The sequence below is a fragment of the Papaver somniferum genome, chromosome 7, assembly GCF_003573695.1.
Source record: "Papaver somniferum cultivar HN1 chromosome 7, ASM357369v1, whole genome shotgun sequence".
NCBI classification, from domain to species: Eukaryota; Viridiplantae; Streptophyta; class Magnoliopsida; order Ranunculales; family Papaveraceae; genus Papaver; species Papaver somniferum.
In genome coordinates this window covers 48,987,183-49,049,783 of record NC_039364.1, presented here as the reverse complement: position 1 = coordinate 49,049,783, position 62,601 = coordinate 48,987,183, and the positions used below count along the sequence as shown (strand labels likewise).

The window sequence follows — 62,601 nt, the reverse complement described above, 5'->3', positions numbered from 1 at the left end:
CACGACTGGAGATGAATTACTTGGAGGGAAAATTCGGTCTCAACTACGTTTCATTCTGAAGTCTGATAGCAGTCTTTGTGGTGGGTTAATACATTTGGTGTTCAAATATGGACGAGGTCCCAAAGTTTTTATACAAATGTAGTTTTCCTCGTTAACAAAACTTCTGGTGTCTTGTGCGTTTTCTTTTTCCGCATTATGTTGTTTATCTTTATAATAGGAACCACACAAGTAATACGTAATCAATTATAGTATATAAGTCCATATTAATTGCGATCGATTACGAGACTCGTTCTTGTAGAATTTTTATCTTGAAAGATAGATAAAAACTTTCATACTTGGAAGAATTCGGATTCAATTATTTGGATAGGGCTATATTGATTTTTGATATCGTCCAAGTGCTCTTATAAACAACCAGGTTCACAAACTCTTTTGTCTAGACTTTCTGATTGTGAAGAGGTGTAGATATAAACTCTATATACATATTGTCAAGGATTATTAAGTTGGTCTACTCACGATTATATTAGGTTTTGTCCATACAGGTTTCCGAACGAGTAAGTTGGTGGTGTACTTGGTACCCTCTCATTTTCAACAAGTTTCTATCGAAGTTGATGTAGTTTCCATGGTTGTTGAAGAAATTAATCTACTGTAAAGGATAAAGTCGGTAAGAACTTCACAAAGAATTTGATGAAGAACCTCAACCTATTTATAGAAGCACCACTTCCAACAAGAGAATTTGCAAAATTTAAAAATTCAGCAAGAAAATCAAAGTTCTCAAACAGAGATACCCTAAAAAGAACAACTGAAAATGCAGAAATCAACTAGAAGTTAAGATAGAACTGGATAAAACTAAAGATATTGATAAATAAAAGTAACAAAAGAGGTTGGAGATAATCTAATCTTCTCAGATCTACTCCTAAAAAAAGCAAATCTGAGTAGATAACCTCAAGCGACGGCTAGGGTTTTGGTTTCTTTTATTGCTTTGGTTTTAGGAGGGAGGGAGTTTTTAGGGGAGACTTAATTTTTTACACCAAAATTTTTATACAAAATTTTTTCTCTCAAACTTTTTCTTTTTTCCAAATGGCAGAATTTAAAACCCAACTTATTTGCCAACCCAACTTGATTTTTCTAGAGTGGTACTTAAAGTTTAATTTGTTAACAAGATATGTGATAGTTATAAAGAAATAGGTAAAAAGCAAAGAATTCTTCAAGTTTTGGATATTGGCCAAGTCAAACCTGCATCTAAAGTGCAAAGAAGAGTTCAAGACAAGGAAAAGAAAGGCGATGTCAAAGAAAATTTGAATGTTCACCATACTAGTTAGAAAAACAAAGGAAAATCTCCTCAACAACGCATCGAATGAAAGTTTCTTCAAATGAAGAAAACCAGGAGGTAAAAGATTATCATAGATTTTTATTGAAGTGTTATCTAAGTTTTTATATTATTAGTTAATTCAAAGTTTATATCTTGTAAAACGACGTGCTATTATTAATTATATCGAAGTTTATATTTTGTAAAAAGACGTGTTGTAGATGAATTCGAAAACTAGACTTAAAACAAGAAGTATTGCTGAAAATTAGCCTTATATTGTTAATTCATTGACACTTAATTAAAAATTATAAGTAATTAGACTTATATTTAATTACAAATTAAGAAAAGTTAAAACTTACATTTGCACTAAAATTGAGAATTAAGAAATTAAAATTTTACTCAAAATAACAAGAATGGATTATGTCTGGAAACACTTTTAAGATCTCATAAAAACTTATATATTCGAAATATTTTCTATTCATGAGGAGCCACTCAGCCCTATCGACACCTTTCTTCAATGTCCAACAGGCTTTCACCATTTTGTAGGCTTCGACCGTTTCGCATGTACACTTACTTTCTTATTAATTACAAACGAGCATTCAACTAGATTGCATCACGATTATTGAGGTTCATTGTTTCTTCTTGGAATTTCTTAAATATTTTTTTTTGCACACGATGCCAGCCTTGTTGTGCGCACCATCAATAGAATATAAAGTAGAAAAAAAATATAATTCCTGCAAATGCATTCATCTTCTGGAACAATATATTTTGCACTTATTTTTATTCTTAGATTGTCTCGGTAAACACATCTTTGATTTTCGGCAATGTTATAATCAAAATTGTTATGACAAAAATTAGAAAAGTTTTTAGAGGTGTTAATAACTAATTGATAGCAAATTTTGAAAAGTATAGAAGAGGGGTGAGCTGAAATGAGTTTGGGATTGAGTATTTATAGGGGGTGGATTTGTGATCGCTGAATAATGAAGCACTAAGGGACGAACATAGCGTCGAGCAATAGAAACATGATCATTGGCGTTATAAAGACCATCGAGCGATATTTTGACCCACGAGCGACGAAATATTTATCGTTCGGTAGAGGCTATCTCACACCAGGATAAGTGGTATATATTTTTAATGTTTTCCACTTTTTTATACCCATAGTGGGTGAAAAAGTGGAAAAACTCAAGTTATACCTTGTGGCATAATAATGCATACGGTCTTTGAAGCTCTAACATGGGTGTACAAACCGCAACATTTTATTGATTGTTGAATAATACATTATTGTCCACTAATATATGTTCAACTTTCATTCATAGCTCACTCATATTTATTTTCATATTGCTAACGACAAGGTTAAGCAAGCAAAATCAATCTTTAATCCATTTTTAGCATTTAAATCTTATATTGGTAAGATGAGAAAATATTTATTCGGTTAGCCACAAATTAATTATTTCGACCATATTATTTCTGGAGACGGAGTTGCATCTGATCTAACCAAAGTAGTATTAGAGCAGTTGTTCTAGTGACTTGTTATAATTACAATGGTGAACCGAAAGGATATGGATGAAGTTAACAAGAAATTTAATGTTATGATGAAATAACAAGAAGATTTGGTTAAAAAAGTCGATGAATCTCAGTGCAAGATTGAAGATACCAAAAGCAAAATTTCAGAAGAAATTATTAGTAGTATAACAAAATCCTTGTCTATCATATTAGCTACTGAACCGAAGGCTATGGAGGATCATTTGGTGAAGAAATAAGGAAATGAGGGTTGAGGAATATTGGAAACACCCTTTGAATCTTGTTTTCATAGTTGATCTGAAGTTGCTGGGGTAAGTTTTAAAGGTAATATCCACCAAATATCTAATCAATTTTTGAATTCTTGTAAGCCTAAGGTTGAGTTTCCTAAGTTTGATGGAAATAATCCTAGATCCTGGAATCGTAAATGTAAAAAATATTTTCAATAACGTATCATGGATGAGGAGATGAAGGTGATGATGAATTCTCTGTATCTTGAGGGTAAGGATGATATCTGGTACCAAGATTTTGAGGAAGGTCCAAATGATTTCATGGGAAAGCTTTAGCAAGAATATTATCTCTCGGTTCCAGTAGTTAGGCCATGTTGATGTAGTTGGTGAGTTCAATAAATTGAGTCAAGTGGGTACCGTGACGGAGTACTAAGAGTTGTTTGAAAATCTGAAGGCATTGATGGTTGCAAAAAATAAACATCTGACTGAAGAATATTTCACTTCTAGTTTTATCAGTGGGTTAAATAAATAGCTAAGAATTGCGGTGCAAATTTTTTCCCCAACAACCCTTCAATAAGCTATTTATCTTGATAGATTGCAGAATCATTATTGGAGAATATTGATCAAAAGAATAAAGGCATACTCGAATTACCTCAAATGTCAATCCCGACAACGGTTCCAGAAGTTTTGTCGCACCGTCAAACTCAAACTTCCCTTTTCAAGACACATTCTGGCTACTAGTCTTAAATTACCTCCAATTAAGAAACTCTCATATGTTGAAATAAGGGCAGGAAAAAGGTTGTGTTTTAACTGTAATGAAGTGCAATAAGCATGTCATGGGTGTGTGATGCAACAATTTTTTATGCTATTAGGAGAAGATGATTATTGCTAACCTCGGAAGAAGAATCTCTTATCAATGCACCAATTATACATGAGTTAGAAGAATATGGAAAATTTTCTTGCATGCTCTTTCAGGTAACATTTCTCAAGATATCAAAATAAAGGGAGTTATTAAGGGCAATAAATATCTCACCATTTTAGTGACAGTGAAAATACAAATAGCTTTCTTGACCCAGAGATTGTTAGGTAGAGCGGGAGCTTCATTGAACCCACAACTTCTTTCCAAGTGGCAGTTGCTGATGGTAATAAGCTAGCGAGTGATGCAAAGTGTCATCAATATTCATGGAATATGCAGGGATATGAATTCAAGTTTGATGTGAGATTACTGATATGGTGTTATATGTGAATTGGATGAGGAGATTAGTCCAATGAAATATGAATTCAAGTAGATGAAGATCACCTTCTGTAGAGATAGAAGGAAAATTGAATTGATTGGAAATACTGAATCAACTAGCGTAACAATTATGTTTGGAGATTTCCAAAGATACTTCAAGAATAATAAACATGGAGTAATGTGCCATTTGTACTCGACTTCAGCTAGTCTTGTTGTTCATCAGACACTACAAACATCCAACTTCTCCTGGACAGTTTTCAGTCCATTTTTATAAAACCCAAAACCCGTACTCATGTCAGGACTCATGACCATCACATCCCACTCAAGCCATTTTCGTCACTACATAATCAGAGGCCATATAAATTCCATGTGTTCACAAATAGATTGTAGAACAACTTGTACAAGAGGTGCTAAAATCTAATGTAATTAGGCATAACCATTATCTTTTTCTTCTACATTTTGTCGGTAATTAAGTAAGAAGGATGGTAGATGTAGATTCTATATAAACTAAAAAAAGGTCAATGAGTATAAATGACAAGTATTTTTTTCTAGTGATAGGTGAATTCTTGGATGAGCTCAATGGAGCTAAGGTATTTTCCGAAATTTATTTGAGAGTTGGTTACCACCAAATAAGAGTACACCCTTTTGACACTTCTAAAACAGCTTTCAAGACTCACCAAGGACATTATGAATTCCTACTTATGCCTTTTGGTTTAACTAATGCAAGACAAAAAAAGTTTATTGCATACGTTAACAAGGGAGTTGGAGCAATATTTCTAGCTCTATTTACTTATGATAATGAGTTGGTGAGTATGGTGATGGTTACCACCAAACGGTGATGAGTAAAATATTTATCATTTTTACAAACCATCAAAGTATGAAATGTTTTATGGAACAAATGCAAATACTATGTTGAAGCAAAAATTGTTGGAAAAATTATTGGATTATGAAAAGACGAGGGTACCCAAATATACCTCAAACTAAAACTTTTCCACCTATAAGTCCTTTCTCCGAAAATGATCGTCTATGGACTGAGTCGATACAATACAACAAATAGGTTCACACTTCGTGTGATCAACTATGAATACGAGATCGAGACAATACGACAACAAGATAACTTGTGTGATTGAATATGGATACAAGATCGAGAAAATGCAAGAACAAAGTATGTTTACTTAATAAAAGGTTCGGACTTAACCAAACACAATAGGATTACTTATCAAGTAAATAGGAATTAACGTTTGTGTAATTTACTTTAAATTATAATAACAACAATTATAATTACGGAAAATAAAAGTAAATGACACAACAAGATTTTGTTAACGAGGAAACCGCAAATGCAGAAAAACACCGGGACCTTGTCCAGAATTGAATACTCTCAGGATTAAGCCGCTATACAAAATCAAACCAACTTCGTATAGTTGAGACCAAGCAACTAAACCTATAGTTCACCTAGTTCCGTTTGTATTCCCACGCCTCCGACCTGTAGTAAGTCACGTACTTAGAACAATTCATTTGGTTCGTATTCCAAACAGTAAAGGAACAACAAATATTTTTGGTACCAACTCTTTTTAACCAAGTGATGTGAGTTCGACAAAAGTCCCTTCTGTTTATCTCAATAAACTCCTTTGTCGGGTTCTTAGATCTATCTTATTATCAATAACCAAAGTAATTTTCAAGATTTTGCAATCAATACTTTTAATCACAAAGAATTGTATTGATGCCGATCTACACAGCTAATCAATCTAATCTATCACAAGGATAAACCGATTATAGTTGGATCCTCTTTTACCGAACAAGTATTATGCACACCAAAGATTATGAACCCAAATCAGAAATCTTCAAAGTCTTCTTTGTCTTCAAATATTCTTAGATCTTCAATAAACACCTGCACACAATCAACTTGAATCTCTTGTAATCAATCACACACAGAACGGAGTCTGTTAACAATGGATTATCACAAGACATCTTTAGATCTACAAACAGTCTAAAGATCCCTGTCAAAACTTCGATCTAGTTTGAGTGAATCTTATATCAGAAGAGAAGATTCTCAAGCATAAAAAAACTAGGTGCAATCAAAGTTCAACCACCGTTAGTCAATCAAATCAATCGAAAACAAAAGATAAACCGCAATTATCTAGTTTCCCACCAACGGTACTAATAGAACTTCTCAATCCCAAAGAAGTCTTTAAACTGAGCGGTCATAAGAGATTTCGCCTAATTAGGTTACTCTCCTCTCCGAATAGGCGGCTTCACCAGTAGCAGCACAACTGAGATAGTTTTACTGTCTCTGAGGATTAGTTTGCTCGAAATGAAAACTTTGATATTTATATACCAAGGAAATTTGGACACCAAGGAATTTCCAAAACCGAAAATATTTTCAAGATATGCAATATATTCCAGATTCGGTTTTCAATAATTTCTAGAAATGCTTTGTCCAAATAATGACCGAAAATCTCTTAGAAAATCTCCAACTAGCTAATGCACATTACTAATTTTCATTTTCTAAAAATAAAATTAAAAACCTTAAATAAAAGATTCTCAATTTATTTTATTCGATCCGGGATTTTCTTCCTTTATTTATTAAGGAATAACTTTGAACAATTAAAGATAAGTGTTACTGCACATGTTCAGAGTATGTCGACATCTCTACTTTGTAAGTCCTCTTTCATACCTACAATCTTGAAACCGATTTTCCACACTTCCAAAAAAGTTTAGAATTGGTTCATATGACTTTCAAGAACTATGTGATTGATCAATAACACTCAATCACCAAACATGGGTTTCACAGTTCTACCAAAACAAGTTTCGGTTCTACCTCCATGTGAGTATTGTTCATAGTCACACTAGCTTTCCAAAATTCGGTTGACTAGGTACTAGGATCGGTTCCCCGCATATATATGGTATCTAACTTGTACTTGCTGCACATATCCATAGGATCGCTTCCCCTTTGCCTAAAAACGTGTTGCACATGTCCATAAGATCGGTTCCCCTTTCTACTAAAAACTTGTTGCACCTCATACAAGGATCAATTCCCCTTTGTGATAGGTTGCACCTCTTAATAGGATCGGTTCCCTTTTACCCAGAGTCGGTCATACCAATAACACAAAATAGATCATATCATCTCAGGTGATTACTTAAGATCGGTTTCACTAATAAAAGTCATGCCAATATAAAAGTCAGGCCTTTGTGAATAGTTTTACCAAGAACATAAACAAATCATGAGCGGTTATACTAACCACACATATTGGTAGTTCAAAAGATATGCAATGAATAACGATTCAAAAAACAAGTTCATGAATTTACTTCCTTAAAACAAATGTAAAACATTGTTTCCTAGGATGAAATCTTCACCTTATACCCATACATAATCACAATAACATTCAAACGATTATGTCGATGTCTTATCTACAAAGTTTAATGGTTAAGCAACAAACCTCGTATTGTATTCCTTAATACTATGTCTAACTAGAGTACAATCATTCATGCTTTGCAGTTTTGTTTTCAATATGCACGACTTGAAATATACGTTTAGGGAATGAAACAGTTCAAGTCAAATATCACTAACCACAAGTGGAAGGATGATGTTGTCGTTGTAGCTCCTTATTTCTTCACTTCTTCAAGTCTTCGGAATACTTGTAATGTCTCATATCCTAATACTTTCAAGCTAACCTATACGAAGTTGACTCTAGTACATAATCAAGCGACTCTTAAATGAGTTTTTGCTTACTAAAGTATGACAACCAAACTTGACATACTAACGCTTGGTGGGTTCAACCGATCTATGCTCTAACAGATTACAAAAGGGAGCAGATAACGAAGTGGCAGATGTTCTTTTCCAAAGTTAACATTGATGATTCACCCTCTTTTCATGGCTTGGCAGTGCTACAACCAACTTGGTTAGAAGAAGTTCAGGAAAGCTACAAGGAGGATCACTTATCTCAAGAACTCAATCTTAAACTGCTAGTACAAGTTGAAGCTGCCTCATATTAACATAGATAGTGTTTTACAGAGTCAGGATATCCCAGAACATGATGTGGTGCAGGTTAAGGAAAATAATGTGGTGCAGGATAAAGGATTACAACTAATGATAGGTTGTTCTTAGATGGAATTCTTCGCTTACTCTCACGTATGTGTGTCAGTCAGATTAGTTAAGAAGATTCATTTTATTAATAGATAATTTTGCTTTCTGTGAGAATTAACTCTGTAATAAAGATTTATCTTCTCCGTAATAAACTGTTATTTAATTAATGTCAGTAATGAAATACACTGAGTAATTGATGATCATCTTCACTACTACTATGGTATCAGACGAGTAGGATTTGTCAAACCTGGAAATCGATCCGTGTCTTCATCAGCTTTTCCTTGATTCTTTGTACAGTTGATTCAGTGTGTTTTTCGAGAAGATAATTTCTTTTCAATCTTGATTTTTGTTCAAGATTTGTCTTTCTTCTGCTGCTGCATAAAGATTCTCTTCACAAGTTTACATTGTACTTGTTTTGAGGTATTGTTTTCTTAAAAATCTCACGGTTTTTTCTTTCAATCTTAGATTTGTTTATTTCAGATCTAATTCTCTTCTCAAATGGAGAATCCAACTGCAAATTCTTTTTCTCGTGTTCCATTACATCATCTTACTCATTTTGTAAATCTCAAACTTAAAGAGGATAATTTCATTACATGGGAAAACCTACTGCATCCAGTGATTCAAAAATATAAACTCATGAAGTATTTGGATGGATCTTTTCCATGTCCTGAGAAATATACAACAAGAAGAAATCAAGAAAACGGAATTGAGAATCCACATTATACAAATTGGATGGATGAAGATTCATCTATTACTATGTGGCTCAATTCAACAATTTCAGATACTGTTATTGCTTACTTCTCCAGATCAACTTCTTCTCATCAACTATGGACAAGCATTGAAGACATATGTGCTAGAGCTTCATCTACTCATTCAATTCAGCTACGCATAAAGTTACTCTCTTTAACTCAAGTTAACAAATCAATTCCTGCTTTGATAAATGAGATTAAGACTTCATCAGATCAATTAGCTGCTGCTGGAAAAGTTATCTCTGACAAAGAACTTGTGGTTGTCACTCTTGAACAATGATTACATACCATTTGCAACTGCTATGAGACATAGAAATCCACCTGTAACATGTGTTGAGTTACACAACAACTTACTTAATGAAGAAGCAGTTATTGGTGATAGAATTAAAGCAATTAAAAGTGATACTGAGTCAAAGGCTTTCATGGAAAACTCACACAGAGGTGCCTTTAGAGGATCTTACAATCACAGAGAAGGAGGTTATATAGGAAGAAGTTCATATGGAAGGTATCTAAATCCTGCTATGTTTACAAAAACTTCATATGGTAGAGGATATTCACCACCTGATGAACCAGTCTGTCAAATCTGCATTACAAAAGGTCATACAGCTAATGTTTGCACTCATAGGCTCAATTACTTACAAAGGAAGGAAACCTTCTGCAAATTTGAATGCAATGTTAGTTGCAGCTGACATTTTTGACTCATATGAGTGGATTACAGACAGTGGTGCTAATTCACACATTGCTTCCACTTCAGACGACTTGCAAGAAGTCACACATTATGATGGCACTGAGGTTATCAAAACTGCAAATGGTGAAGGTATGTCCGTAACTCAAATTGGTTCTACTAGTAAACATGTGCATGAGCATCCTTTCACTCTTAGTGACATCTTAATAGTTCTTAAATCCTTACATAATCTTCTCTCAGTTCATAAGTTCACTTCTGACAATAATTGCTCAGTAAATCTTGATTCTCATGGTTTTTCTGTGAAGGACATGACCTCTGGGAAGACTCTCTTCCAAGGACCACATAAAAATGGTCTCTATCCAATCATCTTCAACCCATCCACATATGCCTTGTCATCTACAATAACTGACATCAAACTTTTACATAGAAGATTTGGTCATCCATGTTTTCAATCATTTCAGAAAATCTGTAATCATTTAAACTAAAGAATGTGATTAATAAACCTTTCATTTGTATGGATTGTAAAGTTTATAGAAGTCATAAGCTTCCCTTTCAACTTTCTTCCACTAATACTAAAAAACCTCTGGAGTTGTTACACATGGATCTTTGGGGTCCTTGTACTGAACCTTCTGTATCATGCTCTCTTTATTATGCGAATATAGTAGATGATTACACAAAATGTTGTTGGGTCTTACCTTTAATCTTTAAAGCTGATTTCAAGCATGCTTTTAACTCATTTGTTCTTAGAATTGAAAATCTTCTTGCTTTTCCAGTTATCACTATTAGAACTGACAATGGTGGTGAGTTTCTAAATGACATTCGAAAACTTTTCTGTGCTCAAAAAGGTATTACTCATGAACTTACATGTTCTCATACACCAGAGCAAAATGGTGTTGTTGAAACAAAACACAAACACTTACTTGAAGTCACCAGAACTCTTGTTTTTCAATCTGGTTTGCCTTTCTCTTATTGGGTAAAAGCTCTTATCACAACCAATCATTTTGCAACTCCTTTTGGAATGCTTTTTCACAGAAAACCAGATTATAACTTTCTTAAAGTTTTTGGATATTCTTGTTTTCATTGGTTAAAACCTTATACCTCTACCAAACTAGAACCAAGAAGAAAACACTATATTTTCATAGGTTACATCTTGAATCATAAAGGATATAGATGTCTAGATCCATCTACAGTTCATGTGTACATTTCAAGACATGTAACCTTTAATGATTTTTTTTTCCTTTTAAGGATTCCACTTCTCCTTGTTCAGATATTTTGCCATATGCATCTACCAATGTATCTCCCTCATATGTACCTTCCTCTTCAGTTCATCCTGTTACTCCAATTATATCTTTCCCTGTCACTAAGAATGCTCATTCCATGACCACTAGGGGTAAAAGTGGTATCAAGACACCAAAATCATACTTAGAAACTAAACATCCATTGCAACTTGCACTTCTAGTTAGTACTGCCACAGTTCCTACTTGCATTACTACTGCACATAAGCAAAAAGTTTGGAGAGTTGCTTCTGCAAATGAATGTACAGCCTTGCAGCAAGCTGGTACATGGTCACTTGTAGCTCCATCTGCAGATCAACATATAGTAGGTTATAAATGGGTGTAGATGGTGGATTTTCGACAAGGGAAAAATCGTAAAACCATAATTATGCATACTCCGGATCCGGCAATCGGATGAGTATTGAGACTCATGTCTCTCAAAAAAGCGTGAAAGCTCATGCCATAAAATCTCTGACTGAGAAGGCTGTCTCTCAGAGTATCTGTAGATGTGTAGTCTCCCAGCTGAAGCCACGACACATCTCATGAATACTGAGCAATTTCAGTAATTATTTCTATATAGAATCGAAAGATTGGACGGCTCCTAGACAGCATGCCTGCTAGTATAGAGCAACAACGTCTTCAGGATGTAACCAGGTTTTCCCTGACTATAAGGAGAAATATGATACTCCAGCAAGTTCATATTGCTCAACTCTTATATAATTAATGCTCCTAGATAGGAAGGCCTGCTAGCATAGAGCCATCAGTTAATTATCTCTAATCGCCTGAATATCCAACAATATTCTACGATTCTTCGTTATATTTCGTCATTTCAATTCGTGGTTTTTCCCAGCAGAATTCCACGGGTTAGTGATAAATATTCAACAAAACAAGCATCTGAGCATCGAATAAGCCCTGACTAAAATGGTGCAAGTGTACTTAGCAATAATGCACAGACCAGCATTTGAATGCGCAAACGAGCATTTCAAAAATACGAATGAACGATGAACCTATGCAAAATAGGAAGGAAAAATAATAATAATAATAATAAAATATTAGCAAAGGCGCCAGGGACTGGGCTCACCATCCGGCCAGTCATGACGTGACCAGTCCCACGCCTAATTTTATATTTTATCATGTTTTATTATTTTTTCCATGATCTCATGAAAATTCTCTCGTTCGAGCAAATCTCCTTCGATTCAAGGAAATTCTTTAATCACATGATATTTCTTTATGTCAAGAAAATAATAAAATTAGGGAAAGGTGTCACGGGACCGAGCACCAATTGGTCCCACGGCCACCAAGAGCCGGTCCCATAACCTCTCGGTCGGTCCCTCATCTTTTCATGACTAGGTTTTATTATCTGTCGCTCACACGAGCATTATTTTAATAAATGATTAAACTAGCATTTAATTATTCTTTCACCAACTGGTCCTCAAGAGACTTTGGTATTTTGCTCATTCGAGCATCTGGGCGTTACATGGTGGAGTCATCATCCCATGTAGTCGGTCCCTGCTTCACTCGACGGTTGATTTTGAATAAATCATCATTTCATTAAAATTAGGGTTTTTGAATCCAGGGCTCTGCAAAAACATGATTCTGAGCAGATTAAAAAACTAATAATTTTATGTTAATTTCATGATCAACATTTTTATTTATTATACTCGAACCAGCAGTCAGTATCTTAAATTAATATTTTATTTGGTCCTGCTACCAACAATTCATCAAATGAGCAATATTCGCTCGAACCGGCAATATTTGCTCAGATTCAAGAATATTGGTTCAACTATCAATATTCAACAATTCAGCAACACAGTTTGCTCGTCTTAGGTAATCAACATAATAATACCTCGTCTCAGAAAACATATTTAATTCATGAGTTTCAGAACATTTGAAAATCATGTTCAACTCAGCAATACATGGACTCATCGTCCCATAAAGTCAACAACTGACTCCACAATCACGAGATATCAATCGTGTCACATGGGGGAATATTAACTAGGGTTTTGGTCTGGAGGTCTACGGAACGTGTGTTCACACACGACGAGAATGTGAGCAAGTCGTGCAATCAGTTGGAAGAGTCAACAAAGTAGTGGCTGGAAAATTAACCAAGTCTCCGCACGATGAGCAACTGGTTTTAACACGACTTCCCACTTCCCCACTCTCTGATTCCAGCAACTGTCACACTTCATGGGATCATGGTGTTTTTAATTTAGTAATATAAAAAGACCTCTGAATCATTATTGAAAGGACAAGATTCGAATACTCGAACATTCGTCAAAACAAGCAATCTCTCGGCAAGTTCATACAGACAATCTTTCGTCTACACGAACTCATCGTCTGAGCAATCACTCTCATTTGAGTAAAATTCAATCATTCAGAGCGTTATTACGCTGAATTCACAACACACCTACAATCTCAGATCACCATTGATCCCGCACATTTCTCAGCTTCCCTCCTACATATCAACCCATCCTCTCTTGTGGCCGAATTGACTCTGGAACGGCCATTGTTCTTGGTTTAGGCTGGAGTCCTACAGATTGATCTCTCGAACTTAAAGTACTCCCTTCTTGCAGTGCATCTGTGTGAGGTTCAACATTTCTCTCGGTTCAAGGAGTCTCCACACGGACGTCTTCTCAATTCCGTAAAAACCAGCGAATTTTTTTTCCCCATCTACAGATTGGCGACCACAGTTGGAGATTAATCTCTCGGTTGCAATCTCACAATTTCACAAGATGGCGGGTCTTAGGTCTGGGTTAGTTACAGGTTCCAATACAAACGACGCTAGCACTAGCAACAACAACAATAAGGATATCCCGGAAACAATTCCGGCCTCTAACACTGGCGGTGATGATGTTACTCCTCCTCACGCTAACACTGAAGGTCATCCTCTGTTAGGCCGACACCCTGAGGAAGTCATAGGAAACCCACCACCTACCATTGCTGATCTCATCAAAGTGCAAGAGACTCTTGCAAAGAATCAAACCGATATGGCTACACAGAAGGAGCTGTTTGATTATCTGAAGACTCTCACTGACAAGATGCCAGAGAAAACTCAAGGAAAGGGAAAGGAAAAGGAGAAATCCTCAGATGCTGATCCTGAAGTGGTTCCACTTCATACGGTGGATGACAACGAAGTCCGCAAAGCCGCAGACGATCCATCAGCAAAGGAACCATCAAATTTCATTACTCGGGAAGATTTGGAGCGCCTTTTGGAGAACCATGGAAATGATAAGACATCACATGTCCATGGTCACCATCTTACATACCCTGTCGCTATGCAAAGGATCCATCTTCCGAAAGGTTATACGTCTCCGACCTTCACTCTGTATGATGGAACTGGCAACGCTTGAGAACATGTCTCACGTTTCCTGGAATCCTTGGGGGAACACGAACACAACCATGTTGTTCGCCTCAAGGAATTTCCAAAATCCTTGAAAGGCAGGGCATACACCTGGTACAACAACATCGCACCAGGGACTATCAACAATTAGGGAGAAATGATTAATGCCTTCTACAGGAAGTACTTCTTTGTGTCAGAACAAGTCACTCTCTCTGATTTTGGAAGAATGTTTCAAAGAGTCAGTGAAAATCCCAATGATTACGTGAAGAGATTCAGAGTCCAGGCCCTGGACTGTCATGATCCCAATCTCACGGAGCAACAACTGCTAGACTTGTGCATCAATGGCATGATCCCAGTCTACAGAGCTTTACTGGAAAATCTTCGTTTCCAGATTTTCTCGGAGCTTCACGAAGCTGCGAAGAGATCGGAAACTATTGCACCTGCTCTATTGGAAAGAGCAAAATCTAAAAAGGCTGAAGAATCGCGAGATACTCGAGGAAGCAGATGTCTGATCAACAAGCAGTACAACCTACAGCCCTCCACAAACATTGTTGCAGAAGGGATCAAACGGAAAGCCGAACCTCCGCATAAGCGTACCTCAACTCCTTCAAAAAACACAAAATAAGGATAAACAAGATGCACAAGATCATGGTCAACGTACAGAAGCTCCTGATCAAGATGCACCCGACTTTCCTCTTCCCGTTGAAGAGGTGCTCGAACTACTTGATGCCTGGATCCAAGATGGTGCAATCAAATTGTCGTATGTCAAGAAAGAACCAACTGAGGAAGACATGGAAAATCCTCGTTACTGCCGCTTCCACAGATTCTTCAATCACCCCACAAGTAGCTGCAAAGTTTTTAAACGCATATTCAGGGAAAAGGTTGAATCAGGAGAACTTAATCTGGGAACTGAAGGAGTGCACAGAGACCCCCTCCCAATCAGGACTTTCGCCATCTCCGAAGAACCAGTTAAAGAAGCAGTTCAGTCATTGATAGAACATGTCTGCGAATTACTCTATTTGTCGAAAGCGCAAAGGGGAGACATGTTCACGGATTTAAACCGCATAGTGTCTGGAAAACGCTTATTGATTTCAGAAGTACCTCCTGAACCTTCAGCCACTGACAAAGAAATGTATGACTGGGGACTGCTCACCATGGTGCATATTAAAGGAAATGAATTCAAGAGGGCATTTGTTGATGTCGGCACTGCCATCAATATCATTCCTTTGAAAACTCTCAGAGCCGCCGGCATTACTCGACAAGAGGCTACTCACGCTCCCATAGCAATCAGGGATCACGACGGGACTTCCAGAGACGCATATGGCTACATCATCCTCAAAGTCACAGAAGGCTCAGTATGCGCTGAGACCAAGTTTTACATAATCCGAGAAGACTCAGGATATACATGATCCTTGGAAGAACTTGGATTCATGCTGGAAGGATGGCTCCAACACCTTCAGCACACCTCACTGTTGAAGAAGACTCTAACTCGGAAGAAATAGAGAATGCCCCACCGTTTGAGCATCTAAAGGAAGTTAAATCTTTGATCAAGCTCACACAGAAACCTGTAGAAAATGCACACGCCTTTGTCAAAAGGTTCCGTACCCAGGCAAGTCTTATCCCTCTTCATGCACCAATAATACCAATGTTCAAATATTTTACTCTGGTCCGGGGACTTCTCCCTACTAACAACTTAGCGATTACAAAAAGCTACGAGTGGATAGTCTCACCTCAGGAATATTACACCAAATGGTTACGCTCAGAGCCTCTTCAAATTGTTCATTCTATCAAGAGGTTTATTACTGAAGACATGACTATGCATGACAGACAGTATGCTGGATAGTCCCCTCTGCACGAGTGTCCATATGTGCCACATCCATGGAATCAGCAGAAAATATTCAAGGCGCGAACTACTAAACCAAACAAACTCAAGGAAGGAGATTTGGTTCTCAATGCAACTAAACGTGATCTCCATTCTGCAAGGAGCTCCAATTGGGAAGGACCATTTATGGTTGCTAAGTCCATAATCGGAGGATACTACAAATTTATCAACACAGATGGCAGAACCCTGCCAGTAATTCACGAGAATTGGCGTAAGGCATTTGTCTGAAGTTATTGGGCATTTGAGGTACTGGACGTTTGAACATTCATGACGTCTGGATTTGACATTTAGGATTTTCTTTCATTGTATTTCAATTCCTCCAAAATGTTTGCAATACTTGCATTCAGTATTTGAATTCAGCAATTTATCAAGATTCAGTTCATTTTTACTTAAAGAAAATCTCTACCAAATCCAAAAAGAAATCCTCAATCATCTACTCAGTCTAAAACCAATCGATATCAAAGCTAAAATAGAACCTCGCATCTCTCTGAAGTTCAGAAGTTCGGGAGATGATGAAAAGAAAATCAAAGGAAATCAGCAAAGAAAGATTTTCGCTCCTCTGAATCCTTCAAGACTCGCAAGGTCGCCTTCTCCTTGTTTAGCTCTTCAGTCATCCTAACAATCTTGTCTTCTTTATCCATCACAGCATCATTGGGAAAGGGTATGTTGTTCTCACATGAATCCTTGATAGCATTTAATTTCTTACGAAGCCACTTCACGTTGAAGCCAAGTCTTTCATAATTCTCCAAGTTGAACTCCCAATCAAAGAGTACATCTGGAGTCACGGTATTTCTGGCCCTAGCGCATATATCGCTTACAACACACAAGATAACACTTACTTGCATTTTTAAAGCATAAGCACGTCCAGGATTCCTGTAAACAATTATGTGGCCAAATTTCTTCCATATTTTCTCGTACAAGCCTGCATATCCAATGGGAACGCTGAACCCACCAACTAGTTCATGATACGGGAGTGATGCATCAAATGGAGGATCAAAAGCAACTCCTGCACTTGGATATTCATGCACCACTATACGGTTCTCAGTTACTGGGGAAGCTTTTACAGTCAGGGCAACAGTTTCTTCAGTATTCTCTACTGGTGGCTCGGTTTCCTCTATCACCGAAGCGGCAACAATCGGGGTTTCCATAACTTCAGTGACAACCGTCTCATGGCCTTGAGGGATGGTTGTGTCTTCATCAATAACTCTAGGGAAGCTCGAGTTATCCTTATTGGTTTCAGTATCCTCAACTTAGGTATTTGGCACCTAATGCGAAGATTATATGAGGCTTAGAGAGCATGAAAGTCATGAAAATACGTTTTGCGGCAAGCTTGTCTGAAGAAACTGTACTCTTCCCTGTACTAAACGACGAACTGGGAGAAATCTACAAGGAATCTGAGGATGAGTTATATACCATTATCTTTGTATGGATGTCCTCTACCACATATCAAAATTTCATGCCAATCCGATGAACAAGCAAGGAGGTGCGGTCAAAACATTGAGCAACATACCGTCTAAAAAAGTTCTGAAAGTCTCCTGGAAGTTTACTGTTTCGCCTTTTTCAGGACCTGAACGTGCTCAAACCTTAAAAATCTTCTGTGTTAAAGCTTGTAAATTCTCCGGGCTTAAAGACGCATATGCAGATCATGAAAATCCGACTCCAGATGAAGGTTTATAGTGTTTTTGCTAAAAAACTGGGTTCTGAATTTTCTGACGACGAATTTCGACAAAGTTTTTCGTATATGCGCATGGATTCTCATTAATTCATTCACAAAATCAGCAATTTCATACTTCTATGAAGAGATTACAATAAATGTACTTATTGCAGTCTCTAAATCATTTGAAGACTCGATAATGCCGGAATCTCCATTGATAACGCCGTTATCTCCATTTGGTTCGGGATTTCGGGAATTCTCCATATTCCCGTGCCCCAAAGAAGAGTGCGCCTCATCAACATTCTGCTTATCTATAGTGATTTATTCCTGGATTCATCAACAACAATTATTATTATTTCATTCAAGGAGATGCCACAATCACCTGCACGAAAGAGATACTTGCATCGACTTCTTCATCAGAGTTGGATTCCTGAATTGTTGCCCTGGAACAATTTGAAGACCGTCAGTCGATGGAGCAAAAGTCTGAAAAAATAACAAACCTTGGTCTCGTGATCCTAATTGCACGGCCAAAGTCATGACACAAAGAGTGCTAACAACTCACCAAATAAACGGATGAGGACTGCACGTCATTTGCTAACCTCCTGTAGTCCTTACTTCTGGGTTCTCCTCTCCCGTAGACTTTCTTCCATTTCCATGGAGTCTACATTGATCCGGGATTTCACTATACAATCATCCTGTGGTAAAGCTAATGAAATAACCAGAAGTACAACTCAGTATGAAGGATCTCTCACCATCACTCAGAGGTCCCAGGAGTACCAGTTCTTAAAGTTTCATCCATAGAGATGTCATCTCTGGAAACACCATCTTTGGAAGTATCATCCTGGGAGTCAGTCATTCTTGCAAAGTGGCTATTTCAGCACATCGTTCATACAAACCACAGGATTCGACAAAACGATGAATCATGGAATAAAGGTGCTCACAACAGCGTCTACAAAAATGGTAACCATCCAACTCTTACCTATTTACAATTTCACTAGCTGTAGTGATTATAATCTCGAGAATTTGTTCGTTCCTTCAACCTTCAAAGACGAACAAAATTCGTTATTCAAAATCACGACTTGATTTTCATAAAACTGTGAACAACCCACGTGAATTTTAACATCCACTGGTTTTTCAAAAATTGGACATACGTCCATTCTACAATTGTGAAAACTCACATACAAACATTATTTCACCATGTATAATTGTCTACTTTCAACAGTTGTTCAAAATCAAAACATGATTTTACAAAATATGTAAATATTTAACGTGAAACTCACGTAAATTTGAAAAATATATCAATGCTCCCTCGCACGAGCATCTGTCTTTGAAGCGAGGGTATATTTTTCAAAGATTTCCGAAAGCTGGAAGATAAAAAATTTCATGAAAGCTCATAAACAAAATTTTATTACTAACCGACGCACGTCTATTCAAAAAAAAAAAAAAACTTTTCTCCCGTACGAGCATCCATCTTTGAAACGAGAGTTTATTCCACTTTGTGAAATCTCACTTATTTAAAAAATAAAATTTCGGTTTTCGTGAAAGCTCATAAACAAAATTTTATATATCATTAGATTCAGGTCTATTTTGTTTGTTCCTTAAACTAACGAACGAACAAGCGCCTATTCCTAAAACAAGGATTTCTTTTCATGGTCCCAGACCCGTGAATCCTAAAACGACCAAAGACCCATCATCAATTCAGCGGTTCTACACAAATTTGTGCTCACCGGATGACGCTCTATTATGCCACTGGGGTTTTCGATCAAACCATGGTTTGCTCATTCGGTCGAAATCCGGTAACATCTTATCTTATAACTAAGTTCAATTACTTATTTTTGTCTATACCTGGAAAATCACCATTCAATGCTGACTGAGGAACATAACTGTTCCTCACTAAGCAGGGGACTTAATGTAGATGGTGGATTTTTGACAAGGGAAAAATCGTAAAACCATAATTATGCATACTCCGGATCCGGCAATCGGATGAGTATTGAGACTCATGTCTCTCAACAAAGCGTGAAAGCTCATGCCATAAAATCTCTGACTGAGAAGGCTATCTCTCATAGTATCTGTAGATGTGTAGTCTCCCAGCTGAGGCCACGACACATCTCATGAATACTGAGCAATTTCAGTAATTATTTCTATATAGAATCGAAAGATTGGACGGCTCCTAGACAGCATGCCTGCTAGTATAGAACGACAACGTCTTCAGGATGCAACCAGGTTTTCCCTGATTATATAGGAGAAATATGATACTCCAGCAAGTTAATATTTCTCAACTCTCAGATAATTAATGCTCCTAGATAGGAATCCCTGCTAGTATAGAGCCATCAGTTAATTATCTCTAATCGCCTGAATATCCAGCAATATTCTACGATTATTCGTTATATTTCGTCATTTCAATTCGTGGTTCCTCCCAGCAGAATTCCACGGGTTAGTGATAAATATTCAACGAAACATGCATCTGAGCATCGAGTAAGCCCTGACTAAAATGGTGCAAGTGTACTTAGTAATAATGCACAGACCAGCATTTGAACGCGCAAACGAGCATTTCAAAAATACGAATGAACGATGAACCTATGCAAAATAGGAAGGAAAAATAATAATAATAAAATATTATCAAAGATGCCAGGGACTGGGCTCACCAGCCGGCCGGTCATGTCGTGACCTGTCCCACGCCCAATTTTATGTTTTATCATTTTTTATTATATTTCCCTGATCTCATGAAAATTCTCTCGTTCGAGCAAATCTCCTTCGATTCAAGGAAATTATTTAATCACATGATATTTCTTTATGTCAAGAAAATAATAAAATTAGGGAAAGGTATCACGGGACCGAGCACCATCCGGCCGGCCATGCCCTAGTCGTGGCGGGTCCCACACCTCACGTCCCTATTATTTTATTATTTCTCTCAATCCATGAAAATTCCCTGATTTCATGAATTTTCCCTAAAACCATGAAAATTTCCTGATTTCATGAATTTTCCCTAAAACCATGAAAATTCCCTGATTTCATGAATTTTCCCTAAACCCATGAAAAATATTATAAAATTAAGAAAACTCCTGGGATCGGGACCTAGCCGGCCGGTCATGCCCTAGCCGGTCCCACACGCCTCTTATTCTATTATTGGTATTTGTTTTGTTTTCCTCATTCCATGAAAACTCCTTGATTTCAACAAAATACCTTGGTTTCAACAAATCTCTCTGATCTTATGAAAATTCTCTAAAATCATGAAAATTACATAAAATTGGGAAGAGTGCCTTGGGACCGTGCCCGTTGGCCTGCAGGCCATGCCTTGGCCATTGCCGGTCCCACACTCCATCATTCCCTATTTTATTATTATTTTATTTCTCTCATCTCATGGAAGTTCCCTAATTTCATAAAACTCTCCGGTTTCATGAGATTTCCCTCAATTCAGAGAAAATACGCAAAATTACATAAAACTGGGAAAAGTGTGGGACCGTGCTTGTCATCCGACCATCCATGACCTAGCCGTGTTCGGTCCCACAACTTGCAATTCCCTGTTTTATTTATTATTTTTCATCATCTTATGTATTTTTCCTTGTTTCAGCAAAACCCTGGATTCTGCATATTTTCTCAAAATGTTGCTCAAACGCGCATCGGAAAATATTGAAACTCTCAGGACTGAGAGACGGATACTATGGTGACAACGGAACATCCCCTTGACCGACCAAGGGTGACCCTAAGGCTTGCAAACAGCCAGTCCCACACGTTTTAATGATTTTAACCTAATTTGCTCAATTGTTCATATTAGGTTCAAACTCTTTCCAAACAATTGGGGGTTTGCTCAAACGACCATCAATTGGTCCCATGGCCACCAAGAGCCGGTCCCATAACCTCTCGGTCGGTCCCTCATCTTTTCATGACTAGGTTTTATTATCTGTCGCTCACACGAGCATTATTTTAATAAATGATTAAACAAGCATTTAATTATTCTTTCACCAACTGGTCCTCAAGAGACTTTGGTATTTTGCTCATTCGAGCATCTGGGCGTTACATGGTGGAGTCATCATCCCATGTAGCCGGTCCCTGCTTCACTCGACGGTTGATTTCGGATAAATCATCATTTCATTAAAATTAGGGTTTTTGAATCCAGGGATCTGCAAAAACGTGATTCTGAGCAGATTAAAAAACTGATAATTTTATGTTGATTCCATGATCAACATTTTTATTTATTATACTCGACCCAGCAGTCAGTATCTTAAATTAATATTTTATTTGGTCCTGCTACCAATAATTCATCAAATGAGCAATATTCGCTCGAACCAGCAATATTTGCTCAGATTCAAGAATATTGGTTCAACTATCAATATTCAACAATTCAGCAACACAGTTTGCTCGTCTTAGGTAATCAACATAATAATACCTCGTCTCAGGAGACATATTTAATTCATGAGTTTCAGAACATTTGCAAATTATGTTCAACTCAGCAATACATGGACTCATCGTCCTATAAAGTCAGCAACTGACTCCACAATCACGAGATATCAATCGTGTCACATGGGGGAATATTAACTATGGTTTTGGTCTGGCGGTCTACGGATTGTGTGTTCACACACGATGAAAATGTGAGCAAGTCGTGCAATCATTTGGAAGAGTCAACAAATTAGTGGGTGGAAAATTAACCAAGTCTCCGCATGATGAGCAACTGGTTTTAACACGATTTCCCACTTCCCCACTCTCTGATTCCAGCAACTGTCACACTTCATGGGATCATGGTGTTTTTAATTTAGTAATATAAAAATACCTTTGAATCATGATTGAAAGGACAAGATTCGAATACTCGAACATTCGTCAAAACAAGCAATCTCTCGGCAAGTTCATACAGACAATCTTTCGTCTACACGAACTCATCGTCTAAGCAATCACTCTCATTTGAGTAAAATTCAATCATTCAGAGCGTTATTACGCTGAACTCACAACACACCTACAATCTCAGATCACCATTGATCCCGCACATTTCTCAGCTTCCCTCCTACAGATCAACCCATCCTCTCTTGTGACCGAATTGAATCTGGAACGGCCATTGTTCTTGGTTTAGGCCGGAGTCCTACAGATTGATCTCTCGAACTTAAAGCACTCCCTTCTTGTAGTGCATATGTGTGAGGTTCAACATTTCGCTCGGTTCAAGAAGTCTCCACACGGACGTCTCCTCAATTCCGTAAAAACCAGCGAATCGTTTTTTCCCATATACAATGGGTGTTCAGGGTTAAATATAAAGCAAATGATACATTTGAAAAACATAAGGCTAGACTTTTAGCTAAGGGATATCATCAGCACCAAGGCGTATATTTTGAAAAGACATTTAGTGTCGTTGTTTGACCTACAACAATCAGAATTATCTTGTCTATGGCAGTTCAATATGATTGGAAAATACATCAGTTAGATGTTAGTAATGCTTTCCTATATGGAGAGTTAAAAGAAACTGTTTTCATGGCACAACTTCCTGGGTTTATTGATCATGAGAAGCCTAATCATATATGTTTACTCCACAAGGAAATTTATGATTTGAAGCAAGCATCAAGGGCTTGGTATGAGAAGTTAAGTACAACTCTTCTTGCCCTGAATTTTGTCAATTCTAAAGCTGATACTTCTCTATTTATGCATAGACATGGTTCTCAGATAACAATGGTACTGATTTATGTTGATGACATACTTCTTACTGGTTCTTCAGCTGAATTTCTTAAATCAGCTATCTCTCATCCACAAGTTCAGTTTCCAATTAAGGATCTTGGTGATTTGCATTATTTTTTGGGTCTTGAAGTAACGAGAAATTCCAATACTTTGATGATATCTCAAATCATCATGTCAATTGATTTTAAAAACACTTGATTAAGAAATTGGTGAGTTGAGGAGAGAGACACTCTGAGGATCGGGCGACAGACTCAGTTGACTTTCATCTTCGAGCTTTCAATTTTCAGGGAGAACTTCAAGAAATCTTAGGCGATTTTTGCACCTGAATCTAATGATAGGTGTGTATTTTTATACAATTTCCTCTTCTTATCATAAATATATGTCTGAATTAGATCCTTTGGTTGAAAAACCATCACAAAATAACTCGATGGATAATCAGTTTAGATCTAGAAATTTTTCTTCAAATTCTTATGAAGACAAGCGTGGTGATGCACCATAGGTTTGTATCTCTGATGATGACCTTGATGATTGTTTAAATGAATGGCAATTCAGTCTTATTGGTCATCTGGATTTTTTGAAAATTTCTTTAGAAGTTGCTGAGAAATCACTCAGAAGCCAATGGGTTCTTAAAGGAAGTTGTCAACTAATTCCTCTGTGTAAAGGATTCTTTGTGATTAAATTAGATAACAAGGATGATAAACATTACATTTAGTCCAAATATTGGGAAGTTGAGAAGCAAGGTTTTAAGATTCGAAACTGGGAACCTAATTTCTAACCAGAGAAACAAAAATATTCAACAACTTTTGTATGGTGTCGTCTTCCAGGTTTAAGTCTTGAATACTGGAAGGAGAAAATCATTATAGATATTGGTAGAGCTATTGGAAGACCTATGAAAGTAGATAATATTACTCTTCAAAGGAAAATTGGGTATTATGCTAGTGTGTTGGTAGAACTTGATCTCAACAAAGCTCTCCCTGATAAAGTTTGGGTGAAAACTAAATATGGTGGGTTCTTAATTACAAAGAGTTCAAATTCCAAAAACTCCAAAATTCTGCAATCATTGCAAAGTTGTGGGACATTATGTGGCTGAGGGTAGAGCAAAAAGGAAAGAAACATCTCAAAAGGAAGGTGAAATGGGGACTGGTTCAAATGTGGCTAATAGATATAGACGAAAGAACAAGAATAAAGAAGACACTGAAATGGTAATTGGTTTTGATATCTGTAATCTTGTACCAGCATCAGCAAATATACCAAACACAAGTGGAGAAAAGTTAACATTTCCTTCTTCAATTCATATTGAAGAACAACTAGAAGAAGGTGAAATACCATCTGGTAGATTTGAAGTTCTTAAAAATTCTGAAGACATCTTAATAAATTCTCATGAATAATTTCCTCCTTTGGATGTAGTAAAAATGCTTGACATAGGATCTACTTCTCAAACTACTGTTGTGAATGTAATTCCACCTATAGAAAGTAAAGAGATTATCTTAGAAGTTCCAAAAGTTGCACTTTCTCATCAAAGCAAGCCCGTGGTTACTACAAAAAGACAAGCTGCAAAAAATGTTAGTAAAAATGATTCGGGGAAGAGGGGTCCTACTCCCTCAATTCTTTCTTCCAAATGAGAGTTTTATTCTGGAATATCAGAGGTTTAAGGAGAACTAAAACGAAAGATAAGCTTCAGAATTTAGTTAAAAACTTCAGGCCTTCATTAGTTTGGTTAGTTGAACCAAAAGTTAGTGCTACATCAAAATATGCAAAAATGTTGAGGATTATTGGTATAAAGTGTAAGATAATTCATAATAGTAGTGATGAAAGAAAAGGTAAATTTGGTTATGTTGGCTTCCATCTCTGATCCATTGGTGATATCTACAACAAAACAAGCAATTACAGTCAAAATTGGTGAAGTAATGGTGACAGGGATACATGGAGCAAACCTAACTATAGATAGAAGGGAACTATGGCAAGAATTAGAATTAATGAGCTCTTTTAATCTTCCATGGCTTGTCATTGGTGACTTTAATTTGGTTGTTAGTATTGATGAAAAAAAAGGTGGCATGAGTCCTCTCAGAACTTCAATGTTGGAATTCAATCATTCTCTTAACTTATGTGGTCTAATAAATGCTCCTAAATCAGGTTTGGCCTTCTCTTGGTGCAATAACATAGCAGGAGCAAAAAGGATTCTTTGCAATTTAGATAGAGCAGTGCATAATGATAAATGGTTGGAGCTCTATCCAAATTGGAAATACAAAGCGGGGACCAGGGGGACTTCGGATCACATCCCTCTATGTGGAGCACATAACTCAATTCCTAAACCTCAAAATGCTCCATTCGGAGCATTAAACGTTTGGTTAACAAATAAAGATTTTTTGAAGATAGTTAGTGATTAGTGGAATAAGGAAATATCTGGAACTCCCATTTTCATTTTCATGAGCAAATTTAAAAATTTTAAGTTAATTCTAAAGAATTGGAATTGGGAAGTATTTGGAGATATTAATGCTATCATTTAAGCTGAAAAAGATGTATTACAAGCAACACTAGCATCAGACAACAATCCAGAGGATACAAAGCTGTTAAATAATCTGGTTACTGCCAGAGGAGTATAAGAAATTTTAACAAGTCAACATAATACAATTCTTTTTCAAAAATCAAGAACTAAATGGTTGAAGGAAGGAGCAGCAAATACAAGATATTTTCACACCACAATGAAGATAAGGCAATATCAAAATTCCATCACCGAGCTTGAAGATGAAAATGTAAATATCCTTGCCACTCAGAAAGAAATATCAGAAATTCTAGTAAAGCATTATTCAAAAAAGTTCCAACATAAAGATGTTCAAACTTCTGATAATATAATGAGAGCAGTTCCAGAAGTTCTTTCACAAGGAGACAGAGCTTTTATTGATTTAATACTGAAAATGCGGGTGTACAACAACCTCACCCAATATTTCGATTAGAAATCTGTATGGACTAACTCTAATATACTTTTAAGAGAATCAACTAGACATTCAGACTCAATCTTAATAAAAAGTATATCAAGGAGTTAATATCTCAATCTCTCGATTTGATCTTTACTCAAGCAAATGGAATTCTGCGAGTCTTTATCAAATACTAGAGATATAAACTTGGATGGTACCAAAGACCAATATTCAAGGATCAATCAATTTCCAATCAACAACCAAAGGTTGGATTTCATAATTGATTAATACAACGCACAACCTGTGATATTTCAATTATATAAAAAATATAATGTGGAATAGAAATAACACAGACATCAGAAGTTTTGTTAACGAGGAAACCGCAAATGCATAAAAACCCCGGGACCTAGTCCAGATTGAATACCACACTGTATTAAACCGCTACAGACACTAGCCTACTACAAACTAACTTCGGTCTGGACTGTAGTTGATCCTTAATCAATCTCACACTGATTCAAGGTACAGTTGCGCTCCTTACGTCTCTGATCTCAGCAGGATACTACGCACTTGATTCCCTTAGTTGATCTCACCCACAACTAAGAGTTGCTACGACCCAAAGTCGAAGACTTTAATAAGCAAATATGTATCACACAGAAAAGTCTATGATAATAGATAAATCTATCTCCCACAGATAAACCTATGAGTTTTGTTCCGTCTTTTGATAAATCAAGGTGAATAGGAACTAATTGATAACCCGGACTTATATTCCCGAAGAACAGCCTAGTATTATCAATCACCTCACAATAATCTAAATCGTATGGTAGCGAAACTAGATATTGCAGAATCACAAACGATGAGACGAAGATGTTTGTGATTTCTTTTTATCTTGCCCTATCGGATATATAATCTCAAGTCAATTATTCAATTGAACTCGTACTATAGAAAATGGCAAGATCAGATCGCTCAACTACAAGAGAAGTAGTTTCGTCTGGCTTCACAATCCCAATGAAGTCTTTCAGTCGTTAACCTACAGGGTCTCGAGAAGAAACCTAAGGTTAAAGGAGAATCGACTCTAGCAAAACCAACTAGTATCACACAGGAGGTGTGGGGATTAGTTTTTCCAGTTGCTAGATATCTCCTTTATATAGTTTTCAAATCAGGGTTTGCAATCCAAGTTACCTTGGTAACAAAGCATTCAATCTCCCACTGTTAGATGAAAAACCTTATTTATTCAAGCTAATATCTTTCAACTGTTAGATCGAAACTTAGCTTGTCACACACAAATGAAATGTATTCATTTAGGTTTGAGTAACCGTACCTAAACGTGTACACTTAGTTGGTTCACAAATAGTTAACCAATGGTTAGCCATATGAGCACTTTCATATTAACCGTATTCATCTTCTTCACATAACTAGTTCAAATGACTCATAAGAACTAGTTGAAGAGTTTTTCAATTGCTTAGGTATTTATTCATAGACACAATTGAAACAAAATCGGTTTGATACATTCATGAACAATATACCCACGGTTTGCAAAGATTGCATTCCTTATAATTTATTGTTTTAAGTTCATGAACTACCGATTTGAGAAATAACCAGCTTGGGTACGCGTACGGGTATGGTACCTTAGCTATCGGATTTGAGTTTACAAACTCAGCAGAAATTTTCGATTCGAAAAATTCCATGGGTACGCATACGGGTATGCGTACCTAAGGTGACTGGTTTACTAGTTTGCAAACTACAAACTCAGCAGAAATTTTCGGTTGAAAACTTCCGCTGGTACACGTACCCAACCTGTCTCCTTCACCAATACCATATGCACACACTTGGTTTCCAGCACATGCATTTATACAATAATGTGCGAACACACTATATATGCTTATATCCATAGTTGGTAATATCAATTCTACATTTCAATCATTGAAACATTCTTCTGTAATGTTATAACAATCGTTATTCAGGACTATCGTCATCAAAGATATTTTCAAGATTGAAACGTCATCATGACTTCCGTCACGGGTAAAGATTAAAGTGGTTAAATCAAAAGCTTACCAACACATATCTCGAGAAAAAGATAGGCGAGTAAACTCGGCTCGAAATAGCAAATGTGTATGTATGAAAATTATCATACTTATATGACAGTTGTCTCAAGAGTAGGAGATAGAGTAGACTTTTGAGTGATAGATAAGTTCAAGTCTCCACATACCTTTTTAGTCGGATGAAGTTCCACTGGTTCCTCGAGTAGTTCTTCGTCTTTGTAAGATGATCGTCATGGAGTCTGGATCTCAACTACACTTAACTATCCTAGACCGAGACTTAGTCATAAGTAAACTAGAAATCAAGACATATAGTTTTGATCACTAATATTGACAAACATGCTTGAGGTAGCAACGCATGCGAGTTCTACCGAGCAATGCTCTAACAAATACCATGTGAAAGTGAAATTAAAGATGCTACTTTTGATCTTGATCCTGACAGTGCTCCAGGACCAGATGATTTTGGTGGATGGTTCTATAGAAAATGCTGGGAAATTATTGGAAAGGATGTAATAGCTGACATTCAATATTGCTGGAAGAGATGCTATATTCCCATTGGTTTAAACTCCAACTTCTTGATATTAATTCTTAAAACTCAAAATGCTAAGAAAGCAAATCAGTTTAGACCAATTGGTCTTTCCAATTTCTTTTTCAAAATCTTTACAAAGATTCTCACTATGAGAATTAGTAGCTTGTTGAGAAAAATCATTTCACCTCAGCAGGGAGCTTTTATTAAAGGTAAATCTATTCAAGAACAAATAGTTCTAGCATCTGAGATGGTATGAAATGGAAATCAACAGAAGAGGTGAAAATGTGGGGATGAATATTGATATTGCACAAGCTTTTGATTCCATTAGTTGGGAATTCTTATTCATAGTGATGCAGAAACTAGGATTCTCTAACAAATGCATCTGCTGGTTAAAGGAGTTATTTAGATCATCTAGAATTTCTATTATGATAAATGGAGGTCCTGCTGGCTATTTCTCTGTAGAAAGGGGATTAAGGCAGGGAGACCCACTGTCTCCATTGCTTTTCATTATTGTTGAAGATATTTTAAGTAGAGTCTTATCTCAAATGGTGGCAGAGATAAAATTACTTCCAATAGTAAACAGAAATGGGATATGTCCTACTCACATTTTTTTTACAGATGACATGTTTCCATTCTGCAATGGAGACAGAAGAAATGTAAGAAGACTGATGCAAACTTTAGCTGAATATCAACAATGTTCTGGACAAATAGTAAGTGTATTCAAGAGCAAATGCTTTGTGGGAGGAACATCTCAAATCAGAAAGGAAGCAATAGATGGAGACTGTCAAATGCAATTAGCAAAATTTCCAGACAAAGAACTTAGGTGTGATGCTATTTCATGGTAGAGTAAAAACAAATCATGTATGGGGAGTGGTGGAGCAAATACAAGGCTACTTAGCAGGATGGAAGGGAAGAATGCTTGCCTTTCAAGAAAGACTAGTATTGGTGAAAACAGTTCTTAGCAGTGTTCCCATTTACAACATGTCTGTTTATAAATGGCCAAAGAGGGTGATCAGAGAATGTGAAAGAATTATAAGGTATTTTCTTTGGACAGGTGATCCAAGTACAAGAAAACTTGTCACCTTAAAATGGGAAAATATTTGTGTTCCATTGGAAGAAGGGGGTCTTGGAATTAAAAGTTTAGAAGTAATAAACATAGCATTATTAATGAAACTTGCTTGGAAGATTCAAAATGGAAATGAAGAATGGGCTCAGGCTAAAGACGATAAGAAAATAGTTTGACAAACCGAAAATACCATTGCCAACAAGTATACCTGAGCATATCTCTCAACCAAGATTTTTTGTGTGAGAGATTTCAACCTTGTGATTAAGTGGCACAAGTATGAGCTTTTAGCTCATCAAATGAATATTGTCTTTGGTTTAATCTCTTCCTTATGTATTTTGGAGGATGGATGTCATGATGTGAAAATTATCGTAAAACTTACTATCATCATAATACGACACATAGTGAGGATTCTTACCTGATGAGTGTTGTCTAGATGGAGCAGTCAACTTGTTGATGATTTCCTTATATCCTTCAATAATCAATTTAAGGTCGTGATCCATCTTCTCATATCTGCATTCTTCACTTGATGCAAGTTTCACATCAGGGTTATCATTATCTCCATTTCTGACAAGAGAGAGAACATGAGTTCTTCTTGGACGATATTTGTCAAGAGGTCTATTATGTTTTTGTGCATTTGAGGAACTCATTGAACTGACTTTCCTGGTAGGAAACACAGGACGTGTACAAAAACCAATTGGTTTAGACATTCGAATGTCAGTTACACCTTTAAGAATCAAATCTAAGGTGTATTGAAGTTGAATTAACGATTTGTTTTTCAACTTGGGTTTCCTCGTTTGCACTCTATGCCCTTTTGAATCACAAAAGAGACATACTTTCTGATCACAAGAGTGATTAGAGATTGCAGACCTAAAATTATCGATTGGAGATTTCTCTCTTCCAATTGATGTGTAAATCCCTTGTGCATCAGTTTGAATGGGAAGAGAATCTGAAGTTACTTCTGAAACTGGAGCTCTTTCAGTTTGTGTAAAAGTAGATGGTATAGAGGACCTTTTTGAACATTCTTGAATGGAGAGTTTACTCGAGATATGTTCAATTTATAAAGCATCCTTTTTAAGATTTGCCTCAAGTAAGATACGAGTTGATCGAACTTCAGGTTTTTCCTTATAAGAAGCCTTTTCACTGGAGCCACAGTCTTTTACTACACCAAGAAGGACATTGACATGTTTTTTTAACTGTTCGAATCTATCATCTTGAATTCTAGCAAGATTTAGAATTAGTTTACTTTCTCTAGTTGTTTCCTCTTGAGCAGCAAAGTCAGATTCATCAGGATAAGACATGTCAGTACTGGTCTGTTTCATTTGAACACTAGGTTCGTCTATAACCGAGACTGACGGATCTTTCTCTTTGATAGACCTATTAGAAACAAAGTCTGTATTTCTGGTGACGCGTTTATCAGAGATAGTACCTCTGTCCATAGATTCAGATCGCTACAAACACACACTTTTGAGGTCTTGAACGTGTTTGCCTGCTCTGATACCAATTGAAAAAGCGGGGGTCTAACAACCTCACCCAATATTTCGATTAGCAATCTGTATGGACTAACTCCAATATACTTTATAGAGAATCAACTAGACAGTCAGACTCAATCTAGATAAAAGTATATCAAAGAGTTAATATCTCAATATCTCGATTTGATCTTTACTCAAGCAAATGGAAATATGCGAGTCTTTATCTAATACTAGAGAGATAAACTTAGATGGTACCAAAGACCAATATCCAAGTGTCAATCAATTTAAATCAACCACCAAAGGTTGGATATTCTAATTGATTGATCTTATCGCACAACCTGTGATATTTCAATTATATAACAAAATATAATGCGGAATAGAAATAACACAGACACCAGAAATTTTGTTAACGAGGAAACCTCAAATGCAGAAAAACCCCGGGACCTAGTCCAGATCGAACACCACATTGTATTAAGCCGCTACAGACACTAGCCTACTACAAACTAACTTCGGTCTGGACTACAGTTGAACCCTAATCAATATCACACTGATTCAAGGTACAGTTGCGCTCCTTACATCTCTGATCCCAGCAGGATACTACGCACTTGATTCCATTAGCTGATCTCACCCACAACCAAGAGTTGCTATGACCCAAAGTCGAAAACTTTAATAAACAAATCTGTATCACACAGAAAAGTCTATGATGATATACAAATATGTCTCCCACAGAAAAACCTAAGAGTTTTTATCCGTCTTTTGATAAAATTAAGGTGAACATGAACCAATTGATAATCCGGACTTATATTCCCTAAGAACATCCTAGAATTATCAATCACCTCACAATAATCTAAATCATATGGTAGCGAAACTGGAAATTGCGTAATCACAAACGATGAGACGATGATGTTTGTGATTTCTTTTTATCTTGCCCTATCGGAGATATAATCTCAAGTCAATTATTCAATTGAACTCGTACGATAGAAAATGGCAAGATCAGATCGCTCAACTACAAGAGAAGTAGTTTCATCTGGCTTCACAATCCCAATGAAGTCTTTTAGTCGTGAACTTACAGGGTCTCGAGAAGAAACCTAAGGTTAAAGGATAATCGACTCTAGCAAACCAACTAGTATCACACAGGAGGTGTGGGGATTAGTTTTTTCAGTTGCTAGATGTCTCCTTTATATAGTTTTCAAAACAGGGTTTGTAATCCAAGTTACCTTGGTAACAAAGCATTCAATATTCACCGTTAGATGAAAAACCTGATTTAACCAAGATAATATCTTTGAACCGTTAGATCGAAACTTAGCTAGTAACACACAAATGAAATATATTTCATTTAGGTTTGAGTAACCGTACCTAAACGTGTACACTTAGTTGGTTCACAAATAGTTAACCAATGGTTAGCCATATGAGCATTTTCATATTAACTGTATTCATATTCTTCACATAACTAGTTCAAATGACTCATAAGAACTAGTTGAAGTGTTATTCAATTGCTTAGGTCTTTATGAATAGACACAATTGAAACAAAATCGGTTTGATTCAATTGAATCAATTCATCAACAATATAGCCACGGTTTGCAAAGATTGCATTCCTTATTGATTTAATGTTTAAGTTCATGATCTTCCGATTTGAGAAATATAACCATCTTGGGTACGCGTACGGGTACGTGTACCATAGCTACCGGATTTGAGTTTAGAAACTCAGCTGAAATTTTCGGTTCAAAACTTCCGTGGGTACGCGTACGGGTATGCGTACCTAAGATGACTGGTTTAACAATTTGCAAACTTACAAACTCAACAGAAATTTTCGGTTCGAAAACTTCCGCTGGTATGCGTACCCAACCTGTCTCCTTCACCAATACCGTATGCACACATATGCATACACTTGGTTTCCGGCACATGGATTTATACACTAGTGTGCGAACACACTATATATGCTTATATCCATAGTTGGTTACGTAATCTCAACTCTACATTTCAATCATTGAAACATTCTTCTATAATGTTATAACAGTCTTTATTCACAACTATCGTCATCAAAGCTATTTTCAAGATTGAAACGTCATCATGAATTTCTTCACGGTTTAAGATGAAAAGTGGTTAAAGAGAAAGCTTACCAACACATATTTCGAGAAAAATATAGGCGAGTAAACTCGGTTCGAAATAGCGAATGTGTATGTATGAAAACTATCATACTTATACGACTTCATCTCAATAGTAGGAGATAGATAGACTTTTGAGTGATAGATAAGTTCAAGTCTCCACATACCTTTTAGTCGGATAAAGTTCCACTGGTTCCTTGAGTAGTTCTTCGTCTTCGTAAGATGATCGTCATGGAGTCTGGAGCTCAACTACATTAACATGTCCTAAACCGAGACTTAGCTATAAGTAGTCTAGAAATCAAGACATATAGTTTTGACAACTAAACTTGACAAACATGCTTGACATAGCAACGCATGCGAGTTCGACCGAGCAATGCTCTAACAATCTCCCCCTTTGTCAATTTAGTGGCAAAACTATCAATATATATGGATTACAAAATAAATAAAACTTTGTAGCTTCTCGTCCACATGCTTGATCTCCTTGGTGCTTCAACATTACTCGAAAACTTCGTCTTTTCCAAGTACTCCCATGATTCCACAGATGTTCAATTCAGCATCATAGTTGTTGAAGATCTGTAGCCATAACAATGAGAAAACAAAAGCTCTCAATCAGTGTTATACAGTGTCATAGTATTATTACATAGTATCAAAGGTCTTATATCACAACTTCGACAACAATAATATGGTGATATGTATCACTCCCCCTTAGTCAATACTTTCTCTCAACATGAAAACCACTCCCCCTTACATAATGATCCGTAAAACACGTAAACCATATGTATTTGTAGTGTGAAGTACATATTAATTCTCCCCCTTTTTGTCAATGAAATTGGCAAAGGTACGAAAAAGGGGATCCTAATGAAATTTCCATGGAGATGCTTCAAGACCAAAGAAAAGTACATATCAACTTGTTTATATGCAATCATAAAGCCGAAGCTAAATGCATTCATCAAGGAGTTTATAAAGATACAAGATAACCCCTAAAATATTCCACAGCCACATTCCCCACAAAGATATGGAAATTAAGCGCAAGTTCAAAAGAACTCTCCCCCATTTGATGTCATTCCCGAAAGAACAACAAGAGCGATCTTACTTTTACAAGAAAAGAAGGATTTCTTTGGACACCAAAAACCATAAGGATATGATTATGTATCCAAAAATTCTCAATCAAACTAATCACAAGAGAACCCATGATTAATTTAATCGGAATACACAACCAAATTAATCACAAAAGAATCTATGATTTGTTTAGTTGGAAATAATCACATAAGAAAAATTATGGAGCCGCACAGTATATTCATAAAATATGGATCAGGGAAGATCAATACTGCGGAATATACAAAGATTCATTCTATCTTCATCACTATTTGCATAACGACATATAATAGACATAATCTTTGTAAACAAAAGATTTTAACCTATCTTCCATCAAAGAATTGACATAATAGGCTTAACTTTTGTTTGTCAAAAGTTCATCGATCTTGTATCAATACATGCATATCGACATATGAAAGAGATAACTTTTGACATCGTATGAGACAATAATAGTTCACGGACACAAACACACATATCCCATAACATATTGTAATATATAAAACCATAAAGATTAATACTGCAAACATCATCTTCCAAATCACTTTAGAATTTAAATAAATAAATCTAAAAACATTGCAAGATGAAAACGTTGGACATAGCTATGTGTACTCACAATAATGGCTATTCCAAACCCTAGTTATCCTTCTTAAACAAAAACATGAATAAAAATTCTCTTAAGAAGTTTCCTAGAAAAATAAAAACAAAAACAATGTCTTCCAGAAAACTGATCATAAGCTGCATCAAAGTTCACGTTCGACAACTTCACGGGTTTCAAGACCTTTGAGCTTACGATTCATATAATCAACTGCATCTTCAGAGAAGATATCCTCATTGAGAAGTCCTTTAACATGTGACTTTATGAGACCAAGGTCAGTAGTAACCTTTTTCAACTCAGTTCTAATCACATCAAGATCCTTCATAGTATCAACAAGTTGCAGCTTTGCTTTCTCAAAATATTTAAGAAAATCATGAACCACTTCAGCAGAAACCATATCCTCAGTCTCAACATCTTGATGTGAGTATGCATAGTAGCATGAGGCATTGGGTGCACCATATTCTACCAGAGTTCTTTTCTTCCTCCATTTTGTTTCGAAACCGAAACCCTTCTCAAGAAATCCCTTTGCAAAATCACCATAGTAAGATGAAGAAGAAGACATTCTTGACAACCCAAAACCTAGAGTATGCGTACGTGACTTACATAACTCAATAGGTCGGGTACTTAAAGGTTTCTTAGAAAAGAAGTTTTTTAGGGTTTCCTAAATTGATTCGTGCCAGACACATGGGTAGCCCGTACGAGATCAATCTTGACCCAAGAGTCGTTTGCACACGACTTTGCAGAAAACTCTTTTCACATGAGGGAATCAAAAAGACTCCAAAAGAAATGTTTCATAAGAGAAGCAATTTTATAGTACAAGAGTAATACCAAGTTTAACCAAAACAAAAACAAAAACAAAACTGATCACAGTAAAAACAAATACTTGTGAAAGCATTTTCGCAAAGATACTCATGCTAAAGACGATAAGAAAATAGCTTGAGAAACCGAAAATACCATTGCCAACAAGTATACCTGAGCATATCTCTCAACAAGGATTTTTTGTGTGAGAGATTTCAACCTTGTGATTAAGTGGCACAAGTATGAGCTTTTAGCTCATCAAATGAATATTGTCTTCGGTTAAATCTCTTCCTTATGTATTTTGGAGGAAGGTTGTCATGATGTGAAAAATTATCATAAAAATACGACACATAGTGAGGATTTTTACCCGATGAGTGTTGTCTAGATGGAGCAGTCAACTTGTTGATGATTTCCTTATATCCTTCAATAATCAATTTAAGGTTGTGATCCATCTTCTCATATCTGCATTCTTCACTTGATGCAAGTTTCACATCAGGGTTATCATTATCTCCATTTCTGACAGGAGAGAGAACATGAGTTCTTCTTGCACGATATTTGTCAACAGGTCTATTATGTTTTTGTGCATTTGAGGAACTCATTGAACTGACTTTCCTGGTAGGAAACACAGGATGTGTACAAAAACCAATTGGTTTAGACATTCAAATGTCATTTACACCTTTAAGAATCAAATCTAAGGTGTGTTGAAGTTGAATTAACGATTTGTTTTTCAACTCGGGTTTCCTCATTTGCACTCTATGCCCTTTTGATTCACAAAAGAGACATACTTTCTGATCACAGAAGTGATTAGAGATTGTAGACCTAACATTATCGTTGGGATATTCCTCTCTTCCAATTGATGTGTGAATCCCTTGTACATCAGTTTGAGTGGGAAGAGAATCTGAAGTTACTTCTGAAACTGGAGCTCTTTCAGTTTGTGTAGAAGTCGATGGTATAGAGGACCTTTTTGAACATTCTTGAATGGAGAGTTTACTCAAAAGATGTTCAATTTCTAAAGCATCCTTTTTAAGTTTTGCCTCAAGTAAGATACGAGTTGATCGAACTTCAGGTTTTTCCTTATAAGACGCCTTTTCACGGGAGCCACAGTCTTTTACTACACCAAGAAGGGCATTAACATGTTTTTTCAACTATTCGAATCTATCAGCTTGAATTCTAACAAGATTTAGAATTAGTTTGCTCTCTAGTTGTTTCCTCTTGAGCAACAGAGTCAGATTCATCAGGATAAGACATGTCAGTACTGGTCTGTTTTATTTGAACACTAGGTTCGTCTATAGCCGAGACTGACGGATCGTTCTCTTTGATAGATGTGTGTGACTATACCTTAGGCCATGTCTTAAAGGACAAAGAATAACAACATAAATTTGTACAACGATCAATCCCAATATGTATATTTACAATAAAAGAACATGGTCATATAAACATTAGACACTTTAACAACGATCAAACCATATTCAAAACTGTAGCAAGCAAATAAACTTTATACTTAACCAGATGAATAAGAGCCTAAAACTAAAGCAAGGCCTTCTCTTAAAAAAAGTATTCCGAGGTCTCATCTTATAGAAGAAAGAAATGCCACATCTGCTTTATGCCCCATGAATGTTGAATCAGAATCGTAAGTTTCTTGTTGACGAAGCCTTTCTACGCTTTCGTTATTACTGCTGAACATAGGACTTTCAATGGTGCCATAGATCAGTTATTCCAATGCCCTGTAAGAGCGCTTAAATCTACCAGATGTGTAAAGGGTCAATTAAGCTGGCTACGATCCTCCTCAACTGAGAGTCTCAAAATTGCGGGATAAACCAATAACCCTGACTTTTGCCTGTCAATGCTCGCTCGAAGCACTTTTCTCACTTCAACGGGGACGTTAAATCAATTAGAAGAGTAAGGCCAGTGGCTAGATCAGCTAGGTAAGTTATCTCTTAAAAAAAATTATATCCCCTCAAAGGTCGGCTAGGCAGGCAGTTTACCAGTCAAATCATTTCAATGGAATATCCTCTTTCACTGCTCATCGGCCTACATCTAGAGAAAGGGACTATTGAAAGCAAGACAAATTAGTGGGGGTTGTTGGTGCCAAATGCTTCTAGCTAAAGAATGTGACCTGGCATATGTCATCATAAAGGGTACCCGGGTACATCAATATTACTTAGCACCTAGCCCAAAGTTGCTTTCCCAGATCACTGCACTACGTATCATCCTAAAGTTTTAAAGCATGGGATGGCTCAATTAGCACTTAGACCTCCCTGACTTGACTAGTATACTTTCAGGCAGCTCCGCTTTGAGGGAGAGGCCAAAATTAGGATAGCCTTCAGGGACATGATTTGGCTAGGAAGTCCGTGTTAGAGCACCATCATGTACTCCTTTAAGATATAATTTGGTCTTAGGATTGGTACTGAACAAGTAATCAGAGGGGAAAAGGGTGCAAGCGTGACGAGAGGGCAGAGTTCCTTTGGGCAGACAGACACTTGTCTACGAAATCGGCTTCTTCCATTGGAAAGTCTCATCCATTGAATAAGTATACCTAGTAGAATAGTTCTTTCATCCATCCATCGGGAGGAAAAGCATATAGGAAAGGAAATCCAGCGTAAGGCAAAGGGAGGAATCTAGTCTAGAGATCACATCGGGTCTTTAGAGGCCCCAGGCCCGCAACCAAGAACTTTAGTGACCAGCTTCTAAAATAAAAATGCATTAGAAGGCGAGGAGTATCGATGAGGCCAGTCAATGTGGTTGTAATCATTTTGCGCGTAATACACGACACGTAGAAGTCTAAATCCGAGACTTTCCATTCTTTGCTTTTGCAATATGGAAAAAACAAACGCACAAAAGAGCTCTTTTCGGCTTGCCGGGACAGACATGCATGGGAAAGGCTCTAAGCTAAGCTTCCTGAGAATGGATCTTGAAGGACTAATCTGGATAGGGACGAGGGAGTAGCTCGACCAACGGGAGAGGAACTGAAAGTAGAGGAATGCAAGTTTAAATCTCCACTAAAGCTGTGTAGAAGCAATGGGATCACTGCCCTAATCTACGCAACCTAGCCTGGCCTATCCCATCGGGTCAAGTAAGAGGGAAATAAGAAAGAAAGACCTCCGACCATGTAATAAAGGATTTTGTCAAATCAGGTCAACGGTCCATAGTATAGTCTGTTGAAAGTCCCCCGACAAGCCGCGGTCGTTCCTTCCGTCCCGTCAGTCTACAGGTACACCAGCGCACAAGCTACGGTTGAGGTTCTTCAGGCGTCTAGTTCATTCTGTCGTCCTTTCCCCTTCAACACGAGTGAGTAGGCGAGCCGAAGAAGCTTCCTTCGCTGAAGCAACTCTATCGGTGTCAACGATATCATGTTCATCTCTTGGTTACGAGCAGCTCGCTAGACTATATGAGTATGTATAATTCCACCAGTTTGATATTTCTTATTTTTGAGAAGTTCATGTTGAGAGAGATCAGGATTACGATCTAATAGAGCAGAGAACGGAGTAGCCAAAGCCGTTAATAGACTGAGGACTTTCTTGCTTAGCTGAAAACGAGAGTAGTAGATAGCTAACCAGGAGCAGAAGGTGATGAAGTTGAGTAATGACCCCTTTCGGTCGCGCACCCAAGGACAATGTTCCATCTCTCAGGTTGGCTACGAAAGACGGCTATTCGTTAATTTTTCCATCGTGAAATAGTAAGCAATCCCCCCTTACCTCTCTCAAATCGCACAAAGTCATGGCTTGTCAATGCAGGGTGTAAGGCTCACTCTCAAAAATGCGGGGTGTTAGTGTCGCACACTGATCGGGTCCTTTTCAGCAACGGTCTCATCCGTGTAAGAATGAGGAATTCCTCTGCCAACAAGTCCTAAAAGAGGAAGAATCGCAAAGAACAAGCTATTGGAAATAGTATCTTTATTTCTGGTGACGCGTTTATCAGAGATAGTACCTCTGTCCATAGAGTCAGATCGCTACAAACACAGACTTTTGAGGTATTGAACGTGTTTGCCTGCTCTGATACCAATTGAAAAGCGGGGGTCTAACAACCTCACCCAATATTTCAATTAGCAATCTGTATGGAAAAACTCTAATATACTTTCTAGAGAATCAACTAGACAGTCACACTCAATCTAGATAAAAGTATATCAAAGAGTTAATATCTCAATCTCTCGATTTGATCTTTACTCAAGCAAATGGAAATCTGCGAGTCTTTATCAAATACTAGAGAGATAAACTTGGATGGTACCAAAGACCAATATCCAAGTGGCAATCAATTTAAATCAACAACCAAAGGTTGGATATTCTAATTGATTGATCTTAATGCACAACCTGCGATATTTCAATTATATAACAATATATAATGCGGAATAGAAATAACACAGACGCCAGAACTTTTGTTAACGAGGAAACTGCAAATGCATAAAAACCCCGGGACCTAGTCCAGATTCAACACCACACTGTATTAAGCCGCTACAGACACTAGCCTACTACAAACTAACTTCGGCCTGGACTGTAGTTGAACCCTAATCAATATCACACTGATTCAAGGTACAGTTGCGCTTCTTACGTCTCTGATCCCAGCAGGATACTACGCACTTGATTCCCTTAGATGATCTCACCCACAACCAAGAGTTGCTACGACCCAAAGTCGAAGACTTTAATAAACAAATCTGTATCACAATGATAGATAAATTTGTCTCCCACAGATAAACCTAAGAGTTTTGTTCCGTCTTTTGATAAAATCAAGGTGAACAGGAAATAATTGATAACTCGGACTTATATTCCCGAAGAACATCCTAGAATTATCAATCACCTCACAATAATCTAAGTCGTATGGTAGCGAAACTAGATATTGCGGAATCACAAACGATGAGACGAAGATGTTTGTGATTTCTTTTTATCTTGCCCTATCGGAGATATAATCTCAAGTCAATTATTCAATTGAACTCGCACGATAGAAAATGGCAAGATCAGAACGCTCAACTACAAGAGAAGTACTTTCTTCTGGCTTCACAATCCCAATGAAGTCTTTCAGTCGTTAACCTACAGGGTCTCGAGAAGAAACCTAAGGTTAAAGGAGAATCGACTCTAGCAAAACCAACAAATATCACACAGGAGGTGTGGGGATTAGTTTTTCCAGTTGCTAGATGTCTCCTTTATATAGTTTTCAAATTAAGGTTTGCAATCCAAGTTACCTTGGTAACAAAGCATTCAATATTCACCGTTAGATGAAAAACCTGATTTAACCAAGCTAATATCTTTCAACCGTTAGATCGAAACTTAGCTTGTCACACACAAATGAAATATATTTCATTTAGGTTTGAGTAATCGTACTTAAACGTGTACACTTAGTTGGTTCACAAATAGTTAACCAATGGTTAGCCATATGAGCACTTTCATATTAAACTGTATTCATCTTTCTCATAACTAGTTCAAATGACTCATAAGAACTAGTTGAAGAGTTGTTCAATTGCTTAGGTCTTTATGAATAGACACAATTGAAACAAAATCGGTTTGATTCACTTGAATCAATTCATCAACAATATATCCATGGTATGCAAAGATTACATTCCTTATTGATTTATTGTTTAAGTTCATGATCTTCCGATTTGAGAAATATAACCAGCTTGGGTACGCGTACGGGTACGTGTACCATATCTACCGGATTTGAGTATAGTAACTCAGCTGAAATTTTCGGTTCGAAAACTTCCGTGGGTACGCGTACGAGTATGCGCACCTAAGGTGACTGGTTTAATAGTTTGCAAACTTACAAACTCAGCGGAAGTTTTCGAACCCAACCTGTCTCCTTCACCAATACCGTATGCACACATATGCACACACTTGGTTTCTGGCATATGGATTTATACACTAATGTGCGAACACACTATATATGCTTATATTCATAGTTGGTTATGTAATCTCAACTCTACATTTTAATCATTGAAACATTCTTCTATAATATTATAACAGTCGTTATTCACAACTATCGTCATCAAAGCTATTTTCAAGATTGAAACGTCATCATGACTTTCGTCACGGGTTAAGATGAAAAGTGGTTAAAGCGAAAGCTTACCAATACATATTTCGAGAAAAAGATAGGCGAGTAAAGTCGACTCGAAATAGCAAATGTGTATGTACGAAAACTATCATACTTATACGACTTTGTCTCAAGAGTAGGAGATAGATAGACTTTTAAGTGATAGATAAGTTCAAGTCTCCACATACCTTTTAGTCGGATGAAGTTCCACTGGTTCCTTGAGTAGTTCTTCGTATTCGTAAGATGATCACCATGGAGTCTGGAGCTCAACTACACTAAACTGTCCTAAACCGAGACTTAGCTATAAGTAGTCTAGAAATCATGACATATAGTTTTGACAACTAAACTTGACAAACATGCTTGAGATAGCAACGCATGCGAGTTCGACCGAGCAATGCTCTAACAGACTAGGCCTGAGGTATCCTATGCTGTGAATCTAGTTTTTCAGCAGATGCAACATCCTAGAGTTCCACATTTAAATGCAGCCAAAAGAATACCTGTTAAGGCTACACTGAGTTTTGGTCTCCAATTCACTAAAGGTCCTTCATTCATATTGGGATTTTTAGATGCTGATTGGGTTGCCAATGTTGATGATAGAAGTTCTACAGGTTGTTATTGTGTCTTCTTGTGTAACAATGTGGTGTCTTGGTCTTCTAAAAAGCAAACCATGGTTGCTAGATCCAGTACAGAGGTTGAATATAGAACACTTGCACATAGTGCAACTGAGATTATGTGGATATGTTTTCTTCTTCAGGACTTGCATTTTCCAATCTCTGGTATACCTTAACTTGGGTGTGACAATAGCAGTTCTATATCTCTAGCCTCCAATCCAGTTCAACACTCTAAAATGAAGCATGTTCATTTAGACTATCATTTTGTTAGAGAACTGGTTTACTCTAATGCTTTGGATGTCCTTTATGTTAATACTTTGGATCAGTTAGCTGACATTTTCATCAAGCCTCTTCCTGGTCCAAGATTTGATGATATCATATCCAAGCTCAAAGTCATTGAAGCTCCTTTGTGCTTGAGGGGGGATATTAACACGGATAGTGTTTTACAGAGTCAGGATATCCTGGAACATGCTGTGGTGTAGGTTAAGGAAAATAATGTGGTGCAGGATAAAAGATTACAACCAATGACAGGATGTTCTCAGCTGGAATTCTTCACACGCTTACTCTCACGTACGTCTGTCGGTCAGATTACTTAGGAAGATTCATTTTCTATTAATAGCTGATTTTGCTTTCTGTGAGAATTAACTCTGTAATAAAGATTTATCTTCTCTGTAATAAATTGATGTTGAATTAATGTCAGTAATGAAATACACTAAGTAATTTATGATCATCTTCACTGCTACTACCTCAGAGTATGTGTTGGAGCAGGGAATTGCCAGATTCGAAGGTAAGATTTGCATTGGAGAGAACGGGGACATGAGACAGAAAATTCCCACCGCAATAAATTCCCCATCTATTGGTGGGCATCTTGGTATTCAAGCTAGCTACCGAAAAGTTAAGCTTTACTTTTGTTGGGTAGGATGCAAGCCCAAATTACTCAGTTTGTGTAGGAATGTGATACATATCACAAGGGTGTATCAGCTTACTAGCAGGTTTATTGCAGCCATTACCTATCTCCTAATCAAGTTTGGCAATAGATAAGCATGAGCTTCATCACTGGCCTTCCAAAATCAGAGGGCATAGAAGTGGTGGTGGTATATTTTCAAAGCACCGCCACTTCATGCCTCTTGATAGGGGTGTAAATTCGGGCAGGCCGGGCCGCCCGACCCAAAACTAAGACAGGCCGGGCAGGCCAGGCTTAATATTTGTGAGCCCGTAAACAAATTCAGGCCGGACAGGCCGGGCACAAATAGATAATTTGCTACCCAAAGACCTCCGAAAGCCCGTTTTTTATACGGGCAGGCCAGATCGGGCCGGACAGGCCACTATTTTGAATTTTTTTTTTTTTAAGTTTAAATTTTCAAATGAACGGTATTAAATACAATATCCTTTCCTTTCCAACATCGCATATCGTAAGTGATAGTAATATTTTATATTTAAATTACACTGACAAATTTTTAATTTTAGCCTATAATAAATAATTAATTAGAGTACAATAAACTTTCTAATAAGAAAATATATTACCATTAATGTTTTGAAAAGGTTAATTATAAGTAAAAAAACAATTATATATTTTATTTTTCTTGACACAAAATTGACAATTATAAAATTGTAACTTTTAAGTCTTTTTAAGAGGATATTAAATGATTAATGGCAGAAGGCTTTCAGGCCGGGCACCAGGCCGGGTATCAGGTCGGGCATCATAATTAATCGCAAAGCCCGAGACCGCCCAATAAATTAATCCAGGCCAGGCTGGGTGGTCCATGACGGGTCATAACAGGCTTTGGGCTACTTCGGGTACAGACGGGCTCGGGCGGATACAGGCAGGCCGAATATTTTCGGGTATTATTTACACCCCTACCTCTTGAGTCATCTCTACTCTGCAGCTTTGGTTGCTAAGGCATATATTCCTAGATACCATCTTCAAGCTGCATAGTTTGCCAATTCATGGAGAACCAATTTCCTAAGCTGATCTTTAAGGACAAGGATCTTGTGAAGTAGTGGGTATTTGTAGTGGAAGTAATAGCTCTGGTCTATCATTCTGGGCAGATTCCTTTGCCGTTTGCTAGGTACTTTAATATTTGTATTAGTATTTGCTTGAAGTATCGAATGAAAAGAACCTTAACCTCTCCCTCAATTCTCCTCTCCTCTTTCTCATATTCTAGATCCAGAAACGTTGTTTTTTTTAGATCATTTTGTAGTGTAGATCAATCACTAATTCACACACATCCATTAGTTGAAGAAAGTCCAAACTGGTCCAAGAAAGTCATTTGGTTTTATATCTGAATCTGAAAAGGGATGTGAAGAACATAGCATTTGCAATCTATTATTATCAATAATGAACCAAGTCACCAACTAACTTTCTTGGCCAATATTCTGGTGTTACTATTAAAGTATTCAAGGAAAGTTTATTATTAATAGTCTCCATGAGGAAAGTATATGCTTGTGATGAAAGGCGGACTGGAAATATTACGAGGATAACTTATGGATGTAAGACAATGACCCTACACCCTAAATGGCTCTCTTAAAATCACTTTTCTTTTCGTAAAATACTAGTAATTCGCACTAGCATACGGTTAGAGATCCAAATCTTAGTAGTTCACAAGTTTGAATGTCAAAAACCAAGCTTAAGGGGCATTTCATCTCATCTTAATGCTTGCTAAACAAAAGCTACTAACAATCCAGGCTATTCCTCACACCTGCAAAGTAGAACTTATCTGGGACATTGCATCACATCTTCATGTTGGTCTTCCTTTGTTAAAAAAGTTTTCCAGACAATGCAACACTATTCCCTCTTAACACCTGCAAAATGGTAGAACCCATCGTCACATGCTGATTGTTCAAACAAAAATCTGGCACATACTGGCAATTGTTTTGCTGTTTCCATAAGTCAACTGATTCAACCATAAAGACTCAAGAGATCAGCTGCCACTTCCAGACACAGGTTTAAATTAAGTTAAAAAAAAATGGGGGAAAATGTGAGCTAAAATTGACCAACTTGACCATTTAATTTATCCACTCCAGAATAACTTGAGCCTATTCACATTAAGGCTGCAAAATTAAGTTTGCTCATTGGTTATACTACTGCTCCACTCAGCAAATAAAAAAGGTTAATTACTTCTCTACTAAACTTAGGTATTTGTCAATAATTCAATATGTCGAGATGGAAGCGAAAATAGCATCAGAAGAAAACATTTACATCTATATTTCTTGTTTCAAATATGCAGATGATGCAGTTTAAACCATTCAAAGAGAATAAACAAGAATGTAAAGAACAAGTTGAAAGGCTAAAGCACAGAAATAACCCTTGTAGAAGATCAATTCAACAATTTACAACCAAGTACGTGGATGCAGTATCAATTATCGAGATTATCAACACAAACCTAGATCCGAAGGAGGTTTCAGAAAAGAATAAAAGGCCACTCAGATAGAATAGATTTAGACTCTTATCAGTTTCGTGAACAAGGTCACAGGAGGGAGCCATGGGACTAATTTAAAAACCACTGGAAATTGTCGGGTACAACATTTCAAACTTTAAGCTTGTTAGACCTGTGTTACAACGACATGGACACAGTGTCGGTGTCGGTGTCGTGTGTCCAAAACGGTACTTTAACATGGCAACTTAACAAATTAGGAAATGGGGACACGGCATACACAAACTAGATAAGTAGTTTAACATAGATTATAAGATGACAAACTTAGCAAAATACATATACAAATTAATATATATATCAATACAAAAAGGCATTACTTAAACACAGACATCATTGACATTTCTACTTATTTTCATGGTCTCCTAGAGCTGTACTTGTACGAGGGCATCTCTAGTTTAATTTTTTTTTTCCTCAAGGAAATCTGAATCTAATGGAGATCGATGGAGAGTATCTATATTTTTTACCAAAGATAAAGCATCTCATAGAAGCTAAAATATAGAAATATATCTTCTTTCCTAGTATAAACATATAAAAAATATAATGATAGCGATATTCTAGTCAAATTGTCCTATAACTATCTTTTAATTTCTTAAATAACTTATTGTATTTTGGTAACTGACCGCGCCTGAAGTGTCAGACACGTGTGTCGGGGTCGATACGGCCCAACACGGCTCGCAACACAGGTTCAAACACACTCTTTCTCATGGACCTGACACATTATTCTATTATACACAGGGTTATAACTTATAACACCCATCCAGATTAGTTCTACATTTCAACGTAAAACAAAGTGTTAAAACAAAAAAAACAAAAAAACAATAGAAGTAATTGTACCTAACAATGCACCAGCGTAGATGTTACCCAGTAATCATCGTTCCAGCTCCTTCATCAGTGAGAATTTCCAGGAGCAACGAATGCGGGAGTCTCCCATCAATGATGCTAGCAGTACGAACTCCCTGTGCAAGTGACCTAACACAGCAAGTAACCTTCGGGATCATCCCTCCAGCTATCTTTCCTTCATCTACCATTTCTCTCACCCCCTTGATATCAATTTCCTTCACCAAACTTCCTGGATCATCTCGATCTTCAAGAATTCCGGCGACATCAGTCAACAGTATCAATTTCTCAGCTCCTAGAGCAGCTGCTAATTCCCCGGCCACAGTATCTGCATTAATGTTGTATGCTTGCCCATCCTCATCGGCCCCCACTGATGCAATCACCGGGATATGACCACTGGCAATTAAGGACCGCAGGATGGAAGGGTCCACCCCAGCAATGTCACCAACAAACCCGAGTTCAGCAGACTTGATGTTAGGTCGAACAGTGAGGAGTCGGCCGTCCTTCCCTGAGAGACCCACGGCGGTGGCACCAGCTTTGTTGATGAGAGAGACCAGTTGTTTATTTACCTTACCAACAAGAACCATCTCAACTATTTCCATGGTTGACGCATCAGTTACTCGGAGGCCATTGAGAAAATTAGGTTTGATCCCAAGTCGACTGAGCCAGCTGTTAATTTCTGGGCCACCACCATGGACAAACACAAGGCGGAGCCCCACGCATGAAAGGAGTACTAGGTCATTGATGACTGAAGCTTGGAGTGATTCCGACTTCATGGCAGCACCTCCATATTTGACGACAATGGTCTTGCCTCTAAATCTCTGAATGAATGGAAGAGATTCTGAAAGAATATCTACCCTGGTTTGAGAAGGGGTTTGTGACACTGGTGATTGACTCTCATTTTTCGTTGCAAGCACACCTTTAAGAGGAGAAGATTTGAAGTAGGAGAGGCTTTTGTTTGGTTTTGGGTAGCTAATAGGGAATGACAGTTTATGAATTAGGTTTTGATTATTTAGAGTTTCGGAGAGAGAGAGGAGCAGTGACGTTGTTGGAGGTCTGGTTGTGAACATCTTTCACTGTCACTCAAGCTCTTGATCTCAGAGAGGGAGTAAGACTGAATTTGATATCAGACAGATCAGACACCTTCGTAGTTGCTTGTATCCTGTCCACGGAAAGCACCAGAAACATAATGTTTTTGTACAGTACACCAGAAATATAACTTGTCAACATTCAGATAACAGAACAATAACATATAGAATGTAAAAGAAGAAGCGATCTAATAAAAGTTGCATAGAAAAGTATTCACTGCAAGTTTTCATACACATCATAAAGAATTATATGTGTCAAAGTGTATCCGCCTGTTTAGACGCTTCGACAATTCGTCATTCAACTCAGGTTTGATTACAATAGCAACTATCAATCAGAAATATAAGAAAAACACACTTATTGTCTTTCTATAGTTTTTGCTTTCCATATCAGGAAAGAACTTAAAGCAGAATAGAAATTAGAAATAACAATCGAAGAATATTTTGTCATTGTACTAATATCGATTTAACATGCACCTAACCTTCAATTTCTATTTTAAGCTTACCAAGATTCTAAGACATTATTACTGATTGAATATTACAATTAGAGAAACATTATTACCACTAGATGACCGCTTGCAAGGTGGTAGGGCGGACAGAAGTTTTAAGCTAACAACAAGGAAATCACGAAGCATCATATCAAACACCTTTCCAGCATTGAACTAAGTTGCGCATTTAAGCATGCAGACAATTCAATATGTGATCTAGAAAATGGTAGCAAAAGATCTCAACTGTAGCAGAAAGTTCTGAGCCAAAAATTCAACATTTGACTGTTCTCATGAATTGAGAATCTAACCTTAAGTAACTGAAACAGAGGGTTCTTAGCTTAAAAATACTGACTGTTCTCATGAACTGAGAATCTAATTTTAATCAACTGTAACAGATACTGCAAATTTAAATAGGTGTTGAGTCATCACAGTGCCTACAAATACAATATTGTTCCCTTAATCTTAATATAACTTTCTTATACCTTTGCTGCTAACCGAGGAACTACGTATTGCTCTATACATTATGATTACAATTGCCGCTATAGAGATCTAGTTTCAGTTATCATACTGATTGACTATCTTCAACACAATACGAAAATAAGAATAGAATCATAGACTCAACATTAATATTCTAGACCGTCAAATCTACAGGACCACCATGGGAAAAAAACTGATTTCCTAATCTAACAGCAAGCGACATGTACCTCCTACCTCAATAAAATCAAACCTTATAAAGTTATTGTTGTATTCATATTAGCAGTGTTGGGAAATTATTATGGATTTGTATTGTCCTGTACATGGACCCAATTCTGTAATGCAAGTTAGTCACAACCTTAAGAACAAACAAGTCCCTCGGAAATTAGAATTTCATCCACATAATTATAGAAGGGTACTACATACAACTTAGCAAGTAAAATCTAAGCAAATGACACTGAGATGTTCTCGTAGGTATTTAATCAAACAGCAGGAGAGCAACTTCCAAACGGGACTATGGGACATAGTTCTCAACGATAGCATCGGAATTCTCTAAAACAAGAAAAAACCCAAACTGAAGAAACAGGTTGGAATTTACTCAACATATCAAAAACTCAGATGAGAAAAACTAAAATTTCCTGACCAGCAGAGTCCCAAATCCGAGCTTTGATGACTTAACCTTGGACATTCAAATTTGTGAGTGAGATTGACAAATCATTTTAAAATGCAATAAAAACCGTAGCCAGTTTATATACGTTAATACCATCAAAGTTGAGAATATGAAGCAAACTTCAGCAATAGCAATCCAACAAGAACAAACACATAAACCCTAAGCACAGATTTGTGGTTCTCATTAACATCATTTAAGGGAAAATACCGATAATGAAATTGCAATGGAAGTGAGCGATTACCTACCAGGTTATGAACCCTAATCTTACAGAGAAGACTGATGGTTCCCGCCAATAATTCAGCAAAACCTAAAATGAACCAACGCGGTTGGTGAGATTACAGTGAATAAATAGGGAGTAGTGGAGACCGGAGAGAGATATTTTTTTACTATAAAGTGGAAAGAACAATTTTGACATGCCAAGTGGTGATGTGCAGAGCCTAGTTAGTAATTCGGGATTCGGCAAACGTACGGAACGGCAAACGTACGAGTATTATACGGTTTTGTAAAATTCAGATTCGGTCCAAAATTCGGTCAACGGGATGTGATTCGTCAGTAATTTGGAACGGCATACGTACGTGTATGATTCGATTTATAAATGCGAGTTCGGCTCTGAAAATTCGGTATCTATATATAACAAATAATTTGTATTTATAAGGTCATAGACCAATTTTTATGCATATGTGTGAGTTATTTAAAGAAAAAATAAACTTAATATGATGATATTAATAATATATACAACATTAGTTATCCAAGAGGACGTCGTATGGTGGTTTAGATGCTTGGTTAGTGAGTTTGAGATCTCTCTCACCTTCACCTTCAAATCTCTTCACTCGTTTTTGTTTCATAAAAATCACAACACGTCTAATATTCGGTCGTGTATGCTCGGGAGGCAGTAAAGCCCAAAAAATGGAGTCTTTGAAAAGTAAAAGCTAAAGAATTTATGGCGAATTAAGCGGACGTATCATTCGGGATACGTAAAATTCGTGAACGGTTCGCGAATAATTCGGAAATGCCACATAATACGCGATTTGGGTTCGGAATTGCAAACGTACGCGAATAAGACGGTAAAATTCGTGATACGGAAAAATTCGTGAATGACTCGTGAATCATTCGCGAACTTACTAACTAGGGTGCAGAGAGGTTTTCTATGTTCTAACATGGGTATACAAAACGCTGCATTTGATTGGTTGATGAATAATACTCCAATAGTGCTGTGTTGTTTTCTTCCTGTGCCCTGCTTTTTATTCCAAAAATGATTCCGGGCTTAATGAGCTGTTTGGATACACATCTAGAAGTTGATTTTTGACTTTCTGCACTAAAAAAAGAAAATGAGAGTTTAATTTGGGTTATACAATTTCAGAACGATTTCTAGAAATTAAAATGTAACTTTTTGTGAAACAAAATATTTTTTCTTTTAACTTTTGCTCCTGACTTCTATTTCTGGAGAAGCAGAAACAAATTTGTATCTAAATGCGTTGTAATAGCCTGTTTGGATTTCACATTAGAAATAGTTAAAAGTCAATTTGGCTGTCAAATTTCAAGACGACTTCTAAAAGTCGAAAAGTAAAATTTTTGTAAAGCAATATAGTTTTGTTTCTGACTTCTGCTTCTGACTTCTGAAGAAGTAGAAGTCAAAAACAAATTTGTATCCAAACTCGCAGTAAATCTCGGTAGAAATCCCATAAGATACACCACTGATGGGTCTCATAGAGGGTAAACAACATCCCTACAAATCTCCATGGTGGGGGAAAAGGTGATACCCTATCTCAATTCGGGTTATTTGTAGGCAACACTAAAAATAAAAGTATCATTTTTCTTGATACAGTGGTGTTTATATACTATTTGCGAGCGACAATTGTTAACCGTGTCAAAAGATTAAAAACCTCTAATAGCTTGGGAAGGTAGAGATCCAAATCTAGGAGCAACCAAGGAGAATCTTGAATAGTGATGAGTGCGGAACATTTTCACGCGAGAGTACGCAACCATTGATTAACTGTATCCGTCTATAGTGTTGATAGAGTTAAAGAAAGTCCAAACTGATCCAAGAAAATCAGTTGGTTTTATATCTGAAAACGGAAATGTGAAAAATGTTGCAATCTATAATTATCATTAATGAACCAACTAACTTTCTTGGCCAAGATTTTGGTGTTACTATTAAAGTACTCAAGGAAAGTCATATACGTATCTTCCAAACTACAATATATTCAGCATTTCTCTCCCTTACAGTTCTAAAACTGTTCAGTTTTTGGCTACTAGCTGGAAATGCCATCTTACTTGCCATCCGCATTATGTTTCTTCATGGACATGATCGATACAATGGTTTCACTTTCTCAAATATATCAGATAGTTTTTGAAAATGTAATCAGCAACAACCCTGGAAGAAGGCAGAGAGCACTTGCTTGGCTGGTGGAATGGGGAAGGAATATAAACAGGCAAACATCACCAACTATGCAAGCGTCAGATGAAGAAAACTTTTACGCCCTTTCCGTGCTGGCACTTTAGCAGTTTACTCGCAATCCCAGAATTCTGTGTTTTTTTATCTAATTACTTCCGTCTGAAACTCAATTTTGTCCCAGTAAGCTTATTCGAGATCAGAACTCCAGAACGCATCACAATAATGAACAAAATGTAAGTTATGTTCTTCGTCAGTGTTAATGAGCTGTGTGTGAACACTGCCCAGATAGACTCGTATAGTATCAAATTATTGTTCAACTATTTCTTATATGAACTAGATCAAATTCATCAAAAGCTTCTTCCTAAGGCTTTGTTACCTCTTAACTCTTTTATCTGTAGAGTTCTATACAACGAAAACGTACTGATTTTCCATATTTAGAAGAAAAAAGACACACATTGAACAAAACCTACAGACTTAATCTTTGGTTCTGAATTCTGCCATGAACTAAGACCACAATCCTAGTCAGGTCATCCTGTGTTAAAAACACAATACCTAGCAAAGATAGAAGAATGCTTCTTTGTAACCCTAAACCTGGGTGTCTCAAGCGCCTCTCTGTCACCTGCATTTTTATATCTTCGGATTTTTGTCACTTGGAGTACTTAGACTCTTTGACTAAACAACAAGTTTTCTCACTGACCCTCTAACAGGTACATTATTTGATGAAATTCCCAATATTGTTGGCAATTTTTCTGACCATCTGCTTTCACATGCTCCCGCATCTTTTCCCTCGTTTCTGTTGCTGCTAAAACTTTGACCTATTGAATTTCAAATGAAGTGACCCATCAAAGTGAAAATTATCTGGACCTGATAACATTGAGTGTGTTTATATGCAGCTAACTTCACAGGCACACAAGCATAAGAACAGGTAAGAAACTGAGGCATCTAACTCATTTAAAAAATAAAGAAAAATATATTAAAATTCGGCTCATGCACAATTGCCCTTATTTTCTACATCATTGAAAGAAAAAGAAAAAAAGTGAAAAAAGAAGCAACAAGGGGGAGAGAAGTACAAGAGAGTCTGCCTCACATTATAGAACAACCTTGCTGAGGGTCAAGCATCTCAGGAGATCTGCAGAACAATAAACGGAAAGGAGGCAAGGTCAGACAGTTCAGAAAGATATGAAAACAACCCAGCAAATATCACATGGTTGAATTATCAAAAGACTAGTCATTTTATAGCCACAAGCATATCTTGAAATCAGTTAATCCTAGCAATTTATCTGTATATAAAGCCATAAAGGACCTTTCTCAACACACTGATTCTAGAACAATAAACGGAAAGGAGGCAAGGTCAGACAGTTCAGAAAGATATGAAAACAACCCAGCAAATATCACATGGTTGAATTATCAAAAGACTAGTCATTTAATAGCCACGAGCATATCTTGAAATCAGTTAATCCTGGAAATTTATCTGTATATAAAGCCATAAAGGACCTTTCTCAACACACTGATTCTAGAACCACTTAATGTATTAGTCCTTGAGGAGAACAGATCACATCTCTTCATTTGAAAGGAACTGCTAGTACTAGGAGAGCCACCCTCTATTTCAATTATCAAAGATAATGGTAAAAAATTAGAAAGAAAAAAAAAAGTCCTGCCTAAAATAGTACTCGAGGAAAATTAAGAAGTTATACATGAAGGAAAAGGTAAAAGCCGTGGTGTGAAACTAGAATCATAAATTATAAAGTCAACGAAAATGGAAAAGTTAACGCTACAGTGCACAAAACTAGGACCATAAACTTCTATCAGCCAACCATTTGCTAAATAAGGCATGTTGTCCAGCAGAGGGATTTTCCAAGGTTTCAGTAAAACCACTATGTCTATTTAACCTTTCAAGTGGATGGATCTAGTTCTAATTTCCAATAACGCAAACCGAACATAATGAGGCTAATATGCGTGCATTATCAAGAGTTAAAATCCAATCATAATACTGAACCATTAGCATTAAAGCACTAACAGCTGAATACCAAATGTGTGTGCATTTGACTAAGAATCAATACCACAAATTTCTGAACGACTCTTAAAAGATTGATATGCTGGATGAAAATAATGTCCATGTACACTTACAACTGGCCAAGGTTGGAAAAATCAAGATCTGGAGCAAGCTCTTGCACGATATCACTAGGAGGCTGACCACATTCTTGCATTTTCTGCATAAGTTCAACAATCTTGGTGAAGTTACCAGGATCTCTATCATAAAGTTGATTCAGTTCCTTTATAAGCTCGTACTGGTGACTGTAACGATCATAATCTTCTTTGCTTAAGCTGGATTTGTGTTCTTCCAACCATTTTGGATATCTCGTGCCTATTTCTTTCATGGGTTCATGAAGAATCTCTTTAGATAGAAGCTGCTGCATCATTGTCTCCACTATAGATTCCATGTCCTAGAAAAAAAGAAAACGAGCAATGAGTTCTGAGAATGTTACACAGCTAGAAATAATAAACATTAGGACTCTCAGGTGAAAAACTAAGCACTGAAAACTTGGAAAAAGAGAGAGAAAAAGGCATCAGTAGTAAAGTAAATGGAACTAGTTAACTGATTCATTCACAATAATAGCTACATTAACAACTTCAAACAAACTAAAACCTTCCTCAGTTCATTAGTAAGAAACAAGATAATGTGATAATGCACGTTAAATTTCCACAGATCACCACTTCTTCCCTTGTTTCTCTGCTTAAGAAAGCATTCCTAATCTGGTTGTTTTCAGATTAAGAATGGGATTTCAATGTGATTGTGGTGTGGTTTAACGTATTTAACTTGCATAAAATCTGGTAATTCTGATTTATTTATTTTAGTTTCAACATATCACACAGAGCACCAAACAGTTTTTCACTTTTCTAACTAAAATGACCAGCCAGCAAATTAATGTAATATCTCATATCTGTCCACCCGGAAGGAGGTGTGGCCACTAAGAATGTTATTAGTCTAATAGAACATTAATAAACCTTAAATCAAACAATGAAATCCTTGTCCCCACATACCAAAATCGATCCTTGTTAGCAATACATGGTTGAGCCAACTCTGATAAAACAAAACAGTACTAGTAACAAGCTCTTACTCAACCATATCGAAGGTTATTTTTAAACTCTAATACCATGTGTCCTTCACAGTAACACTAACATAGATCATCCACTACAGTTTTATGTGCTTATACTACAACCCTCTTAGAAGATAAACTTCTGTAACTAGAAATCAATTTAAACCAACAATAAACCTTCGAATTCATGGTTGTCTTAGCTCATCATTAGCCATCAAATGTGTTAGTAGATCACTGTATCATGTCTGTCGGATAATGTGTTAAAAGTATGGCTACGGATGGGACATTGAGTGATGCATAATCAGAACCTAGATTAGATAACACTTAGAATGCCTAAGTAGGCTATGAACTCTTACACAATTCACTTTCTTAAACACCTCAAAAAATACTCCTTTCCAATTCTTAATATCTCCCATTCTTTATCTTTCTACGAACTCACAGATTAACAAGAAACTCTTGCACACAGCTTTCTTTTGAATCATTCAGTCGATTTCAAAATGTTTAACTGAGTACACAAAGTTTAAGTATACCCTTCTCCTATCAGCTATATATTTCCAACCTATCAAATGTGCTATCTAATTAGAAATTGGGGTTGCCTAGTTTGTCCAAATTTTCACAACCCTTTGCTACATGATTGATTTGAGGATAATAGTAACTCAACCACGACTAGTTAAGCAGTAGAAAAATTCAGAAATTCAAAGCAATATAAAACCTACGACAATTCTCCAATAAAATTCAAAGAATACCCAAATACTGAAAACCCTAATTCCAAAATGTAAGATATATACCTGAGACCCAGCCATCTCTTCAAATTGCTTAACCCAATCATCCATCATTCCGTCCTCCTTCCCTAAACCATCTACACCCATATTAGGCACCTTAGATGCTGCCGCAGTAGTCGATTCTAACCCACGAACTGCCTCTCTGGTTTGTTCCCTCAATTTCTCAAACGCCTCAGTAACATGATCTTCTTTCTTTTTTGGTGGCTGTTTCCCTTTCTTCTTACTTTTTAAATCAGGTAAACCACCTAATAATCCCTGTACTGCTCCAGATGATGATGATGATTGAAAAGACTTATCTTCGCTCTTCTCCCCAATATTTTCACTCCTTTGTGATGAAGTTAGATTTAGATTATGGAAATCATCCAAAGCACTATCAAGGAGTTCGTCTAAATCGTCATGATCTTCCGCCATTGCTCTTCTTCTCTGTACATAAATCTTCTCCTCTCTCTCTCTCTCTGGACTGTGCGTTTATATTTGTTTGAAACTTCGTTCGAAGGCAAGTATTATGCTCGACTAGATATACTGATTGGTTTCAGGATAATGGGGTCACCCTGTTGCTTTGTTTTCATTCCCAACCGTCTGATTCCTCTTTCACACTATGCGGTGTGGGGTGTCGGCAGTTGTATTCAAGTGTGTCAAACATGGCCACTGGAACCGTTACCAATTAGCATGCTGCAGTTGTACCATAGGCTTTGTAGTACACCGTGTTATATGTGTGTTTATCCCTGTTGGGAACAGATGGTTGTACTAGTGTTTCTGCAAGTTTTACAGATAAAGAGATGGGTTCGTCCATCGGATGACTACATGAAAATTATCGTTGATGCGGTATGATTAAAAAAAAACAACAAAAAAACTATTGGCTTTGAATTAACTATGCGCTGTTGCAGGTACATGTTTTGGAGCAAGGGGGAGGCTACATTCATGGAGGATTAGGAGCGGAGCACGCTGAATATTTAGCAATGAAAGAGGTTGCATTATAATTTATAGGCAAAAGGTTTTGGGTAACATCAAAGTTGTGTTTGAGCTAAATAGTGAAGTGGTTGTCAAGTCTGTCAAACAAACCCTTGTATTCACTTGATGTGTCTAGGGATAGTTTCTATTAATCACCTTATAGGAATGTAAGCTGATTTGTGTTGCAGTGTGCCTGAATCTAGGTAACCAAAATATTGGCGAAAAATGCTGCTAACAGAATGGAAAGAGTAAGTGAAGCAAATCTTATAATGGTTTCTAATGAATCCTATTATTGGGGCTTAAAAAGTCTTGGTCATTTGGGGGCTTTTTAGGGTCACCAAATAGTAATTGGGACACCCCATCAAATATTTATATAAAGACTAATATGACCCCTCACTGATTTTAGATAATAAACTTGATTAATAGCACTAATCATGATTAGCTAATTAATCAACATTAATTCATTTCTTTAAGTTAAGTGTTGAAGATGAAAATCAAAACCAAAAAATCAGAGAGGAGGAGGAGGAGAGGGAAAAAAATTTGGGGAAAAAATGAAAATTAGTGATTCAAGCAAAACTTTTGATGTAGGTGAACCCTCATCTTCAAAATACGATAACATATTATTACCCATCAACAACGATCAGTTCTTTGCTGATTTTTCAGAAAATCATGAAATTTTTTCACAAACTTAAAATTACCCTTATGAACCTTACTATGATTTCGAAGGACCAACCCAAGAAGAAGAAGAAACTGAAGAAACAATTGCTCAAGATTACCAGGTATACCTCTATTTTAACTCCTATTTCGGTTTTTAAGCTCTGAGTTGCAAGAAGTTTCGATTTTTTCCTTCCGAAAACCCTAGGTGTCTAGCCGCCAGGTCCAATCACGGTTGGGAAACCATGAACTCCCAGCTATTATTCATTATAACGGCTCACTATCGATGAACTCCCAGCCGTTATTAGCATGTTACGGATGGGACGATAAATACTCTTGGCCGTAAATAAAAAATTACGGCCAGGTTTTTTCTACGTGCATGGGAAGTATTTAATACTGTCGACGGCAATTAGGTTTCCCGTCCGAAAATATTAAATGCTATTTAATGTTCTCGGCGCCAGTTGGGTTACCCATCCGTAACTTGTTTTACGACTCGTTTTTTAGGCCGTAAGCCGACTCATCCAATTACAGGGCAATTTACGTCTTGGAATTCCTGGACGTAACCAGTTTACGGTTAGGAATAATACTTTTCGACCCATCCGTTGTTGTTATGACGGCTGGAATATCACTTGTCGACCCATCCGTATACTATTTGACGGCTGGAATATCACTTGTAGACCCAGCCGTATACTCCTTGTCGGCTGGAATATCACTCGTAGACCCAGCCGTTTCTGTGTGTTTAAATTTCTATTGTGAATAATTATGTGACATATGTCATTCTATTATAGATTGTACCGTACATTCCGGTGGAAGACCAAGAGGTGGTTATGGAAGATCAAGAGGTGGTTATTGAATAGCAAGACGAGGTTATGCAAGATCAACCCCAACCTGTGCAAATTTCCGAGGACACAAGTGCTCACTATGCAAACAACTATGAGTGGAAAGATAAGGAAGATGCAAAGAAGTGGGCTCGATCACAAGGGCTGAAAAAGATGTGCATAATAGTCTAGAATAAACAAGTTACATTCAACAGCTTTCAAATGGTTTGCGAGTGTAGTGGAAAGTATGAGAGCCACTGGAAAAAAGGGTAGTGAGTATAAACCAAAAACCGCGAGGAAGAAGGGAGTATATAATACGATGAAGACCGGGTGCCCTTTTAAGCTTAAATTTAAATTTAATGACGACAAGAAAATGTGGTATATGGAAAAACTCGTCTCGGTTTATCATAATCATCCTATTCCGGAGAGTTTGATCAACCATCCTTATTTGGCAAGGCTCAACCCTTTAGAAAATGATTTAGTACGCGTGTTGAGTAAAAGACGCACAAGACCTATTGATATTCTTAGTGGCATGAAGGTGTTAAACCCCCAAAACTCATCCTCATTGTCAACTATCTATAACGAAAGATAAAAATTTAGAAAAGCGTCATGGAAAGAGAGAGTGCTTATGAAACAATTATTGTTTTTGTTTGAGGCAAAGTACTCTACCGCCTATGAAACGAATGAAGAAAAGGAAGTGGAATATCTTTTCGTCGCGAATCCGGAATGTGTACAATTGGCAAGATGTTTTCATCAAATTCTCTTTATGGATTGCACGTATAAAACTAACGAGTACAACATGCCGATATTGAACTTTGTTGGGAAAACATCTACCAAGTCGACATTTACCGTTGTGTTTTGTTTCTTGAAAGACGAGACGAAGGAAATTTATTTGTGGGCATTGCAAAAGGTGAAGTTATTGTATCAAGAAGGTTATACTCCACAGGTGTTGATTACGGATAAGGAGCAAGCATTGATGTGGCCCATACCACGTGTTTTCCCCTACGCGCGTCATCATCTTTACACGTTTCATATATGGAACAATGTGCAAACTAATTGCAAGAGGTTTATATGGCCAGCAAAGAAGACCGAGATGGAGAGGATTAAAAATCTACCGTTGGAGATACAACAAGAAGAGAAAGAAAAGTTTGAGATCAATGACAAGATAGCCGAGGTGCTTTGGGCAGATTTTCAAGGTGATTGGGAACAACTAATATGGTCGTTCACGGAACCATTATATTTTCTAAGGGAGTGTTTTGTAATGGAAAAATGGTCAACCCACCCGGATGTTATAACATATTTGAAGAACGAGTTATTGGATCCATGTGGATGGGGAAAAACGATTTGCTGGTTTTTAAGGAATTGAGGAGACGACCGTACGGAGGAGACTCCTCGAACCGAGCGAAATGTTAAACCTCACACAGATGCACCGCTGCAAAGGGGGTGCTTTAGATTCGAGAGATCAATCTGTAGTACTCCGGCCTAAAACAAGACAATGATCGTTCCAGAGTAAATTCGTTCATAAGAGAGGATGGGTTGATCTGTAGGAGGGAAGCTGAGAAATGCGTGGAATCAATGGTAATCAAAGATTGTGGGTGTGTGAATTCTTAATATGATAAGCTCTGAATGATTAAAATTGCTCAATTGAGAGTAGTTGCTCAATTGATGAGTTGATGATCTCGTGTTGTCAGTTTGACGTGAGATTGATGATGCTTCAATCATGATTCAGATACTTATTTATATTGCTGGAATTTTAGACACCATGATCCCATGAAGTGTGACAGTTGATGGAATCAAGGAGTGGGAAAGTGGAGATCGTGTTTGAAACCAGTTGCTCAACATGTGGAGACTTGGTCGATTTTCCACCCACTACCTCATGAATTCCTTCAACTGACTGCACGACTTGCTCACATTCCATCGTGTGTTTGAACACACGTGTCGTAGACCTCCAGACCAAAACCCTAAGTGATATCCCCCCAAGTGACACGATTGACGTCTCGTGGTTTGTTAGTAAATTGATGACTACGTGGTTTGATGGGACGATGAGTCCATGTAGTTGCTGAGTGTCGAACATGATGTTCTGAAACTCATGAATTGAACATGTCATGAGATAGAGGTATAATTCTTACGATGAAGTGAGCAAGTATTGCTCATTCGATGGATTGTTGAATATTGATTGTTGAACCAATATTCCTTGGTTTGAGCAAATATTTATCATCTGAGCAAGTGTTGCTCATGTGATGAATTGTTGAATATTTGATCGTCTGAGCATGTGTTGCTTATCTGATGGATTATTGGCAGCGCACCAAAAATATTAATTAGAATACTGGTCGTTGAACCGAGCATAATTAATAAAATTAATGACCACGAGTCCGTCGTAAAATTATTAAGGTTGGAATCTGAAATGATGATCCTTGGATTCAGAAACCCTAATTTGATCAATTGATGATCAATTCATGGTTCGTCAAAAGTTTAACCATAGGACTAAGGAGGGAGCGACTATACGGGACCGTGGATCAACCATGTAGTGTCCATATGCTCACATGGTCAAATACGAAGAACTCCTGAAGAGTTGACAATTTGTTGGTGGAAGAATGATTAAATGCTGGCTTAATCATTTATTCAAAAATGCTCGTCTGAGCTTTAGGTGAGAAAACCTAATTAATTATGACGAGGCGAGGGACCGGCCATGGAGTCATGAAACCGGCCCTGGGTTGTCACGTGACCGCCTGACGATCACTTCATGAAAATCCAAAGTGTTTGGAAGAGTTTTGGACCTAATACGAGCAATTGTGCAAATTAGGTCAAAACTGTGAAAATTGATGGGACCGGCTTACGTGAGCCAAAGAGGCAATCTTGGTCGGTCAAGATAGCGTGCTCGTGTCCCCAAGGCGTCCGCGTCTCAGTCCTGAGAATTTTGATATTTTCTGGCGTGCAATTGAGCATCCATTCGAGAAAATATGCCAAAATTAGGGTTTCGACGAAACTGAGGAAAACACCATGAGATGATGAAAACTAATTATAAAATAAGGAATGAGGAGACGTGGGACCGCCGTGGTCAAGGCATAGTCGGCCGGTCGTGACCAAGGTCCCGTGGTGCCTTTTCCTTAATTTTATAATATTTTGATGATTTTATGAAAAATTCATAAATTTTGAGAAATTTGATGAATTTAGGGAGTTTCCATGAATTGAAGGAGTTTTCATGAGTTCATGGAAGCAAAATATTAAAATAATAAAAACACGCGCGTGTGGGACCATGGAGGCATGGCCAGCCGGCTATGGACCGGTCCCACGAGTTTTTCATAATTTTTTAATATTTTTAGGTATTTTTGATGATTTGGGGGAATTTTTCCTAATTTGAGAGAAATACCATAAAATCAAGGAATTTGATGAATTCAAGGAAAAATAGGATAAATAATAATAAAATAATAAAGCAAAGGGCGTGTGGGACCGGCTAGGGCATGGCCGGCCGGCTTGTAGCCCGGTCCCACAAGTTTTCATAATTTTATTTTATTATTATATGATGATTTTTCCAAAAAATACCATGAAATCAAGGAGTTTTTTCATGAAATTAGAGAAATAATAATAATAATAAAAAAATATTAAGGAACCGTGAGGTGTGGGGCCGGCTGGGACCAAGGCATGGCCGGTTGGCTAATGGTCACGCCCCACACTCCTTTCCTTAATTTTATATTATTTTTTATGCATTTATGGAAGTACCATGAAACCGAGGAGTTTCCTCGAGACGAAGGAAATTTGATCAGATGAGAGAATTTTCATCAAATCACGGAAAATAATAAAAATGTATTAAAAATATAAAACTGGCGTGGAACTGGCCACGGCACGGTCGGTAGGTCGTGTGTCCGTGTTCCCAGCACCTTGGTCAATATTTTTAATTATTTATTATTTTCTTCCCTATTTTGCATAGGTTCATCGTTTCGTTGTATTTTGAAATACTCGTTCGTACGGTGACTATTAGTGCATCGTCGTTGAGTACACTTTCACCATTTGAATCAGGGCTTACTTAGAGGTAGCTCAGACGCCCGGTTGTTGATTATTTATTACTAATT

At 37.1% G+C, this 62,601-nt stretch overlaps 2 protein-coding genes across 3 annotated transcripts; both read right to left on the bottom strand.

Annotated features, from left to right (window-relative positions):
• Window positions 1-45,239: 45,239 nt before the first annotated feature.
• Window positions 45,240-50,212, bottom strand: LOC113297237 (acetylglutamate kinase-like). 2 transcript variants are annotated; one of them, XM_026545664.1, is made up of 3 exons: window positions 50,079-50,212; window positions 47,114-48,278; window positions 45,240-45,647 (listed from the first exon to the last, which is right to left on the bottom strand). In XM_026545664.1, the coding sequence occupies exon 2, from the start codon at window positions 48,184-48,186 to the stop codon at window positions 47,137-47,139; it is 1,050 nt and encodes a 349-aa protein (XP_026401449.1). In that variant the 5' UTR covers window positions 48,187-48,278; window positions 50,079-50,212; the 3' UTR covers window positions 45,240-45,647; window positions 47,114-47,136. The 2 variants fall into 2 exon arrangements, with proteins under 2 accessions (XP_026401449.1, XP_026401450.1); XM_026545665.1 differs by having other exon boundaries at window positions 50,075-50,210.
• A 2,359-nt stretch (window positions 50,213-52,571) lies between these two features.
• LOC113297236 (peroxisome biogenesis protein 19-2-like) lies at window positions 52,572-56,603 on the bottom strand. The gene is made up of 3 exons (XM_026545663.1): window positions 56,115-56,603; window positions 54,356-54,672; window positions 52,572-53,357 (listed from the first exon to the last, which is right to left on the bottom strand). The coding sequence occupies exons 1-3, from the start codon at window positions 56,517-56,519 to the stop codon at window positions 53,312-53,314; spliced, it is 768 nt and encodes a 255-aa protein (XP_026401448.1). The 5' UTR covers window positions 56,520-56,603; the 3' UTR covers window positions 52,572-53,311.
• Between the last annotated feature and the right edge of the window lie 5,998 nt (window positions 56,604-62,601).

What these genes read in the sequence shown, in the direction of transcription:
- LOC113297237 (XM_026545664.1), bottom strand. Translation starts at nt 48,186, where the DNA reads ATGTTCACAACCAGACCTCCAACAACGTCACTGCTCCTCTCTCTCTCC.
- LOC113297236 (XM_026545663.1), bottom strand. Translation starts at nt 56,519, where the DNA reads ATGGCGGAAGATCATGACGATTTAGACGAACTCCTTGATAGTGCTTTG. An exon ending in AAGAGATGGCTGGGTCTCAG is followed by an intron (nt 54,673 to 56,114) that starts GTATATATCTTA and finishes CTTTTTTTCTAG; the next exon opens with GACATGGAATCTATAGTGGA. An exon ending in TTTTCCAACCTTGGCCAGTT is followed by an intron (nt 53,358 to 54,355) that starts GTAAGTGTACAT and finishes ATTGTTCTGCAG; the next exon opens with ATCTCCTGAGATGCTTGACC.